The following is a 65,630-nucleotide window of genomic DNA, read 5'->3' on the forward strand; positions in this document are numbered from 1 at the left end:
AATAACCATTCTGGTTATTTATCCTTTTTTTCACCTCTTTAACCGGCACATGAGGACTATTAAGTATTACATCCATCAACTTACTATCCTTAGCCATAGTGAAGTCAAAATTCTAATTTTCCACCACCCATAGAACTGCCCATTAAATCTAGGTGGTTTAGTGGTAGATTGCCCTTCTTCTAGATTAGGTGCAGTAGCCATGACAACCAAATCACTCTAGGTGTTAACCTTTTAGAGTGTTTTAGCTCTGATACCAATTTATGGAATATGAGAGGGTTGCACCACACAGTGAGGGACCAGGTCCCTTAGAGTCAGGCACAGACAATCAAACAATAAAGCACGAGAAAACTAAAACCTTGCAGAAAACTAAAGAACACAAGGATTTTAACATGGAAACCTCCTTGATCAAGGGGGAAAACCATGACTTGCCCTCACAAGCACCCAACACTTCACTATAATCAAACTCTTGATTACAGACTCCAATGAATCTAACTCTAGGCTTCACCTACTTGTAATAACTCTATTACAAGCTTACTTGACAACTCTTCCAAGAACATACTTTGATATTAATTAACTCTAACTAATATCAAACTCAGGTAACTCTATCTAAAAACTCTCAAGAAAGCAAAGAAAAAATTACTCTTATAACATGAGTAATTCATTTACAAACCATAACTTGACTTAAAAACATCCACTCTTTCAGTACATATAAAAATAATAACCTGAGCAATATTGCAAAGTTATGTTTTCACCCATTTCACTCTCTTCAATTCTGATTTTGCAAAAACTACTTCATTGAGAAGTATTTTTTTCCTTTTATAGTGGAATAATGATTAAGGTAGAAATCTAATTTGGCCAGGTGTCCTAGAAAGGTACACATCTCACCTGCGCAGTTTATTATACTAGAAGACAAAACTGTGCAAACCTTGTGACAGCTATATTTTTCCATGACGACCCAGGGGCCTGGTCCCTTATTGTTAGCTGCTCATCATCAAAACAAGATGAAGCAACTCCATTGATGATAAAATTTTAAAATTTAACATAACTTATCCACTAACCTCCATATTGTATTATTATTAGAATCAAAATTGAAGTTGAACTCATTATTTCATATCAATTTCAAAAAATTTAAATAAAAAAACTACATAAAGCTACTTGACGGAGGATTTTTGTAGATTTATATACAATTTGTCGATGGTAGTGCTCAAAAGGTTAAGTTTCAGTATTACAAAAGGAAATGGATTTGAGATTTATAAGTTTGTATCATTAATAGAATTAAAATCATGAGAGAAACGACAAGATATTTATTTTGATTGTGATTTTCGGTTATGTTGGGTCTGTTAGTGATAGTTACCTAGTAGGCGTTTGGACATGTGATGTGCCAGCTAATAACGACACATTTTTATCTTTAACAAAGAATAAGTGTCATGATCCTAGACTGCCCCTCGTTGTAACATAGTGCTCAGAGTCACAAGTGACCCCAAGCTAACCCATGGTCTGGCAAACACTAAGCATACAAAAGAAAACAATGAGATGCTGAGTGGAAACTACACTGAAATAACTTGATTATAATAAAATCAAAATCAATATCGATATCAAAACTATGACTGTCTGACACATTCAATATGCTAAAAACATAACTATTTGTCTAAAAGCTTCTAAATCATATGAGTTATTGGGACAAACCCTCAACTAACTCCAACTGTTCAAAACTAAGAAAATACTAGAAAAAAATGTTGTTAATTGGCCCTCGAATGCTGAGGACTCACTAAATACTGCAGCTGATATGGTGTGGAATCGTACTAAGCACGATATGGATGTTGAGCGTCAAAACCTATATTATAAGACAATATGGTGCAAAGAAAGTATGCAATCAATACTTTGAATGTACAGAGTATGTGAGATGAGAAATAACTAATATAGGTTGAACATGATGCATGTGACATGGTAAACTGATGCAAGACCAAGTAATAAATATGTACTATCTAATAAGCTGAACAACTGAACACAAGGTCATGCAAATATCTGAATCTGAACTATGAATTGTGGACCGTGGGAGAGCTAATCGGGGTCCAACTTGTAACCTCAGTTAGATAGGTGTTTAGTACCTTGCTAAGGATACGAACACTAACTGATGTAGATCCACTAAACTGATGTCTGAAAGGACTAAGGTGTCAACCTGGTCTAATGGGTTACCCTTTAGAACCTACGGTGGCGCCGTAGTTCTGAAACTTAGGGATTTACTAAAGGTTTCAACCTAACAGGTGGGTGAACCTCCATCCCTGCATTCGCTCGGTGCTAAGGACCACTCCCAACTAAATGACACTAATAACTGAGAATGCTTAATAATAATAGTATTTTGAAAATCAACAATAAATGCATAACCTAAAAGTATTTAATAACATGTAAGTTGGAGAATCTAGTATTCGTAAGTGTATGCATAAAATCCTAGTTCATCAGGTATTTATAAACCACCATCTCTGAAGAATACAACTAATCATGGCAATATTAAAATCTGAACATAATAAGGAATTTCATAACTCAAGCTCGAAAATCATGAATTTATCAATATAATGGGATTTTATAATTCTGAGTATGGGAAGATGCTCATATTTATAGGAAAACATATATCCATGGTTTAGTTAAAGAAATAAACTGAAAACTTAAGAAATTCATGTTTCCTGTGGAAACCCTAAGCTTGAAAGGTAAATTAAACTTGAGAAATTGAGTTATCTTTGGAACTCAATGGGTGAAAGGAAACTTATTGATCAAATCCCACATACCTAAGGTTTAAAACCTTGAAGAAATCTTTGGATTTGAATTCGAAAGTTGAAAAACCCTATTTCTTGCTTGGAGAGGAAAATCGCCTTTTTCTCTCTCTAAAAATTCTAAATATTAAATGAATTTTGAGGAATTAGAGACTTAGTGGTAGTTTAGAGTAATGATTCAGCCATTGGAAAGCTTAAATGACGTAGTGTTAGTTTAAAATGGTGAGAAAGGACCAAACAACCCCTCCAAAATCGTCCAGAAAACTCTTGGAAACAATCCCGACGGCTTAGGCTATTAATTGTAGGGTCTGTCTATGAGTCGTAGCTTGTCTCTTAGCCAAAGGACCCAAATTTTGGTCCCCAATTCCATGACGACAAGTCCTCTCGACGACTCGTAGGGTCTGGCTACGAGTCATAGCCTGAGTCATAGTCACTGAAGCTTGAACAGTGCTTTAGTAAATTAGCCATAACTTTTTAACCCGATATCGGATTAAGGTGAAACTAGTGGAGTTGGAAGATAATTCAATTATGTATCTTTTTATGGGTCTTCAACTCAAAATTCTTAGTAAATAAAAATTTATGCTCGTTTGAAGTTGTCTATAGTAATATTCTTCACAAGAATTCAATCTATAAGGGATATTTTGACTTGTCTATAAGCTAGGAGTTATTTAAGGCCTTAACATATGTCTAAATCACTTATCAAACTACCAAAATAGGATGTTTGATTTTACATGAACTTGAAGCATGGTTCTAATATTGACTTAGATTTTTGAGTTGTGTCAATAAATGTAAGGTTTCAAGCAACTGTTGGTGTTTTTAATGCATTTTGTGATTATTTTCAGTAAATAAGCCTAATGAAAAAAAAGAAGGAGAATTTTCTGTAATTAGGTATGATGGCTCCTCTAACAGTTCGGAAGGGTCCTGATGAGCCGCCACACTACTCGTCATGCCTAAGAAAAATTTATTTGAAATTAAAGTTGGGTGACGGTTCAGCCGATGAGCCGTCAAGGCCTCAATAAATCATCATCCAAGCCGCCAATGCTAAATAGAATAAGTCATTTTTTAATCTAGGGAGACAGACCAAGCGACAACCTGCCAAGGCCGCGATGAATCGTCAGTGCGAAGCAAAATCAATGATAAATGAGGAATGTGTGAAGGGCTAAGAGACGAGCCATCCCTTTAGCGAGGAACCTTCAGGTAAGTCACCAGAGTGGAATCAATAACTCAGATTCGAATTTTAAATTTCCATTTTTTGAGACCTACAAATACCTAGTTTAGGCTTTAGAATAGAGAACTTTCATACTTTGAATATTTTGCAAAACTTATTTTCTCTAGGGAATTGATACTCTAGGATGAAAAGCATAACTTCTTGGTTATTGCCAAAGATTGAAATTCTAAATTTTCTCATTTGTAAGATTTTCTCTTTACATTATGAAATATATTTCTTTCATCTCTTTTACTACTATGAGTGGCTAAAACCCCTAAAATTAGGGTTGTGGAATCTTGGTGGAAACTCACCTTTAGGCTTAATGTATTGGCGAATTTGAATTAATGTTGTAGTTATATTGCTAATTCCTCCAGATTAAAAGGATTCTAATAGTTGTAAATATTGGAACAAGCCCTAAATTTAACTTGCATGAACAAAGAAGTTAAAAATAGGATAATAAATTGGTAACAAAAATTCAGAGTATTTGACCTCCGTCTGAAGTTTAATGTTTTGTCAAGATTAATTTTCTTAGGCTGAAATCAAGTTATAATTTCATTATTTTATGTTTGAAAGAATTACAGTGAATATATCATCTAATTAGGTTGAAAATATTTAAACGAATACTTGAAATTGGTTGTTTTATAATTGTAATGTGTTGATGTAAGTTCATATTTTACTTAAATCAGAAGTGATTGGAAGTCAAGTGAACACAATCCTTGTTTGTCTTCTCTCCACTGATTTAAACACTGTAACTTAACCGTCATAATTTGACTAAGTAAAATTATTCAATAAACTTTCAGTACAAACCCCTAATTCATGGAAATTGTTGACTAATCATTATTTAAAATACAAAGAACTTAGTTTACACCCTATTTCCTGTGGAATTTGTAACACCCCAATTTTCTGAACCAAAATGCTACACAGTGCTCATGACCCCAAAGGACCACAAGCTAACCCATGACTGATATCTGTACCTGTATACTGCATAATATATCATAAAATATGGAAACATGAACATGAAAGGCCATAAGGTTCGAACTGAATAAACGTATGATAAGTCATAAATACTGAAAATAATGAGATCTGAATATCTAATCTGACATCTAGTCAGAAAGCCTCTAACTGAACTGAATAAGGAGTTGAAGAAACATGTCTTCAACTAACTCCATCTAGCAACTGAATAGTAAATGTAGCAATAATCATATCGTCCTCGAATGAGAAGGACTCACTACAAACTCTGAACACTGGAATGCTACTGCTGATCTGGAGCTCGTGCCTCTAAACCTATGGTGTAACATAAGAGAAAGTACCATAGTGTAAATACGTCAGTACGTCTGAATGTACTGAGTATACAAGTGAGGTAGGCTAAATGGAAAGGGTTATATGCAAGAATAATGCTGACTAATATGAACGTGAGAATACATACATGCATACATAACTGTAACTCTCGTGGAGATACCGACTACTGAGTCTGAATACTAACAACATGAGTGTACTGATACTGAGATACAGAATAGATAAACGATTATTTTTGAAAGTTTGAATTATGAAGAACTGGTTTGGTTGACTGTGTCTGACAGTCCTGAAGCTGAATACTGATATCATGAATTTTGATAACTGATATGACTGATACATGAGTTCAAAAAACTGATATAACTGATATAACTATGATCATCGGCCTAACCGATGTAACTGATATTGAGCGACTGTATCTGACAGTCTAAGTTCTGATAGAACTGTTTAAGCTCTGTTCTACTTGGAGTAACTAAATCTGAAATCAGTCCTATCTAGCGGGTGATCATGAGTATACTGATAATAAGGATGATTTGACTTAGTCTAAGATCAGTCCTATCTAGCAGGTGATCTTTAAATCTAATAATTCTGATACTGATTAATTATAGTTGAGATTAGTCCTAGCTAATGGGTGATCTTGAAGTCTGTTTACAATGATAAGCATTGACTATATCTAATAGTACTGAATCTGTACTACTGAACTGAGTTGACTGTATCTGACAGTCTTGAATCTGTAACTGAAACTATGGGATGTGTTCATCTAACTGACATGCCCCAAACTAAGCTGACTGGGGTCCAATCTCTGCCCTGACTGGAAGGGTGTCAGTACCGCGCCACCAGTAAAGACATCTGTTGTAAAGTCAGTCCTAATCTAGCGGGTGACTCCTAGGATCAGTCCTATACATATAAATGTGCTAACGGGTGACCCCTGAGTATGTCAGTCCTATCTAACGGGTGACATCTCGTACCTACGCTGGCAACGTAGTTCTGGAACTTAGGGATTGTTTCTAAGGATCTCAGTCCTATTCTAGCGGGTGAAGCCCCATCCCTAGGTTCGCTCAGTACTGAATCCTACTCCTATCTGAAAGACACTGAACAGAATAACTGGGCTGAACTAAATAACTTAACTGAACTGATTTACTGAACTGATACTGATTAACTGAACTGAAAATAGTGGTATTATTTAGCGGAGCTAAAACTAAGTTTACTGGATTTTGATGACTGGCGGAATGTACTGAGTTCTGAGGACTAGTTGAGAGTACTGAAGTTACTGAGATTGACTGTGAATACTGAGGTTACAGATATTACTGAGTACTGAGATCACTGAGATTACTTAAATACTGAGATTATTGAGGTTACTAGATTTTCCTGAGTCATATGACTGACTGAATTCTATATATCATGGCTTGACTGAGAGTATCATGATAACATGACATGGCTCTAGGCACACAACTATAGTTTTCGGGTACGAATACCCGCAGGACTCGATGGAAGAAAGCTGACACAACATGACTGACTTGATCATAAGATTGGAGTCCACAATTCACATTATCATAAATAGAGAATATTATACATCCTGTAGTTCCTCAACATATTAAGCATGGTAGGGAGTGCATAGCTATATTTCATGTGCATATTGTATATCACCATTATCATATATGCTTCATACCATAACAATAGCAACACATGAAAAACATGAAATTCATATTAAAGCAAATAGCTAACATGGACTTGTCATTTAGACATCATGGAACCATATAAACATGAATTTCGAGCATCCTAAGCACTTTATCGAATACTTTGCATGCAATCTTTAAGGCATAGGTGTGTTTCATAACCTGTACTATTTTACACCATCTAAGGTTCATAGTTTTTCAACTAACAAGCATATATATTCCATGAAAACACCGCTAGATATCATCTTAAAACTTAAACAACAATCATCAACATGTGCATGCTCATATCACCACAAAAAGTTCACAAAATAGTATTTACAACATGTTTCTTGAGCTCTATGAATGGATTGGATCCATAGATGAACACTACGCATACCTTAGAAAGGAAACCTTGATGATTTGCTGGAGAGTTCTTGGATTGGAAAACTTAATTCTTAATTATCTTGGAAAAAGGCTTGAATCTTGCTTTTGAGAGATGAGTTTGATGGAAACCCTAATCTTCTGGTTGAGAGCATAAGAGAGGGTTTTCGAGATACTTAACTGAAGAAAAAAGGGAAAAATTATGCCTCTTTAGGGTTATAAGTCGTGGGAAGTGGAGGGAAAAGACCAAAATACCCTTATAAAATAAATTCCCAGTTGCTGAAAATAATAGCTGACGACACTTGTGACAAGACATCCAAAATATGGTAAGCCATAAAAAATGTCGTCACACAAAAGCTGGAATTGATGGTTTCTGCCTAAGTTTGACGACCTTCATGGTAAGGCGTCACAATTGTGGTAAGCTACCACGAATGTCGTCACTTAGGAGCTGGTTTCTGCCTAAGGCTGACGACCTTGGTGGTAGGGTGTCACAAATATGATAAGCTACCACAAATGTCATCACACAAGAGCTGGATTCTGCCTAAGGCTGGCGACCTTCGTGGTAGGGCGTCACAAATGTGGTAAGCTACCACTAATGCGTCACACTGTTTCCAGCCTGACATGCTGGAGTAAAATAGGAATAACTCTTTGCTCCAATATCGGATTTAGGCCCAATTGGTATCGTTGGAAAGCTAATTAAATTATCTATTTGTTGATAGGTCATGAGCTTAAAAATTTCAAGTATAATGATATATATGATCATTTGAAGTTGAGTATACCAATATCCTTCTCAAGAATTCCATCGGTAAGGAATGTTTTAATTCGTCTGATAGCTGGGAGTTATTTGAAGCCTTAATATACATCTAACCTATTCATAAAACTATAAAATAACCATGTTGTACTATGCATAAGCTTGGTACATGGCTCTAATATTGGTTTGGATTTTTCGGGGTATTACAGAATTCTACCCAACTTTTATTGGATTCTATATTTGGCAACGACCGCTTACGCTTTCTTAAAGGAGTTAAAGTTTGGGCGTACATTTATCTCATTTAAAATCATCAGATGAAAACGTTGGATATGTGATTTAACGTTGATTTCGTATCATGAGATGAAATCTCAAATCTCCAAAAAGCTTGATTTGAAATTTCATATCATGATTTGGGATTTTCAAATATAAAAATTAACCGACAAGCTTATCTTTTGTAAAGAAAACCCCATCAATTATATCAAGACCAACCATTTATTTCATATGTAAATAAAATTTAAAGTTTCTATTATTACTCTTTAAACTATTTATATCTTATATAATCATTACTCCCACCGACATAATTTCTTTTATTACTTTAAATTAACTCCTACTTTACACTACTATCAATATTAGTTCCTCTTCTTGTGATACGAGCCAAACAGCCAACATAGCTTTTGATGACATTCTATGAGGCCAACACTTAAAGACTCAAGCTTTGGTCACCTCAAGGACACTAGAGCATGCATGGAGGACCCGTTTTGGACATTCAAGAGAGCAATTTCATGTGTGGAGGATTGCTTGGAGGCTTGCCTTTGATGACTACTCGAGAGCACAAGTGAAGAAGTGTTTTGAGGAGCTTTACATACTCCAAAACACTCCAAGGCAGCCCCCTAATTTACACACCAAGGCCGGTCCTTCTTTAATGGTAATTTAGAGATTGCATAAAGTGTCTTGACACTCCATAGACGCCCCTTCTCAGTAAGGGTAGTTTGGTCATTTTGTTTTCTTTTATAATAGACTATAAGTAAAACATTTTAGGGTTTATTTCCTTAGATGATTATTGATATGGAATATGGAAAGAGCAAGTCTTCTCTTTAGAGAGAGAGAGTGAAACCGTAACTAGGGCATATTAAGGGTGGATTCACTTGTGTTGCATTTTGGCTTAGAAACATTAGTGCTTAAGGACAGTGAGTTCCCTCTTGTGTCTACCTAAGAGCGTAGTGTTGCTATTATTAGTCTTAGGGGTCCTAGGATTTGATACATCCTTTGATTCTTAGGTTTTGTAATAGTGTATGCCTCACTATCTATCTTTATTTTATTGTAAAATCATTAGTGTTGTTCTTGTTATCTTGTGTTTGTCTTGTGTTGCTTATTTCTAGTGTTGTTATCATCTTGTTATCTTGTGTTTGTGGGCTGTCTCGTATCATCTTGGTCATTTGATAGAGAAATGCAAGCTCAACGTGAGGAGATTGTCCGTATTATGCGAAAAAATTATATTAAAAAGTAGTACACCACAATGCATGTTTAATTTTATTAGAATAACTTTGTGATAGCGAATTGTACTTTTGTTATAAACTTTTGCTTATTTGATAAGATTGTATAAAAAATTTGAGGCAATTTTAATAGTTTTCACAACTTACGAAATTTCTATGTTTATTAAAACCATACATGGAAAGTTCTAACTTATGTGACCAAATAAAAGTTCAACTTCATTTCATGATTTTATGGCGAAATGAGCCCTTAGTAATATTAATAATTTTAACCCTAATTGGGGGTATTTAATTTTGGCAGTGAAGTGTAAGTTGTCTTTTCCTTTTGTTTTTTCAAAAATCGGTGCCAAATAAATGTAGTAAAGTAGAGCCGGGGGGGGAGGGGGGGCGGGGAGGGGGCATTGAAGCAACCGCTGTGGTAGAAAACTCAATCAATCGATCGATCTCCGTAATTAAATTTGTGAATCGACTGCCTCACTCCAAATTTGTTCGCTAAAATTGTCTTCTCCAGACATGGAGAGCATCTTGCCTACGATGTCGTCTTTCTCGTCTTCTTCTTCGTCAAAATCAGATAGGCGATCAAAATCAAAGTCTAGTCAAACATCTTCTAAACATTCACTAGTAATGGCATTAATATCCTGCTTCGCTTGGTTATATGTCGCTGGAAGGTCCCTTTTTGACATTTCTTTATTTTCTAAATTTTATGTGCGCACTCTCCAATGTTTGATTTCTACTCCTTATAAAGTTTTAGTGTGTTGGGATTATTGTTTTTAGGTTATGGCAAGATGCAGAGAACAGAGTGTTATTAGCTACTCTTTTGAAGAAGAATTCAGACCAGGTTTCTTCTTCTTTTCTATACAGTACTTTTATATTATAATATCAGCTGATTCGGATATATTTTACTTGAATTTTGAAATAAACTTTACATATTCAAATATAAAACTTTTGTGCGGTTATAAAAGTTTGTCACTCAGGAAAAAAAATGAAAAGTCCAAGTTTAATTGTTTCCGAAATTTGAACTAGGCCTTTTTTTTTTGGAATCGACTAAAAGGGAATAGGGTCAGATAAACCGGAAGTGGGAGAGAAGTCCAAGTTTAATTGTTTCCGAAATTTGAACTAGGTCTTTTTTTTTTTTGGAATGGACTAAGAGGGAATAGGGTCAGATAAACCGGAAGTGGGAGAGTAATAGTGTATGTAAATCAGGACACATGGGGTATTTTCTAATTTCTTAGATTGATTTTTCTTTGTGCTCCAAGAAATTTTGGGAAGGGGGATCTTCAAATATTGTCAAGTGCTATTGTGATGTCTCAATGACAGGGAAGACATTGTTACTGTATTTGGAAATGCTCTGGAGGTTACACTATGGATTATTTATTGTTAGGACTTGTATTGGAAAATGAAATGATCTTAATGGTAGCAGCTCGTTTGATCTATATAATACTGGATTACTGAAATGATTTGTTTTTCACATCTTCTTTCTGATTAACTCCAGTAAAGGGTAATGTTTTCTAGATGGTAGATGTCTTTTCTTACATGTTTACGAAATACTAATGGTCTAAGCAATAGTGCCATGAATAGGTCTATACAATATCTTACTTGTAAATTAGGAGCTGCTGCTTTTAAATTGCTAATGCTAATGTTGTTGCCTTCAACACTTATCTGAGCTTTAAAGCACCTGATATTACTTATTTAGCTAGTTCTTTTCCCTGATTTTTTCTTCTTAATATTGCTTTGGATTCATATGGCAGAGACCAAAGATGCTGACAGTGGAAGACAAGCTAATGGTTTTAGGATGCAAGTACGCTTTACAGATTCTTCTGTTCTTTGTCTTAATATAAGTTCATGTACAAGCATGAGCAGACAATTTCATTTGAGCTGACTTAGACATCCCATATGTTTTCCAGGGATCTGGAGAGGAGAATAGTTGAAGTTGAAATGGAATTAACAGTGGCCAAGAGTCAAGGTTACCTCAAGAATCAGTTGAAACAGAGTGGTATATCTTCAGGCAAACAACTTCTGGCTGTTATTGGAATTTATACAGGATTTGGAGGTCATTTGAGGAGAAATATGATCAGAGGGTCTTGGGTTCCAAATGGTCAGTCTCTATATTCATTTTGCTTAGGTCATGGATTTTTTGTTTTCTTGAAACATACGTATAATGATATGCCATGATTGATGTATTATGAGCCAAGTTCGAGGGAGTAATGTAACTGTGAAGCTGCCATCCTGAAAGCAAAACAACAGATTAAAACTTGTTAATGTATATGGTGTCTTTAAATTGGGTATCTCAGATACACACGACTCTAAAAAAGGAAAAAACAAACTTCTACTAACAGTCCTTTAAAAATGCCGAAATCAAGGAAGTATCTTGCTAAATTATTTGCTTGAATTTTTGTGTATCTTCAGTAGCATATTACTTAGATACATGGATTTTGTTGAATTTATGTGTATCTTCAGTAGCATATTTCTGAGATACGTGAATTAGCTTGAACTTCTGTGTATTTGAAGAAGCATATTACTTAGATACATGAGTTAGCTTGAACGTCTGTGTATCTATGTTTTACATTTTGTGTATCTGTTTGTATTCAGTGTATCTATCAATTTCATTTGGTATATTCTGAATCAATTTAATGTATCACATGTCAATTTCATCTAGTGTATTTAGTATTAAGTTGATGTATCCCGTGTTAATTTCATATCAAGTATCCAGATGCATATATCAAGTATAAAATATAGATACATGTATCTGGTGCCAAATGTGTACTTTTGCATTCATCAAGTTATACTAGATACACTAGATATTTCAAATAAATAAGTATAGTGTATCTGTGCATAGATACATAATAGTGTATCTGTGCATAGATACATAATTAGAAGAACAAGAAACTCGGGTGAATCACCACTTCAACAACAACCCCCATCTCTCCATGTGGGTTCTTCTTTGCCAAAGTTCCTACCAAAACTCACCGAAGAAGGGATAATATTGGGTTTGGATTTTTGATGCTTTGCCTTGGCCACCTCTTCTTTCCAATCGTCGATTCGTTCCAATTGTCGATCGTTATTTCTCAGTTGGTCTGTTTTATATCATCCACTGAAAATTCCACACTTCTCGAGAAAACTTGAAAAACCTCTGCAATTTTGCCCAAAACTTTGCAACCACCAACTCCGTTTCAACATAAACATATTAAAAAGAAAATAAGTTATTGAAAAAAGACTTTCAGTTCGATAAACAAATATCTATTTGAAATATGGCGGTTGTTTGGTCACAGACTTGGCCGGATCTAGGGGTGCGGCGGTGGAGTTTAGCAGAGGGAGAAGAAGGAAAAGAGTGAAATTAGGGATGAGTTGGAGCGGAAGATACAATCCTTAACTTTTAGCCTAAAAAGGTGGGGCATGAATTTAAACGGAGAGTATACAACACTTATCAAAAGTGGTGCTATTTTGTAATTAATTTAGACTGTAGTGTGGTTATGTAGATATACTACCAATGTTTGTGTATTTATGTATTTTTCCCTTTCTTTTATATTGAAAGATAACTTATCTGGGAGGTTTTGCTTGCTCGCAAGTAGAGGTGGAAAAAGTAGCCCATGAAATCATAACCTGCTTAATACGCCTAATTTTATGCTGATATGATTGATCCATGTTGAAGATATGTCTCAGAATAATTTTAGTAGTTTTAAATTATTAGAGTCCTATGTGACTTACGAATTAGTTATCCCTTTGTTATTTGAATAAGAATTGGTTATCCAATTTAAATTGAAGTGTAGTTAGAAATTTAGCTATAAATATATGTTGAGTTTAATAAAATAATTTCCTTTAACAATACAATTGCAGTATCTTTTCTTTCCAACTCTTTCTCTTTATTTCTTTAATTCTTTAATTTCAAAGCTAAAAAACAACAATTGGTATCAAGAGCTATTTGATTCTAAGGGGTTGTGAGTTAGAGAAGACCCCCCAAAAAAGAAACCCTGCGTAAAAGTCAATATTGTTATGGCTTCCATTAATTTCTCAATTCCTTCACCCCCAATTTTTTTTTGTGAGAATTATCCAATTTGGGCTTTCAAGATGAGAACCTAGTTGCGAGCATATGATTTGTGGGAAGTGGTAGAGGTTGGAGGAAAGGCAAATCCTTTGCGAAATAATCCAACTATGACGCAAATTAAGAACTACAGAGAAGAAGTTTCAAAAAACTTTAAAGCTCTCTCTTGCATACAATTAACACTTTTAGAAGTAATTTTCGCTAGAGTTATGGCGAGTTGGGACAAGTTGAAAGAAGAATTTCACGGAACTGACAAGATTAGACAAATAAAAGTGATAAATCTGAGAAGAGAGTTTGAAATTCTCTGAATGAAGGATTCAGAAACTATTGAAGAATTCTCCAACAAGTTGATGAAGGTTGTAAACCAAATCAGACTTGTGGGAAAAGAGCTTACAAATTCAAGAATCGTGGAAAAGGTTCTTGTGAGTTTGCCGGAAAGATTTGAAGCAAAGATCTCCTCACTTGAAGATTCAAAGGATCTCACAAAACTGTCACCTTCAGAACTTGTACATGCTTTTCAAGCTTAAGAGCAAAGAAAATCCTTGAGGCTAGAAGAAGCTATTGAAACTGCTCTTCAAGCCAATTTCAAAGAAAAGATGCAGATGCAAAAGGAAGGTAAAATCCCAGAAACCTCTATTAATTCGAGTAGAAAAAATCAAGGCGATTCTCGCAATGGAGTCAAGAAGAAAGAAAACTTTTCTCCATGCAAGTACTGTAGAAAAACCAATCATAAAGAGCATGATTGTTGGTTTAAGGGGAAGAAATCATCTCTCCAGTGTAGATATTGCAATAAGTTTGGTCATATTGAAAGGTTTTGCAAAGTGAAGAAGGAGAATCAACAAACTCAAAAAGCCAACGTTTCGGAAGTTGAAGAACAAGAGGAATTTGTGTTTACGGCGATGTTAACAAGAAGATTGGATGATGAAAACACATGGTTTTTAGACAGTGGTTGCACTCAACACATGGCCAGCAAACAAGAATATTTTACGAAGTTGGAATCTGCCAAAGGTGTAGTGTCAAGTTGGAGTTTGTTGGTAAAGGAACTGTGGCAATTGAAGCCCCCAAAGGTACTAAATTTATTTCAAGATGTTTTGTTGGTACCTGATCTTGACCAAAATCTATTGTGTGTCGGTCAAATGCTAGAACAAAATTATATGTTACTATGCATAGACAAAAAATGTGTTGTTTTCAAATCTAGCGGCCAAGAAGTGATTACGGTTGAAATGATAACAAAAAGTTTTCCTTTGGATTGGAACTCAAATTATGAGCAAGTTTGGCGAAGTAGTAGATGTGAGCAGGATTCAAAATTATGGCACAAAAAACTTGGCCATACTTGAAATCCATTCAATATGCTCAAAAGCATGATTTAGTGAAGGACTTGCCTGAAATCGAGTTATGTTCAGATGTGTGTGAAAGTTGTCAACTAGGAAAGCAACACATGCCTTTTCTAAAGTCAGCAACATGGAGAGCAAGTAAGAGGTTACAACTTACTTGTTCATTCTGATATTTGTGGACCGATGAAAACTCCTTCAATCAATGGAAACAAGTATTTTATTCTTTTTATAGACTATTTTACTCGAATGACCTGGGTATATTTTCTTAAGCAAAAGCTTGAAGTGATTGTTGTTTTTAAGAAGTTTAAAGCTTTTTGTAAAACTCAAAGTGGATGCTTGTTGAAAACTCTTCGACAGACAATGGGAAGGAGTATACTTCAAGTGAATTTCATTTGTTTTGTGATGATATGGGAATTGAGCATCAACTTACAGTCACTTACTCACCTAGCAAAATGGAGGAGTTTCTGAAAGAAAAAATCGGTTTGTTCTTGAGATGGCTAGGTGCATGATTTCTAAGAAAAAGTTGCCGAAGTCTTTTTGGGCGGAGGCGGTAAACACATTAATTTATCTGCAAAATAGACGGCCAACAAGGGCCGTGGATGGAATGACACCAGTTGAAGCTTGGAATGGCATAAAACCATCAATTAGGCATCTAAAGGTGTTTGGTTCTTTCTGTTATGCTCATGTACCATCTGTCAAATGAAGTAAGCTTGATGAAAAAGCTGAAAAAGGAATTTTGGTTGGTTATAGCTCTATCTCAAAGGGCTATAAAATCTGGGAAAGTTTTTGTAAGTCGAGATGTGAATGTGGATGAAGATGCTTATTGGGATTGGAATATCTCTCAAGTCAGAAAGATGGTTGTTGAACCTACTTCTCAAGATTCACGTGAAGACTTGGAAACAGAGAAAGATGAACATTTTGCTGTTAGAGGCACTAGACCATTGGCTGAAATTTATGAAAAAAGTAATCTTGTTGTCCTGGAACCTTCAAACTTTCAAGCTGCCTACAACGTCAAAGAATGGAAGCAACTAGTGGAGGAAGGATTTAAACTATTATTTGGAGACAAATATTATCGAATTTTTGATTCCACTAATCATAAAATTTTACAAGTTGATATGAGAGGCAAAAGTTTCCTATTTAATCCAACAGGAGATGCACATAAGCCATGCATGAACAAAGATGAATTGGTAGATTTATTCAAGAGGTCAAATTCAGTCGAAGCCGAGACCATTTCTGATCCAAGGAGGAGTGTTGAAGATATGTCTCAGAAATAAAGTACGAGTAGATAATTTTAGTAGTTTTAAATTATTAGAATCCTATGTGACTTAAGAATTAGTTATCCCTTTGTTATTTGAATAGGAACTAGTTAGAACTGTCTATATGGGTTGTCAATATGGGTCGGCCCAGCCCATTCGAGCTAGCCCACATGGGCTTTGAGTTTGGCGGCTGGCCCATCAAAGTGATGGGCCAAAAAACACCAAGCCCACACCGTTACTATGTGGGCCGCGGGCCGTAAGGGCCAGCCTACCTTTTAAAAAATAATATTTTGTAATTTAATGTTAGAATGTTAATAAGCATAAATATTACCAGACAATATTACATAATGTTAATACTTATTAGTCAAGTCTCCAACACCCCCAAAAAATACTCCTAACAGCGAAATTAAATAATTTTTGACATGATATCCTTCGAACCAAATAAAAATACTAATAAACAATCTAGATAGTTGTATGTATTTGACTTACGGGCCGGCCCACGGGCTAGCCCAACCCACATTGTTCAACCCCCATGGGCCATGGGCTTATCCGGGCCGGGCTAAAAAGCCCCGTTCTTAAATGGGCTGCGAAAATTGAAGCCTAACTCTATCAAATTCTGGATCGGGTCGGCCCAATGGGCATGACGCATATTGACGGCTCTTGAATTAGTTATCCCAATTTAAATTGAAGTGTAGTTAGAAATTTAGCTATAATTATATGTTTTGAGTTGTTAATAAAATAATTTCCTTTGACAATACAATTACAGTATTTTTTCTCTCCAACTCTTTCTCTGTTATTTCCTTAATTTCAAAGCTATAAAACAACAATCCACACATTTATTACCTTAGCCTGTTTCAACTTAACCCATTTCAGCTCATCAAAATTTGAGTTGATATCTAGCCCAAGTTGGTCCAGGAGAAATCTTGTCCAAATATTTTCGGAAAGATATTTTTTAAGTTTGATGTTATATATTAGCCATAACTAAAACAAAAAATTTTACTGGGTACTAGAAAAACATAAAAGAACAAAGAAAGCAATTAAAACATAGTATGAATTGGGCGGGTTGTGTTTTGACTCACAATTAGCCCATTTCAGCCCAAGTAACTTTTGAGCGGGCCATTAATTAACTTACCCAGTGCTGACCCACCTGAATTCAGCCAACCCACCCATTTGCCACCTAGTGTTGTGAAAAGCGCTGAAGCGCTCGCTTTAAGCGTGAAGCAACAGTGGGTCGCTTTTTACACTTGAAGCTTTGGGGCGAGAAAAAAACTCTCGCTTTAGTTCCAAAAGCGAGAAGCGCTGAAGCAAAAAAAGCGCAGAAAAGGTCGCTTAGGTGGATATTTAAGGTTTTTTTTGTAGGGTTTTATTGCTTTATTTAATTTATTTTAGTTAAAACCCTTAAGTGACTATACGACTGCATTGCTGCTCTTAACTTTTCTAGAACAACTGCTGAAGGTATGTGACTTCTTCTTCTCTATTTCTCCTCCTCTTCTTCTCCTATTAGGATTTTCTAGTTTTTTTTTTCCTTCTTCTCTATTACTCTTTTTCATCTCCTTTTTTTCCTCTTCTTCTTCTTCCCTGTTTTCCAGTTCTGTTTACTTTTTTCTTTTGGCTGTATGTAATCTGACTTCCAAGTTTGTTTTTTTCTTTTTACTTTTTTTTTGATTGTATTTAATCTGACTTCCAGCTTTGTTTTTCTTCTTTTTACTTTTTTTTGCTGTGTGTAATCTGAATTCTTTTTATCAGTATATATTTTTAGAATAGAAGTTCTAAACTTTTTGCTGAATGTAATTTGAATTTTGTTTATCAGTATATCCTTGTTGAAAGACTAGGGCCGGTTTGGGTCGCTAGTGTAGGGAATTACTTGGTGGGGGTTTTATTCTTGTTATGATTCCGTGTTCCATGTTTTATATTGAATCTGTGTGCTTTCCTCTGTTTTCTAATACTTCTGGGTGCCGTATTTATGTTATGTAATCTAGTTCTGTGCTGTACTATGAGTTTGTGTGGTATCTCGTGACTTGAGCCGGGGGTCTATCGGAAACAACCTTTCTACTTCTTTAGAGGTAGAGGTATGGACTGCGTACATCTTACCCCCCAGACCCCACTAGGTGGGAATACACTGGGTTTGTTGTTGTGTTGTAGTATATCCTTGTTGAGGAATAGGATGTAGAATAGAAGTTCTAAACTTTTCTTTGATTGTTAGTTTCTCTATTTGTGTTGGTTGATTAAGACGCAAGACTGATTTTTAGTATTTTAGTAGTTTGCTTTGAATGCTTGTTATGACTATCTATTCTCTTTTTAATTTGAGTATTGAAAGATTATGTTATTTATTGAGCTCTTGGTTATTTATTTATGCATGTTTAATATTTTTAAATTTTGTACTAAATAGCGCTTTAATGGAAAAAAGCGTGCGCTTCGCTTCACGCTTCTCGCTTCTCGCTTCTGTGAAGCGAGCCCTCGTCGCTTTTTTTCGCCTCTCGCTTTTCAAAACACTGTTGCCACCTATACTCGCAAGTTTCACATGTTACTGAATCAATTATAGTTTGTCAACTCGTTCGCTTTTCAACTTCTCTTGAAGTTTTCACCTATTGATCAAACTCAAAGCTTTTTGAGGTTAGTTTAGAGTAATAAAACTTGTTTTCTTGCTGAAGATAGTGTAAAGTTTCATGGTACATGTTCTGACTGCTGCTGCATGTCCTTCATGACATTGATTAGATTATTATTTCAAAAAGGGAAAAGGGTCAAATTTGACTTTACTAGCTCTGAAATCGAGCAACTTTTGCCTTTGTTAGACATTTGGTCTAATATTATCCCCAATGTTGGGAAAGAATGTCAGTTTTGACCTTGAAATCCAAGGAAGCTCCAATATGAGGTTCATTTTAAAAAAGGGGCAGCCCGTTGTACTAAAGCTCCAGCTATGCGCGCGGGGTCTGGGGAAGGGCCGGACCACAAGGGTCTATTGTACTCAACCTCACCTTAGGCAAAATTTGAGGGGTAAATTTGGACATTCTTTCTCAAAGAATTTGGACACGTGTAGTCTACCCATTTCGTGCTGGAGTTCAATTAATGACAAGGCCAAAGAAATACGATTTGCTAATAGCAAGGGTATAATGGACTAGAAGTGTAAGGGAGGGCAAATTTGAGCAATTCTGAATAGTAAAAAGGCAAATCTGGAGATTTTCCTATAAAGATTTTCTGTATTGCTGGTGGTTCTGATACATCTATATTTTCTTTTCCGTAACAGTTGATGCTTTGTCAGAACTTGAAGAAAGAGGAGTGGTCGTGCGATTTGTAATTGGTCGTAGGTTTGTGCTACATACTGAAAAGAGGAAATATGTATTTCTGCTTATGTGATCTTTTATTGGCTTTGCTCATCTCTGCATTACTTGAACTTGGCAGTCCCAACCGAGGTGATAGCTTGGACCGCAATATTAATGAGGAAAATCGAGCGACAAAAGATTTCTTGATTCTAGTAAGTTTGTTATTTTTGTCTAACCTATCTGTATCTTTTTGTGGCATAATTTTACATGGGCTCCAACCAAATAGTTGCTGCATAGACATGTTGGTAGCAGAAATATTATGTGCGTAAATGATCATAGAGCTTAGTGTGCACACATTCTCCTAATTTTTTTAACCGTCATGTCCACTTGTTCCATATGCTGCTTAGTTTTGCTTACCTATTTTTTTCCAATTTTTAAAAGGAAATTCATGAGGAAGCTCAGGAGGAGTTGCCCAAGAAAGCTAAATATTTCTTTAGTTCAGCAATACAAACTTGGGATGCTGAGTTTTATGTGAAAGTTGATGACAACATTGATGTTGACCTTGGTAAAATCCTTGCTTATCCGTCCCCCAGAATTATGTTTTATCTGCCCCTAAGATGTGAGCTTTATTAACATTCTGTTTAAGTTTATTCTATCAGATGGGTTGATTGAGCTGCTCCAAAACCGTCGTGGTCAAGATAGTTCTTATATTGGATGCATGAAATCTGGGGAAGTAGTTTCGGAAGAGTAAGATTGTCTCTCAGACTTTGCGCAGTTACTATCACGTATGCAATACATTAAGCATTTAAGTTTTAACTTTTTCTCCCTTTTCCAGGGGAAGGGCATGGTACGAACCAGAATGGTGGAAATTTGGAGATGAGAAATCGTAAGTATTATTGAGTCCTAGGGAACTGATGCCACCTTATTGCTGTATATGGTACTCTGGCATTTACATTAGCTTATGCTTATAGGGTCCAAATGACTTTTAAGTCTGTTTATGGGGGAATAAACCAGGTTTATATTCTCACATCTAAAATTATGCATAGTAATTTACTAATTTTAGCAGTTAGATGTTTTGATTGGAATGCTTTTCACTTGGTTGACTTTGGTTGAATTTTTCAAGTTTCATGGGTGTATCTATCTAGCCTATGTACAAGTTTTTTCCAGATATTGTTTTATTAACTTTATCTTTCTGCCTTCTTACTATGAAGTGGCAGATCTAGAACTGGGAGCTGCTCATAAAAAGACTAATTTATTATACCTGACATCTAGTTTGATTATTTTGTTAAATAATTCCTCAATTGAATAGGGTTAACATTAATATTCACTAATTTTGGTAGCATTCTAAATTGATTTCAGTTACTATGTGCATCCGATGTGCTTTTGGGTGCATTTTGTGTGCATGCTTATTAGAATGCTTATTCTTTCCAAATGAAATTCTCAACTGGTGGTTTGAGTCAAGTTTCCATTTTCCACGTTGTCAATGTACCTTGCCGTTTTCGTGGTCCCTGCCACTCCTCTCTACTGTAAAATGACATGAATTTCTTTTCAGGTACTTCCGACATGCAGCTGGTTCAGTTCTGGTGCTTTCTAAAAATTTGGCCCAGTATATTAACACAAACAGGTTAGCTTTATTTTCTTGGAAAAAAAAAAGGTTAGCCATACATGTATATCCTGCTTTAAACTCTAATGTGTTTCAGTGGCAGCTACCAACTGATTCTCTGTGCTGCTGTGGCCTCTCTCCACCTTGCAATGGCGAAAACCCATTGCTCACATCATCATTATTTGTTAACTTTATTTGCCATAGTTATTAAGGATGCCTTAACCCCTGTCCTACCTCTGCATTTTGCTATATAGTAGAATTTAAACCGTATGTAATGATCTTGAGTAACACAGTCTAGCATCCTTTGCCTATGTTGCTTGGATTCTTCAAAAATGTCAACGAGTGCGTGTTGGATACTCCGAAAGTAGTATATTTTTGGAGAATCCAACATGGGTGCGGAATCAAAATTGAATAGTCCTCACAACTTAGTCCTCTACACACAAATAAATTTGTCCTAACGTAATACATGTATGAAGGAACATACATATTCTTCAATTCACAATAGCTCAAAGGGATGTTTGTGTTTACCAATCAATAGACATTTTCTAGGCCAAAATTTGATAGAGATTTGCAAAGGTACAATAAACCCTTGTTGTTTGGCCCTCCCCCTGGCCCCACACATAGTGAGAGCTTCAATGCACCGGGCTGCCCTTTTTTATGTGGGTAACCTTCTTATCCATGCCTTTTCTATCTTTTGTATGGATATCCTTATGTTTTTATCTTCTTCTTTTAGTAGTTCAATTGAGGGATTTCCAAAAGGAGTATCCTAAAATTTCTATCCTAGCCTCGGTGGATAAAGCATCTGTTGCTGGTGGGAGGTGGTATGTATCTCGTGAATTAGTCAAGGTGCGCGTAAGCTGGCTCGACACCACGGTTATCAAATAATTTTTTTTTGGATGTATTGAATGGGCTACGATATATTAGTGTCTAGCTAAGTTGGTGGTTTTAGGTGAATTAGTTTCCAAGTTTCCACACCAACTTGAGCCCTCTTTAAAATTGTTGCAGCTATTATTTTATAAGGTAATATTTTATTAAAAAGCCGGATCAAGAGGTGTTGTAGAAAAATACTATGAGCTATACTTGATCACGTTATGTCCCTATAAAGCTTAACTAGTCTAGCATATCCTGGAAATTGATAAAATAGTTTTCCATTTTCCAGTAAAACATATTTTCCAATACATCTATGTTTCACTAGTTGAAGTTGCTCCTTTTTGCTGTCACAACATCTCGTGTTAGTCTTGTTAGAATATGAGTAAGAATAGGAAAAACCCATAGAATCTAAATTGAAAAAAAGATTGGAATGTAGTGTCTATAAATATGCCCTCAATGTAATAATGTAATTACACAATTCAATAATGATATTTTCTTCATTATTTCTCACATGGTATTAGAACAGGTTTGGTGAGAAACTTATTGAGAAGAAAACTCAATCTGACAGTCACTGTGGGTCAATTTTTGGCGACTTTCAAGGCTAATTTGAGCCTCGTTTGTTTTATAAGTGTGGTGCGAAAACCAACACTACCACGAGATGTGAAACATTTAGGCGAGCAAATCCCAGTGATCGATTCTCAGCTCCGGCGCTCCACGCGCCGTCACGTTCCGTGGACAGTGTCAGATCTGCGCCATCACGCGCCGGCGGATACAACTATTTCCAGCCAGGTTCCGGCAAGATATCTTTTTACGGCGAGGTCGACCCTTCATTCCAAGGCTGTACCTCTAGCTATTTCTTGATTCCGACCAGTTTTTGACAATCAAATCTATTTTTCGGTGACTAAAATAAATTCTGGTGACTGATATTTTTTTCTCAATTTAGTCCTTGATTAAATTTGAACCCTTAATGAGGAGATCAGAAAATCAAATGTTACAGTCCATGAAAAGTCAATAAGGGGAAGGTCGATTTGGAAGATCTCGACCTTGGTGTAGTTATTGTAAAAAGCTTGGACATACTCGTGATATATGCTATTCTTGATCTAAATATGGTTATTGTAATAGGCTTGGACATACTCGTGGAATATGCTATTCTTTGCATGGTCGATCACCTAAAAATGCTCATGTTGCTCAAACTAACACCACAGGTGATCAGTGGGTGTATTTATATTTATCTGACAAGGAATATAATGAGTATCTTCAGTTTCGACCAAGTAAGCATATATCTCTACCAATAGCTTCAACTGCACAATCTCCTACCTTTGGATGGTTGTGGACTCAGGTGCTTCTGATCTTCTTTCTGGTAACAAATCACTTATGTATGATATTGTTTATTAACAATCCCTTCCTGTTATCACCAATGGGATACGATCAATACCAAAAGGAGTTGGGCAAGGCAAACATCTATCTTCTGTCACTTTAGACTCTATTCTTTATGTCCTTGGTTGTCCTTTTAATCGTGCATCTGCTAGTTATTTCGACACGTGTCCTTCATTGTAGTATAACTTTTTTTTTTTGATGATTCTATTATAATGCAGGACCGCAGTTCGGGTCAAACGATTGGCACAGGACATGAATCACAAGGCCTTTACCATATCTCTTCAAACTCTTTCACAACATGCTCCGTTACAGATCTTCCGGACCTTATTCACAAACATTTGGGCCATCCGAGTCTATCCAAGCTACATAACATGGTGCCTAGTTTGTCTAGTTTATCCATATTAGATTGTGAGTCGTGTTAACTTAGGAAATGCCCCCGTGCTACATTTTCACGTAGTATTGAGAGTCATTCAGAGTCTATTTTCTCATTAGTTCATTTTGATATTTAGGGTCCTAGTAGAGTCGTTCACCCTTAGGATTTCGTTAGTTTCATGATGATTTTTCAAAATGCACTTGGGATTTTTGCACGACCCAAGGCTACCCTTTAGTCGTAACTCGGTGCTCAGAGTCACAAGTGATCCCAAGCTAACCCATGGCCTGGCAAAACACTAAGGGGTCGTTTGGTAGAGTGTATTGGAAAAACTAATGCATGCATTAGTTAATGAGCATTAGTAATACCTTGTTTGGTACCATATTTTTACTATGCATAAATAAAACTTGTACTAATTATACACTGTATTGTGTATTGAGGTGTATATTAATACACACCATTTTTCATGTATTAGTAATGCAAGAATTTCAACACATGTATTAATTTATTAAATAACATTATTACCCCTTAAATTATTTTCTCTCCTTTTCCTACCATATCACACTCCCTTTTCCTTTCCCACCATAAAAATTACTCTTTGTTTTTATGAAAAGAAAAGGTTACTGTATCTTCCTCTTCTTACTGCATCTTCTTCTCCTTAATCAACATTTTCTTTTCTCACAAAGTTATTAATTCTATCAAATCTATATTCCCAAATTTGATTTTCCATCGTAGGCAAATCCTTATGCCTATGATGTAAATTGTAAAGCCTATGAAAAAAATATATCTTACTGGACAGCGTTTTGGTCCGTATGCCTTTATAAATGTTCCTTGGATAGAAAAAAAGATGGATAATCTTGGACATAGGCGTAATTTGGTTGAGGTTGCGTTGGTAATGCAATTACTGTAGAGCTTGTTCAATGGTATGATCATATCAACAAAAACTTGTTATTTTGTACAATTTTTTCGTAGCATCTTTCCAGAAACTGATTAATTTGCTTTGAACCTACACTTGTTAATGAGTTGTCTTCTACTTATATTGGTAAAAATTTGACGATGGTTGAACGATCTTGTGATTAAGGAAAGGGTAATTTGGTAAACAAATATTTTTTTACAAAAATGATATAAATATATATTATCTTTAATACATCAAACCAAACAATGTGTAAAAAAAATGGATGTGTAACTAATACCAGCATTACTAATACTTACATTAATAATACAAGCATTATTAATACACCCTCTTTAGCATTATTCTTATACACTCTACCAAACGATCCCTAAGAACAATGAATCAAATAATGAGATACCAAGTGGAAGCTAGATTGAAATGAAATGAGTATAATAAAAACAACATCAATACTGAATGTCAAAATCGAGACTACAAACAACAAACAACAACAAACCCTGTGTATTCCCGCATAGTGGGGTCTGGGGAGGGTAAAATGTACGCAGTTCATACCATACCTCCGAAGAAGTAGAAAGGTTGTTTCCGATAGCCCCTCGGCTCAAGTCAAAGGACAGTAAACAAAGTCGTAATAGAACATGGAGCACGATAGAATAACAGAAATAAGAAATAAGACACTCACAAAGTAATACCATAACACTAACAAACCAACAAACCAAAAGCACCCACTACTACTTTCTTAACTAAAGCTCCAATCTATGGACATAGCCCTAAGACTACTAGCCTGGCTACACCAAATCTCTCCTAACAACCGGCTATGACTCACCCACATGCACTAGCCTTCTAAGTTAATTTGCGTCCTATAAACCTTCCTATCTAGGGTCATGTCCTCAGTAAGCTATAAATGCTTCATGTCACGTCTAATCACCTCCCTCCAGTATTTCTTCGGCCTCCCTCTACCCCGCTGAAACCATCCAAAGCTAGCCTCTCGCACCTATGAACTGGGGCATCCATGCCCCTCCCCATCACATGCCCAAACCATCTCAGCCTCACTTCCGCATCTTGTCCTCCACTGAAGCCATTTCCACCTTCTCCCGGATGGCCTCATTCCTAACCCTATCTCCTCTAGTAAGTCCACTCGTCCAACACAACATCCTCATTTCCGCCACCTTCAATTTTTGAATATGGTAGTTCTTGACTGGCCAACACTCCGCTCCATACAGTATGGCCGGACGACCACTCGGTAGAATTTGCTCTTAAGCTTGGGAGGTACCTTCTTATTACACAACACTCCCGAGGCGAGCCTCTACTTCATTCATACTGCCGTAATACGGTGAGAGACATTCTCGTCAATCTCTCCATTCCCCTGAATCATATACCCAAGATATCTAAAACTATCCCTCTTACAAACAACCTGGGAATCCAACTTCACTATCACCTCATCCTCCTGCCTCAAGTCACTAAACTTTCACTCCATATACTCCATCTTGGTCCTACTTAACCTGAACCCTTTAGACTCAAGAGTTAGTCTCCAAACCTCCAATTTATCAAACCCCCCTCGCGTCTCATCAATCAAAACTACATCATCCACAAACAACATACACCAAGGCACCTCTCCTTGAATGTCAAAATCGAGACTGCCTAACATAATCAACATGCTGATAATATAACTATCTGTTTGAAAGCCTCTAAATCATATGAGTTGTTGGGACTAGCCCCCAACTACAACTATCTGAGACTAGAATATCACTGAAAAGAAATACTGATAACTGACCTTCAAATGATGATGACTCACCAAACATTGCTGCTGATATCGTGTGGAATCGTACGAAGCACGATCTGGATGCTGAACGTCAGAACCTATATTAACAGACAATATAAAGCAAAGAAAGTAAGCGATTAGTACTATAAATGTACTGAGTATGTGTGGTGGGAAATAACTGGTATACGTTGAGCATGATGCATCTGACATGGATAACTGATATAAGACCAAGTAATAAACATTTACTATATGATAAGCTGAACAATGAATACAAGGTCATGCAAGTATCTGAATCTGAACTATGAACTATGGACTGTGGGAGCTACCATTAACCGACATACCGTCTAAGCTAATCGGGGTCGAACCTGTAACCCCAGTTAGATGAGTGTTCAATACCTTGCCAAGGGTACGAACACTGACTGACGTGGATCCACTAAACTGATGTCCGAAAAGACTAAGGTGACCTGCCTGGTATGACAGGTGACCCTTTAGAACGTATGGTGGCGTCGTAGCTCTGGGACTTAGGGACTTTTACTAAATGTCTCAACCTAATTGACGGGTAAGCTTTCATCCCTATGTCCGCTCGGTGCTAAGTACTACTCCTAACTGAATTACACTGATAACTGAAAATGCTCAATAATAGTAATATCCTGAAAACTGAAATTAAATGCATAACCTGAAAGTATTCAATAACATGTAAGTTGGAGAATCTTACACATAAGTATGCGCATGAAATCCTAGGTCATCGGGTGTTCATAACCCACCATCTTTGAAGAATGCAACTAATCATGGCAATACTACAATCTGCACGTAACAAGGAATTTCATAATTCAAGTTCAAAATCAAGAATTTATCAATATAATGAGATTTCATAATTTTTAGTAAAGAGAAACGCTTAAATTTATGGAAACCTATATTTATGGTTTAGTCAAAGCAATAAACTGAAAACTTAAAGGAATTAACACTTTACATAAAAACCCTAAGCTTAAAGGGTGAATTAAACTTGGGGAATTGAGTTGATTTTCGGAATCAATGAGTGAAAGGAAACCCATTAATGAAATCCCACATACCTGAGGTTGAAAACCTTGGTGTAATCTTTGGATTTGAACTCGGAAATTGAAAAGCCCTACGGCTTGTAGGGGTCAGACGACGACTCGTCCCCACTAGCAGCTTTGAAAGTGCTTCAATAAATTTGCCATAACTTTTTACTTCGATATCGGATTAAGGAGAAATTGGATACATCGAAAAGCTAATTCAGTTATCTATCTTTCAGCCGGTCTTAAGCTAAAAAACTCTTAGTAGTCTAAAAGTCATGCTCATTTGAAGTTGACTCTAGGAAGATTCTTCTCAAGAATTCAATCGGTAAGGGTTTTTTTTGACTCTTCTATAAGGTAGGAGATATTTGTGGCCTTAATATATGTCTAAATCAATTATCAAACTATCAAAACATGATGCTTGATTTTGCATGTACTTGAAGCATGGTTCTCTTATTGGTTTGGATTTTTAAGGTGTTATAATATCTACCCCTTGGGGTCATTTGTCCCGGAATGAAAACTAAGCTGAAGTGTTAGGTGAAAGAGCTGTAATTCCCACACTAAATTTCTATTAGCTGAATAATGACTTGATATATAGACTAAACCGAACTCATGAATGCATGTTATGACATGAGAATAGCTGGGTGACATGAGATAGAAATTAATTAGTTAAGGGGGAACTATTACCTCAAGCTGGAGCTGAGTTCGAAGAGAAAAGATGGGGTACTTGGTCGTCATATCTGCCTCTGTTTCCCAATTAGCTCCCTCAACTGATTGATTTCTCCACAGAACCTTTACCAAAGCGACCTTATTTCTCAGCGTACGAACTTGACAATCAAGGGTTTCAACTAGGACCTTTTCATAAGAGAGACTATCTTTCACACCCACACTTTTTAAAGAAACAATTGATGTTGGATCACTAATGCATTTCTTTAGCAAGGAAACATGAAAGACTGGATGCACTAATGCTATATCTCAGGCAATTCCAACTCATAGCCTACATCATCGTAGCGACTCAAAATCCTATAAGGACTAATATAGCGGGGAATGAGCTTTCCTTTCTTACCAAATCTCTTCACCCATTTCATGGGCGAAACCTTCAAGTAGACAAGATCATCAATAACAAACTCAAGCTCCCTTCTCTTCACATCTGCATAGGATTTTTGATGACTCTGAGCGGTTTTCAGCCTTTCTCTAATCAGCTGAACTTTTTCCATTGCCCCATGTACTGAATCTAGCCCTATTAATGCAGCTTCACCAACCTCAAACCAACCAATAGGAAATCTACATCTCCTATCATAAAGTGCTTCAAATGGGGCCATTTGAATATCGAAGTGGCAGCACTTATTATAAGTCAACTCAATGAAAGGTAAATGATCACCCCACCTACCTTTGAAATCTATCATGCACGCTCTCAGCATGTCCTTTAAGGTCTGAATGGTCCTCTCTGTCTGACCATCTATCTGCGGGTGAAAAGCCGTACTAAGATAAACTTGGGTGCCAAGACCCTTCTAAAACGTCTTCCAAAAGCGAGAGGTAAACTGGGTACCTCTATCTGAAATGATAGTCAAAGGGACTCCATGGAATTTCACCAACTCCCTAAGTAGAGTTTAGCATAATCTTCGGCTGAATTTGACGTGTCAACTGGCAAAAAGTGGGCTGAACTAGTCATTTGGTCCATGATAACCCAAATAGATTCATGCTGTCGACGAGTACTAGACAACCCTATAATGAAGTCCATATTCACTACTTCCTACTTTCAAGTAAGAATGTTGATTTCCTGAGCGTACCACCTGGTGTTCAAACCTTAACCTGTCGATAATTTGGACACTTAGACACAAATTTTGCAATATTCTTTTTCATGTCGGTCCACCACCCGTAAATCACGGTATATCTTAGTTGCTTTTGGGTGAATAAAATATTGAGAATCGTGAGCTTCTACTATCATTCGCTTTCTCAAGTCATTTACATCCGGAACACATAGTCTGCCCTGACAATGATGAACGCCATCTCCCCCTTGGGAGAAAACCTCAACTTTCTGACTGTAGACTGCTTATTTTAACCTAAGAAAAATAGGATCACTGTCTTGCTTTTCCTTCACCTCAGCTATTAATGAAGATTCCGAACCATTCTGAACTAAGATATTACCTTCGGTTGAATCAACCAATTGAAATCCCAACCTAACAAGCTGGTGAACCTCACAAATTAACTCTTTCTTCTCATCCTCAATGTGAGCAACACTCCTCATAGATAATCTACTAAGAGCATCAGCAACAATATTGGCTTTACTCGGATGGTAAAAGACACTCATATCATAATCATTCAACAACTCTAGCCATCTTCTTTGGCGAAGATTTAGATCTTTCTGGCTGTACACATACAAAAGACACTTGTGATCAGTGGACACATCAACATGAACCCCACGAAGATAATGCCTTCAAATCTTTAAAGCAAAGACAATTGCTGCTAACTCAAGATCACGAGTTAGGTAGTTCTCATGAAGTTTGAGTTGTCTAGAGGCATATGTTATAACCTTGCCCCGCCGCATTAACACACAACCAAGTCCAACTCTTGGAACATCACAATAAACCAACCCATTTGAACCTTCTGGTATAGTCAAAACTGGAGCGGAAGTGAGTCGAGTTTTCAGTTCCTGAAAATTCTTCTCGCAAGAATCGGACCACTGGAATTTGACTTTTTCTGAGTCAGTCTAGACATGGGAGAAGCAATAAAGGAAAATCCTTCAACAAACTATCTGTAGTAGCCGGCTAAACCCAAGAAACTTCTGATATTTGATGGAGAGATGGGTTTAGGCCATTTCTTTACTGCTTTGGTCTTTTGTGGATCAACTCGAATGCCTTCACGGGAAATGCTATGGCCAAGGAATGCTACTGATTTCAACCAGAAATCACACTTGCTGAACTTAGCGAATAATTGACGATCTTTGAGAGCCTGCAAGACAATTCTCAAATGGTCTGCATGTTCATACTCACCCCGATAATAATTGAGGATGTTATCTATGAAGACTATAATGAACACGTCCAAGTATTGCTTCAATCCCTGTTCATCAAATTCATAAAAGATGCTGGAGCATTCGTTAGTATAGAAGCCATAACAATAAATTCGAAGTGACCATATCGAGTTCTGAAGGCTGTATTTGGAATGTCACATTGATCGAACAAGTCATCAATCCTGGGAATGAGATACTTAGTCTTGACTGTGACCTTGTTCAAATGACGGTAGTCGATGCACATTCTGAGAGAATTGTTTTTCTTGCACACAAAAAGAACTGGAGTACCCCACGGAGAGATACTAGGCCTGGTAAAACCTTTGTCTATGAGATCTTTCAAGTGTTCCTTTAATTTCTTAAGCTTGGCTAGAGCCATTCTATAGGGTGGAATTAGTTTAGGCTGGGGAGATATATTTCGAAGTCAATTTCTCGCTCGGGAGGAACTTCGGGCAGATCTTCAGTAAATACTTTTGGAAATTCATTTACTATAGGAACTGACTCAAGACTTGGGGTTTTGGACCTTGAATCCTTAACCCAAACAAGATGGTGGGTGCACCATTTGGAAATTATTTTCCTTGCCTCAAGGAAAGAGAGAAATCGACCTATAGGCACTGAGGTACTACCCTTCCCCTCTAAGATTGATTCATTTGGATACTGAAATTGAACTACTCTGTTTCTACAATCAACTGAGGCATCGCAAGAGTGGAGCCAATCTATGCCAAGAATAACATCAAAATCTGTCATGTCTAACTCTACAAGATCGAGTGAATTGACTTTCTGGGATACCACGATTGGGCAATTTTTGTATACCCGTCTGGCTATGACTGAATTACTGGAGTAGAAACTAAGAAGGGTTCTGAGAGGATTTCAGGGTTGACATCGAAGTCTATTGCTGTATAGGGAGTCACAAAGGAAAACGTGGCTCCAGGATCTAACGATGCATAAACATGAATATGAAAGGACTTGCAACGTACCAGTGACCGCATCAAGAGAACCCTTTTGATCCTGTCTAGTTTGAAGAGCATAGAACCTATTCTGACGTTGTCCACCAGCTACACGTTGTGCACCGCCGAAGAGTTAGTTGACTTTGTTGACGAGCATCCCTACCTCTCTGTGAAGCCACTGGGCATTCCTTTATTCTATGGCTTGACTTGCCACACTCAAAACAACCATCACTACCTTTCCTTCTCCATGATTTTCTCCTCTTTAATATATTGAGCATGAACCATTAATCTGGAGATGTCCATCCTCTTAACTAACATAGCCGTTCTACATTTTTTTTGACCACGTCCTCAGAAACATTTGCCACAAATTTGCTCATTCGGGCCCTAGAGTCATCACCCATAGCCGGAGCATATCTTGCCAACTGAATAAACTTAAGAGAATACTCCTTCACACTTATGTTGCCTTGCATCAGATTTATGAATTCCTGCACCTTGGCTTCTTTTAACTCAAGTGGGAAGAACTTGTCCAGAAATGCAACAACAAACTCATCCCACTCAACCGGTCCTGCATTTGCACCTCTATCATCCTTCCATTGCTTGAATCATGTGTGAGCCACTCCTTGCAATTGATAAACAGTCAAATCAACACTTTCAATTGAAGTGACACCCCTGATTTCAGTAACTTTCTAAATACTATCCAAGAACTCCCGTGGAACCTCTTCAGACTTGGATGCAAAGAATATCAGAGGATTCATTTGAGTGAAGTCTCAGATTCTGGCTGCTGCCGAATTCACAGCTGGGTTGGCTGGTGCAACAACCTGTTGGTTATTGTGGGTAGTCATGGATTGGGCTAATGCTGTAAAAACAGCCCTAAACTCAACTTGGGAGACTTGTTCGTTTAGAGGGTTTGCTGGAGCTGGTGGTGGTGGTGGTGCTTGCTGATTCCCATTCCTCCTTCCGTTAGTTCTCTTGGGAGACATTTTTTGTAAGCGTGTAAAGAATAAGTTAGAAGAAGATTTTAATGGAGTTCAAACTCTATCGCATGGTGTCAACATGAAAGACGCGAACCTTTTCCCAAGACGTTTCATAGCCTCTCACTCATAAGTGTGGCGCGCTTCACACTCATGAACAAGACACTACTGAATTTCAGACACCTTAGGACACTTTAAACCTGATGCTCTAATACCGAATTTGTCACGATTCGAGACTATCCTCTAGTTGTAACATGGAGTTCATAGTCACAAGTGACCCAAGCTAACCCATGGCTTGGCAAAACACTAAGAATATTGAAGCAAATAATGAGATGCTGAGTGGAAGCTAGATTGAAATGAAATGAGTATAATAAAGACAACATCAATATCGGATGTTGAAACCGAGACTGTCCGATGTAATCAACATGCTAAAAATATAACTATCTGTTTGAAAGCTTCTAAATCATATGGGTTGTTAGGACAAGCCCCCAACTAACTTCAACTGTCCAAAACTAGAATATTACTAAAAAGAAATGCTGATAATTGGCCTTCGAATGATGAGGACTTACTAAACATTGCTACTTTTATAGTGTGGAATCGTACTAAGGCGCTATTTGGATGCTGAACGTCAAAACCTATATTATAAGACAATATAGCGCAAAGAAAGTATGCGATCAATGGTTTGAATGTACTTATCAGTTAGACATTAAAAATGTATTTTTGCATGGTGATCTTGACAAAGAAGTTAATATGGAGCAACCACCTGGTTTTGTTGCTCAGAGGGAGTCTAGTAGCCTTGAATGTCGATTGCATAGGTCACTTTATGGTCTGAAACAGTCGCCTCAAGCTTGGTTTGGGAAGTTTAGCATAATAATTCAGGAGTTTGGCATGATTCGTAGTAAATCTGATCACCAAGTGTTTTATCAGCATTCCGAACCAAATCTGTGTATTTATTTAGTGGTTTATGTTGATGATATCATTATCACCGACAATGATCAAGATGACATCACTAATTTGAAGCAACATCTCTTTCAGCATTTCCAGTCTAAAACCTCGACAGACTGAAATATTTTCTAGGTATTGAGGTTGCTCAGTCCAGATCATGTATTGTTATTTCTCAACGCAAGTATGCCTTATACATTCTTGAGGAGACAAGAACGATGATATTGATGAGATGTAGACCCGTTGGTACTCCTGTGGATCCGAATGCTAAACTTCTGCTAGAGCATAGGGAGCCACTTAGTGATCCTGAAAGGTATAGGTGGTTGGTTGGAAAGTTGAGTTATCTCACAGTGACTAGGCATATTCTTTCCTGTGAGCGTTGCAAGTTAATGACTTTCCCTGTGATAGTCATTGGGATGCAGTTGTTTGTATTTTGCGATATATAAAGTCGTCTCCAGGTAAAGAACTACTCTTTGAGGATCGAGGTCATGGGCATATTATTGGATATATAAATGCCGATTGGGCAGGATCACCCTTTGATAGACGTTCTACATCTGGATATTGTGTTTTAGTAGGAGGTAATTTGGTATCCTGGAAGAGCAAGAAACATAGTGTGGTTGCTCGCTCTAGTGCGGAAGCAGAATATCGAGCAATGGTTGTAGCAATTTGTGAGCTAGTTTGGATCAAACAGTTGTCGGAAGAACTAAAATTTGGAGAAACTGGTAAGATGAACTTGTCTGTGATGATCAAGCTGCCCTTCATATCGCATCGAATCCAGTGTTTCATGAGATGACTAAGCACATAGGGATTGATTGTCACTTTGTCAGAGAAAAGATACTCTCAGGAGATATTACGTACTTTTTGTTTTTGGTGTAAAGAAGAAGGGATAGAAGTAGATGCACAGATTTTAGACTTTATAGGATCGTTGTAATCTACTAGTTTCTCTTTGTTTTTGTTGGAAAATTTTTGGAGGTCTCCAGCATTAAGTTGATGAATACAACATTACATTTATAAAAAAAGAATAAGATATTATTACAAAATTTGTGAAGTCTAGTGATCAACTTGGGACATCTTCACTAAGTCCCTCACCAGTCCCCGTCTTAATTACATTTGTAACAAGCTAGTTACATAATTAGAATATGAGTAGGAATAGGAAGATAATAATGTTTTCTCCATTATTTCTCACACGTCTCAATCCAGATTTGCCCATGGCATGCATAACGGAATGGTCAACCAGATGTTGCAGATTGCTTGCAAATGTTTGTCTCCAGTGTGGTATATTGTACAAATGATTATAGAGACCTTTTCGGGGCTGTAATCTATTCAGAAAATATAAAAGATACCTTGTACCCTTTTTAGCCAAGTGCCCCAAAACTATTTAAGAAATACCCTATCAGGTCTTTATACTAGTTTTCCATCACAAGCAAGCATTTAATCTCCTGTGTTAGTGTGCAAAAACCACTTTCATCGTTTGTATTTTCAGAAAATTGAGAGCATTTATTCCATACATAATGGTTTTGGCTCCTGCTTAGCCATCCGATGCGCGCTGTCTCTCTCTCAAATAAGTTTTTGGCAACTTAAAAACAAATAAAAATGGAATATTCTGCTGGAATCTAAGCTTAGGTGTGTACCTACAACACCTTTAAAAGGGCCTAAAGTAGCTTTTCAGTTTATATTTAAGAAAAAAGTTTAAACTACAGCAAGGGACAGAAAAATTGGAATTTGTAATCCACCAGCGCAAGAAAAGTGAAAAAGGCCCTCAAGTTTATCATAAATGCATTACTGTAGTTATTGATCAAAACAAAAAGTAGCATTACTATAGATTGATAACAGAAATCACTGAAGAAGATTTTGAGAACTCGAATTGTACAACTTGATTAAGATTGAATATTTGATTAGTGACAAAAAATAGTGGAAGGGCTTAGCCGAGACTTACCTAAGAACATCTGATATCATTCCCGTATATGGAAATTCTTGGCTGAGTTGTTTTTCCTCTTATTTTGATGTCTGGCATTGACACCGCTGGTTCTAGTGTCTTCTATTTGTTTAGAAGTGTTCATATTTTTTGTTATGCAGTGCTTCATTGAAGAGCTATGCACATGAGGATATATCGATTGGATCATGGATGATGGGTCTTCAGACAAATTACACAGATGACAGCCGCCTATGTTGTAGCACCTCCGGCCAAGGTAAACAATTAAGGATCGTTTGGTTTGAAGGCAAGTTATATTCGGATTAGTTATGATGTGATAAGTTATGTTGGGATAAATTATGCTGGGATTAGTTATGATGAAATTATTTGTTATTGAGTGTTTGGTTTGTCATATTCAAAATAGTATGCACGATATAATTTTTAAGAATAAGTTGCTTGACCTTATTTCTTTTTTTATATTTTTCTTGCAAACTTTATTTGTTCATTCTTAACAATAAAATTTTCATCTTATTTAGCTTAAATATTTTTGTGTGAATTCTCATAATTGAATCGTGCATTTTTAAAAATAAGACTTTCATCTTAAATTTATTTTAGTAAAAGAGATTTTATTGTTTTGGTCACTCCATTTAAGCACATATCACTCTTATATTGTAAAATATTAAAGTTATTTATTTTAATTGATATATAAAATTTAAATTTTTAAGTGACAAAGATTATTTAATTAAAAATATGTAATTAAGTAGTGGAGTCAATATTTTTATAAGAGAAATTAAATTATAAATAAACATGAGCATTAGGCAAACAAATTGAACCTATAATATATTCATAAATAAAAATTATATTTATTATGTAAGTTTTTAATAGAAAAATATATTATCAAAAAAATAACGAGTAGTGAAGAAAATGGTATTAAAAATTGTGGAAATATATATGGATATGAAAAAGTGATGTATAAAGAGGGTTGAGGGTATTTTTGATAATTTACATATTTATTCCGGCATTACTATACCACCCCAAGGTAGGGATAACTTATCCCGATACTAACTATTAATCCCGGGATAAGTTATCCCACTCTTTTGTAATTAAACAAGGGATAAAAAGGGGGTACTAAAGACTTATCCCGGGATTATCTTTCCTTATCCCTTACACCAAACGACCCCTTAGTTTATTTGTGCTGATATGAATCGGGTTCAAGTCTTTTGGCTTGTGATCCTTACTGAGTATTTTTTTGATCAATGTTTTTGTTGATTGAATGTGGAAATAGAGGAACAATCACTAAAGAATGTGGAAATAGAGGAACAATCACTAAAGTAGTGAGGAGCCTCAACAATGACTAGTTCTATATGTATAGGGAGAGTAAAAGGATCCTATGAGACGAAAGGATCTTTCCCATATCTTTTATATATATATATTCTTCTCGTTCTAGATCAAGTTATTTATATTAATCTAATATTGGCCATTGTAATCAATGTTAACATCTCAGAACTCTTCTGTTTTCCAGACAAGGTGTGCTCATTAGCTTGAACAGGAATGATGTCATTCCATTTCATCTTGCTGTGACAACTCTCCATTCGTTTGTATTGGAGCAACCCATAACTTGAGATGGAGACATCCTGTTTCTGCCCTAGGTATCATTGACATTCTTGCTGACGTAAATCAGCTATGATATACGCTGGAGCTTGGCAAAATTCTTTTATAGGATATGTACACTACTTTTGGACTAGAGACTGTAAATTGGAGAACTTCAGTTTCTTAAAGATGGAAATATTTGTGGATATTTTTGACGAACTGATTAAATTAGTGGAACATGATTCTGTTCTTGCCGTGATCATATTCTTATGTGCTATTGATCTGAGAAGACGGACAGGTCACCCTTAAGATTCAGACGTCTGAATCTTAATGCATCTGAATGATTAAGATGTTGTCTTCAGATTTGAAAACTGAATGGTTAAGACTCTTTGTTTTTCAGTATCTGACTATGCCAAATTTGTTTATTTGCGTATATAAAAAAATATAATTCAAATAAAAAATAATCATATATTAGAGAAATATTTAATTTAATATAATAAAATTATTATTTGATAGAAAAAAATATTTATATTTGTTAGTGATAATGGAGATGGTTTATAATGATGGTGGTGGTGGTAATTTTATGTTAGTGATTAGTAATGTTGGTGGTGATAGTTGTGATGGTAAATATGTTTGGTATTGTAGTGACTATTATGATGTTGACGATTGGTAGTAGAGGTGGTAGTGATGTGAAGTTGGTTGATGTTAGTAGTTGGAGGTGTTGATTGTGATAGAAAATGAATGCATGATGGTTGATGATTTATTGGTGGTAGTTGGAGATGTTGTTAGTTATGATGGTGTAGATGATTAATTATTAGTAGAGATATATTTTAGCGATGGTGGTTGAGACGTAATAAAAGTGGTGACACTGGTGACAATGGTGGTGGTGATGGTGCTGGTGGCTGTAGAATGTGTGGATGATGATGATATGTTAGTGGTAGTTAGTGATGGTGCTAGTTGTGATAAATGAGTTGGTTAGTAGTTGGGATTGGTTGATAGTGGTTGATGATGGTGGTGGTGTTGGCATTGGCATTGACGATGGCAATAGCGATGAATATAATTAAAATAATGAAGGTGGTAGATATGATAGCGGCTGAAAATAGTGGTTAGTAATAATTATGATGAATGGTGGTTGTGATGGTTGAGGTGGCTGGCGGTGGTTGGTGGCTAGATGGTGCTTGATGATTATGGATAGAGTGATGATGAATATTATTCAACATAAGAATACCTCTTAATGATTAGGACTTTGTTCCAGATTTGAATGATTAAGATCTATTCAGACCTATTAAGAGTCAAAATCTTAATGTAAAACAAATGCAATTAACAGTCTGAAGTCTGAATTATTCATATTCAGATCTGCATTAAGTGCAAACAAATGAGCCCTAACATTGATTGGTTGCTGTGTGATTTAGTAACACTATATGTGATTTCTTTTTATCCTGTTAAGCCCTTTCATATCGATAAAAGGAACAACAAATAGGAAGGAGAAGGAAACCGCCATAATATGAAGTTGAATGTAAGCTACATCACGGCTCCTCCCAACTCGAGATATTTTGAGAAGGGATTTGACTAAGCTTATTTTGCAGTCGACGTGTCTGGCGTCAAAAGTCTAAAGCTTACCTTCGGTGACTTTGACACATTAGTGGTTAGAGTTGTTGATAGAAGAGGCAATGGAAGTTAAGCGACACCTCTCACAAAAAGTTGTGGACTTTCTATGATAATAGAAAGAAAAATGCAGCTGAGATCATTTTCATAAAGTTTACAAATTTAAAATCAAAGCAGTATTGTATTCTAAGAAGAGGAATCTGTTTTGTTTTATTTGTCGATCTTTATGAAGTTGGAATCAATAGCTTACTTCCCGACATCCAAATGACCGCTGCTTCTTTCTCCATTTCTCAATTTGTGAAAAGTGCATTATTTTTTCTTTCAGACAATATTTGTTCATTTCTGATCATAGTTAAATCATAATATCGTCACATGCCCAATGGAGCATCGAGGGACGGGATAGTCCGATGCAATAAAGCTATGCAGTATGCAGGGTTTTGGGAAGGATCCGACTATAAGGGTTTATTTATGAGGTCTTGTATTTGTACAAGAGGCTATTTTTATGGCTTGAATCTATGATCTAATCACATGACAGCTTTATCAGTTTTTTCAAGGCTCCCTTTAAGGTGGAGAGATGTTTTTAAGCAAAACGACAAAAAAAAGAAGACTAAGTGCATAACTAAGCAGTAGCGAGTAAGTCGGGAGATTGAATTGTAGGTGACAAAAGAGTTTTGAAATGAAGTGTGGGTGACTCAAATGTTAATAATTAAGTGTAGGTGACAATTATTTAATGATGGATTAAGAAAGTTTGAGATTTGCATACAAGTTTTTATTTACACTTTGACCCAATCTAAACCCTAATATAATTAAAAAATGGAGGCAAATTTCTCTCTCCTCGCATTTATTGTTTTCTCTTTTTTCGCTTTTATTGTTGTTGCTGCTTTATTCATCATCTTCTTCTTCATTATCATCTCTTTTAGTTCATTATTATTATCATCATCATCATCATCATCATCTTCTTCTTCTTCTCGACCATTGTTGTTGTTACCACTACTATTGCTAGTAGACCAAATTTTTAGGTCAAATATTATTCATATATCACCGATCATTACAAGATAGGCGATTTTGGTAAGTAAAATCATGATTTGTAGTTGAATTTTTCATCTGGGTATATTTACTACTGTTTTTTTTAATAATGGATAGAATCTGAAGCTGAATACAACAGATGAGTCATTTGTTGCAACATGTGAGTCATCTGTTGCGATAGATGAGTCATCTATTGCAACAAATGACATATCTGTTGGAGCCATGTTATAAGTTCTGTAGTTCTGTAACATAATCCAATAGATGGGTCATCTGTTGCAATAGGTGAATCATCTGTTGCAACAAATAACTCATCTATTGCAACAAAATTTGAAGCTGATTCCAACAGATGAGTCATCTGTTGTAACAGGTAAGTCATCTGTTGCAGCAAATGACTCACCTGTTGGGATTCATGTTACAACACTATAGAACTTAAATTTGATTCCAATAGATGAGTTATCTGTTGGATTTATGTTATGACACTGAAGCTGAATCCAACAGATGAGTCGTCTGTTGCAACAGATGACTAATATGTTGCAACAAATGACTCACCTATTGCAACAGATGACTCATCTTTTGGAATCAGCTTTATGTTCTATAGTACTGTAACATGAATCCCAACATGAGAGTCATCTGTTGTAATAGATGACCCACCTATTACAACAGATGACTCATCTGTTGAAATCAGCTTCAGGTTTTTTAATACTGTAACATCAATCCAAACAGATGGATAATTTGTTGCAATAGATGAATCATTTATTGCAACATTGATAATGATAGTATAGTGTATATAATTTATTTTGTTGTTGTATATACTATACTATCATTATTAATTTTACTATAATATCATTATTAACTTTTTTAACAAATGTCTTTAGATACCATTAATGGAGGTATTAATAACAATAGGGGTTAATTGTCATGGTGAATGGATCGAGAAGCACCATCGATATATTTGGCGTTGAAAGGATGGTGATATGTTAGAGATAATAGCGATGACAGTCCAAAGAGATGTTTTGTATGATGATTTTGTAAAATTAATCAACTATTACGTACTAAATTGTCAACCAAAAGATCTTGTCATCAGTTACATGCATAACTCTTTTGAAAATGTCCTACTTTTTAAGTTAAGCGATCAGGTTCATTTACGTGCTTATTTGAGTGAAACAGCTAAGCCGGTTTTAAAGGTGTACGTGGTTAGAAAACCAATAGAGAATGAGAATCAGAATGTAGAACAAGAACAACAAGATATGTTTGATGATAAATTGGATAATCTGGAAATCATTTCCAGACGATGATGGGAATAAAGATAAAGTGAAGGAGGTTCATCAAACACCTACGCCCATTGTTGCGAGCAATACTGTGGGTAGTTCTTTATCAACACAGTCGAACAATCTTTAAGATGATGAGACTGATTTTTACAAGGGAATGACATTCAAGAAAAAGGAAGAACTTGTCCATTCCTTAAATATTACTTGTTTGAAAAAAAGATTTTCAACTGAAGAAGGTGATTAATTCATGGAATGTTTATTGTTTTAGATGTACTTATCCGAAGTTCAAGTGGTGGTTAAGGGCTGTGAAATTCATAAGTTCTGATAGATTGATCATTAGAATTTATGATATCACACATGTGGTTCAGAGCATATTACGAGCCATAATCCGCACGCCACGACAAAGGTCATCGATAAATACTTCAAAAAAAGATTCCCTAATAGTAAAGGCCTTTCTACAAGAGATATGGCCAATGAACTTCGTACAGAATTGAGTTGTAAGATGATTTATTGGAAGATTTATAAGAGCATGGAGATTCCAAAGTCTCTTGTTAGGGGAACACATGAGCACGGCTATGCGGTGCTTGATTCCTACCATTACATGCTTGAGTCCACAAATCCCGGAAGTAAGACAACATTGTAGGTCGATGAAAATGGAAGGTTCAAGTACATTTTTGTAGCCTATGATGCTTGAATTCTTAGTTCTCAATAATTGAGAAAAGTCATAGCCATCGACGGAACATTCTTGAGGAGCAAGTATGAAGGAGTTTTGTTATCGACGATGACACAGGATGTAGAGAATCACATATTTTTGGTGGCTTTTTGTGTAGTTGACAAGGAATGTGATGCCTCCTATTGATATTTTTTTGAATAAATGAGAAGCTGCGTAGATGATACCGATGAGCTATGCATAATTTCAGATAGACATCTAAGTATCCAAAAGATATTGTCAATTGTCTACCCTTCAATTCACTATGGTTGTTGCATAAGACACCTTAGGGAAAATATTCAAAACAACTATCACAACTCAAGGTCATCTCTCATTTTTATAAAGCAGTTAAAACCTATAATAGAGCTGAATTCTTAGAACATTTCAATCAAATAAGAGATATGATACTCAAGGTAGCAGAATATCTCAGCTACATCGAATTCAAGAGCTGGAGCCGGTCACTTTATCTGGGAAATAGGTACATTATTCATAAATTTAATGTCTTATCTGAGTATTATAATACTTTGTCGTACTAGGTGATTTTTTTGTATAGTTATAATATTATGAAGTCAAACATAGCTGAATCGGTGAATGCAATGTTTGATGTTCAAAGAGAATTTCACATTATGGCTCCATTTAATGAAATAAATGTGAGGTTTGCCAAATTATTTCACGAGAGGCTGGAGTTGGTGAACTCATCAAACATACTTATGCCTTCAATGGAAAAAAAATATCAAAGTACAAGTTCAGTATTAACGGTCATGGTGTGTTGCCACTGTCGATCTTCAAAGAAGAACTTGTATATTGATATGATCCAAATGACCCTTGTAGTTTTTGCTGACATCATTCGAGGCCAAGACATGAGGATTCAAGCCTTAGTCACATCGAGGGTACAAGGACATGCATAGAGGACTAGTTTTGAGCGTACAATAAAGCAATTCCATGTTTGAAAGGTTGCTTGGGAGCTTTCCTTGACACCTACCCGAGAGCCCTAAGGGATTTCACGTCTTGAAACTTGAAGGATCACGACTTTGGAGTGCATTAAAGAAGCGTCCCATTTATCAAGTCCAAACACTCAATGGCCGCTCAGAAGGGCATTTTAGAGATTGCGCATGGTATTTTAACACATTATGGCCGCCCTTTTAACATTAAGGGCATCTTGGTCTTTTCTTCCTTTTATGTAATAGCCTATAAATAATCACTTATTAGGTTTATTTCACTTAGTTGATGAATATGGATGATTGAAAGAACCATTTTTCTTCTCTTGAGAGAGAGTGAGAACCGTAATAGGGTAGCTCTTAGTGTGGAATCACTAGTGTTGCAATTTGTCTTAGAAACATTGGTGCTTGAGTAGTGGATTCCTTCACGTGTCTACGTAAGAGTGTGGTGTTGCTATTATTGGTCGTAGGGGTTCTAAGATTTGATACATCCTGTAGTTCCTATCTTTTGTCATAGTGTATGTCTTACTACCTATCCTTTTATTTCTTGTAATCGTTTAAGTGTTTGTTCTTTATTTTAGTGAAAATCGTTGGTTGTTGTTTCTTTGTATTATTGTTCATCTTGTTGTCTCGTGTTGCTGTTGATGCCCTGGTGTTTTTCTCATGTTTGTGGGCTGAACCGTATCATACATGTAGAGTTTTTGACTTGGACAAAATATCTTGTCCACACGCTATGATAGTGCTTCGAACCCAATATGATGCACAATTTGGAAATCAAATTTGTGAGTACTCGTCTCCATATTATTCAATGGAAAATGACATAATCGTATATTGTGAGTGTATTAATTCGGTGCCTCTTGAAGATTCTTAGGTTGTTCCTGTAGAGATTTTGGAAAGAGAAGTACCTCATCCATATATTGACCCAAGCAGTACCAAACCAGGAAGAAGGTGCTATAAAAGGAGGTAAGGAGTCAGAGAATCATTTCCAACAAGAAAAAAATAAGTGCTCCATATGTAAGAATGTTGGCCATAAAAGGACTACATGCCCAGATCGTAATGCATTATGATTGTTGTAATAGTAGTAAATAGTTTAGTTGGTGTAATAGTAAATAGTCTTATGTTGTTTGATTTAGTTATGAACTCGATAATTTCAACTCATTGTTGGGAGTGTATGTTATTTATTATATAAAATATAGTTTTATTTATAATCCAATAATTAATTTATTCATTAATAAAAAAGGTAATGGGAAATTAAATAAATACAACATAGTACAAAAATATTTTCAATAGATTTTTCATCTGTTGAAATAGATGGGTCATCTGTTAGAAGAAATAAAAACAGTTCTTGCTATTGGATTGTGCTCTTCCAACAGATTACCCATGTTGCAATGGATGGGTCATCTTTTGGATGAAATCCAAACAATCCTTCCTACTGGTTGTGTACTCCAGTAGATGGCCCATCTGTTGTAACAAATAGCCCATCTGTTGGAAAGACTCAAAATAGTCCTTGCTATTGGATTGAGTTCTTCCAACAGATGGCCCATCTATTGCAACAAATGGGTCATTAGTTGGGAGAACTCATTTCAGTTATTTATACTGAATTGTATTCTCTCAACAGATGACCCATCTATTGCAACAGATGGGTCATCTATTGGGAGAACTCAATCCAACTTTTGCTACTAGATTGTGTTCTCCCAATATATAGCCCATCTATTGCAACAGATGAGCCATTTATTGGAAGCACCCAAAATAAGTTCTTGCACTACATTGTGTCCTCCCACCTGATGGTTCATCTATTGCAACAGATGGGTTATCTATTGGAAGAAATCAAAACAGTTTTTGCTACTGGATTGTGTTCTTTCAATAGATGACCTATATGTTGCAACAGATGTTTCATTTGTTGAAACAAATGGGTTATTTGTTGGATAAAATTAGAATAGTCTTTCTTACTGGATTGTGAACTCCCAATAGATGAACCACTGTTGCAATAGATAAGCCATCTATTAAAAAAACTCAAAACAGTCTTTGCTATTGGATTGAGTTCTTCCAACAGATGGCCCATCTGTTGTAACAGATGGGTCATCTGTTGGGAGAAGTTAATCCAGCTATTGATACTGGATTTTGTTCTCCCAACAGATAGGTCATCTATTGGAATAAATCTAAATAGTCCTTGCACTGGATTTTGTTCTCTCAATAGATGGCCCATATGTTGGAAGAACTCAATAAACTCAAAATAGTCCTTGCTATTGGATTGAGTTCTTCCAACAGATGTCCCATCTATTGCAACAGATGGGACATCGGTTGGAAGAGTTCTAAACTCTTGATGTTCGTTTTATTTCTTCCAATAGATCGGTAATTTCTGTTGCAACAGATTGATAATCTATTGCAATAGATTGGTCATCTATTGCAATAGTTGACTTATCTGTTGGAAGAACTCAATCCAGTAGTAAGAACTGTTTTGATTCTTCCAACAGATTAGTCATCTATTCCAACAGATGTCTATATCTATTTGATAACTTCCAACAAATTAGTGATCGTTGTAATAGATGTCTATATTTGATTGAATAATTTGATGTGAAATGACTCATTTCAAACCATTATTAATAAATACTCATGTTTTTGGTTTATCTATGAACTTGATTATTATATAACTCATAGTTGGAATCAATTAACCTCTTGAAAACTATCCACCATTCAATGAAGTCACAGGAAAGGGAAAGTAAAGCAGGAAAGTAGATGTAAATAACAACAAGAAGTAGTTGAACAAGTCATTCCTTCATTCATTCATAATTCATAAACATATATAAATATAAAGCGAAAGATAAGGCGTAACACCAATACATTTGTGCGAATAAAAGCTACGTCTATGTGCTTTAGCTAACAAAAAAGAGGGGTAAAGGGTTGTAAATCTTCATATTCAGATAACCAAAGGGAGGTATCAAATAGTTTCACGGCTCAACCAAAGTGGGAACATGTTGTCAACTCAAGCTCATGCAAAAATTAAAATAAAGAGAAAAGAGAGAAAAAGAGAGAGGAGAAAATGGAAAGAGAGTTGAGAAATAAATGGATCATTTGTTGCTTTTTAATATTAATGGTGGTGACCTTTGAAAATAAAGAGGAGACATTACAAAGACAAGATAAAAGAACACATGGGGCTTCTGAGTTCTCCTAAAAATGTTTGAGTTCCCTAGGATTTTTCTTTTACATTGGACAGAAAATTGCTTTAAAGAAAAGATCTTCCAATGGATGACCCGTCTGTTGCAATAGGTTAGTCATTTGTTGGAATAAATCAAACCTCTTGAAGAACTATTTTGATTTCTTCCAATTGATTGATTGGTAATCTATTGCAACAGATGACCTATCTTTTAGAATAAATCAAACAACTAGCAAGACCTAATTTAATTTCTTTCAATAGATTAATCATCTGTTGCAACAAATGTCTATATCAGTTTGATAGTTTCTAATAGATGAGTCATCTGTTGCAACAAGTGGGTCATCTTTTGCAACAACTGTCAATATCTGTTTGATAATATCCAACAGACACGTCATTTGTTGCAACAAATTTGTCATCAGTTGCAACAGATATCTATATCTATTTGATAATTTCCAACATATGTGTCATCTATTGCAATACTTTAGTCATCTATTGCAATAAATATCGATATCTGTTTGATAATTTTGAACAGATATGTCATCTGTTGCAACAAGTTAGTCATTTGTTTATTCAATTTATGCCATTATTAGTAATAAGTAAATTGATTTAATTAAATTAAAGATGAATTAATAAGTTTAATTAATTTCATACCAATTACCTGATTAACTAATTGTATTCGTCCTTAATAGAGTTGTCAATTGACTAATTTGATGTGAAATGATTTATATTAAGCCATTATTATAATTACTTAATTGATTGAACTAAAATTAAAGATGAATTAATAAGTTCAATTACAATTTCATTAATCATAGCAATTACATGATCAACTAAGTGTGTTAATCCTGAATAGATGTCATGACTCTAACCAGATCCTAGTCGTGACGGGGATCTCAAGTCCACCAAGGGTCGGAGACCACCCCCATTAACCCAACCAATAAAAACATAATACATCTAGCAACGTATGAATTTCGAACATATAACAAGATATGACTGAGTTTCAAAATTTTAACAAGATATAACCAAGTTTCGAACATATAACAAGATAGGAATGAGTTTCAAACATATAACAAAATAGATAAATCAGCTGAATAGGATCTAAGAATCCACAATACCAAATCCAACCACTTCCTATTGTGCTCCAAAAGACTCTAAGAAACCAAACATCAACCAAGGTTGGGACATGCACTCGACCATATCCGAAAACCTATCGAAATAGTGTAGGACGTAAGTAAAGGCAAGACCATAAGATGAGGGCCTTCAGGAGAATAGAGGCTTACCACTTCAAAGTTGGCTCACGGACAATCCTGAAATCACCTACTACTATACAAGAAATAAAAGTGTCTTCAGATCCTGCATTTCGTGGGGATACAATGTCCGGGGATAATTAGCAGGGTGAGCACTAGCATGTAACTCAAGAGAGGAATAAAATAATGCCATGATTAATCAGTCCAAAATCATTTCAAAACTATATGAAAAAGAATTATATATATATATCTTTGTATCTATACATATATATAAAAGATGCCGACATAGGGAAAAAAGTTTAGCATGAGACTTAAAATATTAGCCTAGACCGTGTAGCTTGACCGTCATAAAAACACCCACGGGATATATGGGTCTAGCCCCCTGCTGGATGGCCCCAGTGCATGTTAGCCACATGAATCGGAGATATCATAGAAGGCCGGGGAATCCACTACCCTTCGCCATCTATGATACACATATCTATAGTGTTTCATAAGCACACAGTCATCAAGACCAACCCTCACATCAACAAATGTGAGTTTCCAGTATCAGTCCCTCGAGACTCCACTTACACGGCTAGCTACACAACCCCTTTTAAGCCCAATAAAACATTTACACATTCCAATTCATTGAACCAATAATTATCCATTAAGGCATAACCCGTTGGTATCGTCATACCAACTACGCTTACAAGATATTATCGACACGCCATTCCAATTGTCATCACTTGGGGGAATCCAGGACCCCAAAAGCTCCAATCACTCATCCATATGGGGAATCCACGACCCTCTATGTTCAGTTATTCATTATCTTAGGGGAATCCCCGACCCCCAAGGTTCAATTTAAAACCATTATGTTTCATTAATCATCTATATCATGCATAGTTTCAAAAGTAGTTTCAATATGCATATACTCATGTTTCAAGCTAATTTCATAAGGTTGGGTTGAGGTCATTACCAATTCAATCACTAAAAACCATAAAGGTGGGGGAATCCACGACCTCTATAAGTTTATCAAATCAATTTAGGGGGATCCACGATCCCTATTATTCCAATTCTCATACTCATGCACCCAATTAGTTTTAAAACTATCAATTCAAACAAGGAATGATCAATACAAACCATGGGAAAAGCAATTCAACCATTAACATCCAAAAGTCCTCAACGCAAATTCATAGCAAACAATTAACCACATGGATAATAAGTTTAAACACATGCTTTTAGCAAAACAAGTTTTAGGAAAGAGATACATGCCCGAGATACCAAGAAATTTTGAGACAAAAATCACCCTTTGAGCCCTAGATGACCAATTCTTAGAAAACCCTAGGTGTTCCTGCTTAGGGATTTGAGGGCGTTAAGAGTAGTTTATGATGGTGTAATGAAGTGTTATGGGGTCCTTTAGAGTATTTTAGGTCGTGGTTTTTAATTACAAAATGAGGGAAATAACCAAAGTACCCTTAAATAAAATGCAGAAAACTGCCGCCAGTGACTAGGGGTTACGTTATGACTCGTGAGGACACATTATGAGTCTTCACCACGACTCGTGGTCTGGACAGTAACTCAGGGCACCTTTACTGGTTTGGTCATGAGTCACACCCTATCACTCGTGATCAGACCTATGAATAGTAGAGTCTTAGTCATTACGAAGACAACAACCTTAGGCCATCTCACTGGTTTGGTCACGTGTCCCATCCTAAGACTCATGACCTAACCTTATGGCTCGTTAGGTACCAATCGTGATCAGGATAAAAACTTAGGGACCAACATTGGTTTGGCTATGGATGACACTATACGACTCGTATAGAGTCTTCACTATAGAGTCTTCACGACTCATTACCAGAGTCGTACCCTTGGTAGTGAGCTCAATAGTCAAAAATTTCAGAGGCAAAAATTTGGGGTGTTATATTACCCCTCCTCCCTAGGATCATTCATCCTCGTATGAGGAGTCAAGGCATCCATTAGCACGAATGTAAAACAGAAGCACAACCACAATTTCTTTAAAAAAGTCAGAAAACAAAGAGAGTAGGAAAACACATACCTTAAGCATGATTATCTAGTGTGGAGAACAAGAATGAATACCTGGACTTCATGTCCTCTTCAGCTTCCCAAGTAGCTTCTTCAACCTTTTGGTTCCTCCGTAGAACCTTCATCGAAGCCACATCCTTAGTCCTCAAACTATGGACTTGTCTATCCAGAATATTCACCGGGACTTTATCATAAGATAAGGAATCCAAAATACCAATTCTCTCAGAATAATCATAGAAGGATCACCCACACAGTTCTCAATATAGAAACATGAAACACCGGATGAATAGAACCTAAATTCAAAGGCAACTCTAACTCGTAAGCAACATTTCCCACTCTTCTCAAAATCAAATATGGGTCAACATAACAGGGTCTGAACTTTCCCTTCTTCCCAAATCTCATCACTCTCTTCATGGGAGATACCTTCAAGAACACCCAATCGCCAAGCTCGAACTCTAATTCTCTTTGCATCATATCCACATAGGACTTTTGGCAACTCTGAGCTATCTTAAGCCTATCCCTGATCACCTTAACCTTCTTCATGTCTGGTGAACCAAGTACGAACCAAATAATATAGTCTCATCAACCTCAAGACACCCGATAAGAGATCTACACCTTCTACCGTAGAGAGATTTAAAAGAACCCATCCCAATGCTAAAGTGATAACTATTTTTATAAGATAACTCGGTGAGAGGCAAATGATCTATCCAACTATCTCCAAATCAATTACATAAGCCCTTATCATATCTTCCAAAGTGTGACTGTTCCTCTCCTTCTGTCCATCCTTTAGTGTGTGAAATGTAGTGCTAAGGTTCACCCGTCTGCCCAAGCCCTGCTGAAATGAATGTCAAAAGCAAAAAGAGAACTGCATACCTTGATTGGAAATAATGGATACTAAGTACTACAAAACTTAATGATCTCCTGAATAAACAACTTAGCGAAATCCTCTCCAGAGTAAGTAGTCCTCACAGGCAAAAAGTGAGCAGACTTAGTCATCCTATCTACGATGATCCAAATGGAATCAAATTGATTATGAGTTAACGGAAGACCAACAATGAAATCTATGTTGATCATCTCCCATTTCCACATGGGCAACTTAATCTTTTGAGACACTCCACCAGGACTCAAGTTCTCAATCTTTACTTGCTTATAGACCATGCATTTAGCCACAAAATTGGCCACATCCCTTTTCATATTGTTCCACTAGTAAATCTCCTTCAAGTCATGATACATCTTCATCAAACCAGAATGAACTGTATACCTCATCTCACGAGTCTTAGCCAAAATCCTTTCCTGTAGTCCATCAGTGTCAGGAACACACAATCTACCTTGGTACCTCAAGATGCCATCACCACCAATCTAAAAAACCATTACTTTTTGCTGACCCACATCATTTCTAATTTGCATCAAGATAGGATCTAAAACTTTCTTCTCCTTCACCTCAACACCAAGAGATGAATTCACCACCTCTTTAACAACCACACCTCCATCCTTAGAATCTAAAAATAGAACTCCAAGATTAGCCAACCGGTGAATATCCTTCACCAAATATCATTTCTTCTCATTCACATGAAATAATCTACCCATAGACAACTTGCTAAAAGCATCATCAACCACATTAGCTTTACTTGGGTGATAATGAAGACTCATATCATAGTCTTTGAGCAACTCAAATCATCTTCTTTGCCTGAGATTCAACTCCTTCTGGGTGAACACATACTGTAAGCATTTATGGTCTGAATAAATATCAAAATGCACCTCATACAAATAATGGCACCAAATCTTTAATGCAAACACCACAACCACTAACTCTAGATCATGAGTTGAATAATTACTTTCATGAACCTTTAGCTGTCTAGAAGCATACGCCACCACTTTACCATGCTGCATCAAGACATAACCTTATCCCACACAAGATACATCACAGTAAACTACAAAATAATCAGTACCCTCGGGCAGGGTCAAAACTAGCACAAAATTTAACTTATCCTTCAAATTCTCAAAACTACCCTCACATGCATCGGAGCACAGAAACTTTACCTTTTTATGAGTCAACTTAGTTAGCAAAGCAATAATAGAAGAGAAACTCTCCACAAACCTTCTATAATATCCGGCTAAACCCAAGAAACTATGAATTTTGGATGGTGTTGTGGGTATAGTCCATATCTTAACCACTTCAAATTTATGTGGATATACCATGATCCCCTCACTGGAAACAACATAATCTTGAAAGGTCACCTCATTCAAATAGAATTGAATTTAGCATATAATCACTGATCCTTAAGATTCTGCAACACTACTCAAAGGTGACTAATATGATCATTCTCATTCTTAGAATACACCAAGATATCATCAATAAACACGATCATAAATAAATCCTAGAACTATTTGAATACCCATTTACAGAAATCCATAAACATAGTCGGAGCATTAGTCAATCCGAATGACATAACCAGAAACTCATAATCACCATACCAGGTACATAAAGCAGTCTTAGGGATATCCACCTCCCTAATCTTTAACTAATGATAAACCAATCGAAGATCAATCTTTGAAAATTATTTAGCATGCTGAAGCTAATCAAATAGGTAAATCCTAGAAAGATGATACTTATTCTTCATATCACCTTATTCAACTGACGGTAGTCTATGCACATTCTAAGAGACCCATCAATCTTACACACGAAAAACACATGAGCACTCCATGGAGAGGCACCAAGATGGATGAAACCCTTATCAAGAAGATCCTTTAACTGCTCCTTAATTTTTTTCAAATTAGTCGAAGCCATACCATATAAAGGGACAGTGATAGGATACGTATCTAGTAAAAAATCAATCCCAAAGTCTATTTCCCTATCGGGAGGAATACCAGGAAGAACATCAGGAAAAACCTCAAGAAATTTATTAACAATAGGGATAGATTGTAAAGAGGGAACCTCAAAACTAAAACTCAACCCGAACCAGATGATTTAGACACCCCTTAGAATTCAAATTTTGGGATTTAAGATAAGAAATGAACCTTAATTAGGAACTAAGGAACTTTCCTCCCATTCTATTATTGGTTCATCAGGGAATTGGAAACAGACTTTACAAGTTTGATAATCTAAAGAAACGTAGCACGAATGGATCTAATATATCCCCCAGATTTCAAAGTCTACCATATCTAGCTCTACCAGATTCACCAAGGTCTCCCTACTATAGATAGACACCACACAATCCTTATAGACCTTTCTAGCCTCAACATGATCACCCACCAGGGTGGACACAGTGAAAGGCTCAGAAATGCACTCATGACCAAAACCAAAATGAACAACCACATAAGGGGTCACATAAGAAAGGGTAGAACTTGGATTAAGAAAACAATATACATCATGAGAGAAAAGTTTCAAAACACTAGTAACGGTATAAGAGATATCTTATATTTCGAGCGGGTGCTGAGAGAATAAAGATGGTTCTGACCAATGCCTGTACTAAAAGTAGCACCCTTTGGTGCAAAAGCTGATGGAGCAACGATCGAAACCTTATTAGCTCTAGAAGCAACCTTAGCTAGATAGTGTCATTATAAATGCCCCAACTAACCATAATTAAATCACTTATTTCTCCTCTCATCATAAACTCCATGACGTATCTGCTACAAAAATGATAAGGGGGATAATATGGGGCTGACTAAGCTACACTATTCTGAGACTGGATACCTTGTGCCTTAAACCTGCTATTAGTTAGAAAGTGGAGATCATTAGTCGACTTAGAATATGGAGAACTAGCCGTAGAATATGAACTCAAGTTTTCCCAAGTCCTCTTCTTTCCTCACTGTCTACCATCTCTACCACTGTTCTGCTGGCCTCCGCCCTGCTTTGTATAACTGAACTTCTTATTCTTCCTTTATCCCATTTCAACTTATTTATTTTTTTCATCTTCATCCTGATGCATATACACCACAATCCTAGATATATCCATGATATTATTCAGCATGGAAGCCTTACACTCCAAAACCAAGTCCAGAGACCAACCCAAAGCAAACTTCCTCATCCTAGCCCTTATGATATATCCAACTCCAGAGCATAGCGAGATAACTAATAAAAATTCATAGCATACTCCTTTACAGTTATCCTTCCCTGCTTCAAGTTCACAAACTCTTCGGCCTTAGCCTCCCTTAACTCTCGAGGAATCAAATAATCAAGGAAAGCACCAGAAACACCTCTCATAAAGCCTACTCAACATCATCACCCCTCGACTGCCCCTACTCCTCATTCAACTGATAAGGCTTATCCTTTAGCTGATATGTGGAAAACGTAACACCTCCACATCATTAGCTAATATTGGGTGTATTTATGCACTCTAGTGTTACTACTCTAGCTTATTTAGCCTTATTTTGAGGACAATTCGTGTACTTTATCTGTGATGATGATATAAAAAAGTATATAAGTGTTAAAGGATGTGATTACAATGGTTAACAGTGTTTTCAAACAACTTTGTACTTAATTGAGTCATTTATAGTTCAATCGAGATAACTAGTTTTACTAGCTTGAGCTAGGTGTGTGTCTAGTAGGTTTCATGTAATTCTAGTAAGTTTAATGAGTTCCAAATGGTTTAAATGTGTTATTATATGTGGAACAACTTGTTGGTGATATGCAAAGTTCAATTTGATTAAGTGTAGAAGTGGATCAATAAGTTGAAGATCAACATGAACTAGCCTAGTCTTAGCTCTTGTTTTGATTCATCGTTATGGATATTATGTTGTTATGATCTCTAATATGTGGTGTCTAATTATTTAGGAAGATTTGTGAGATGAATAGGGTGATATATTGATGATATAAAGGCTGGAAATCCACTAGAAATACACTACAAGACAAGGGATGAAAGATTGGTTGATAAGGACTTAACCATTATTTTGGATGATAATTCCAGTGAGCTAACGCGATAGGGACACGTCGCACCACTCTTGAAACGTGATATGAAAAAAATCGCATCACATATTCTACGAAATGAAAAAGGCGAGGCATTTCTGAGTCCATGAAATAGCCAATGTGCTGCACCATAAATGCCACACACGGCAAAAAAGTGATCCTTGTCCTACACAGCTTAGGCTTGTTAGCCTCTACTATAAACAGAACATTGTCACATTTTGTAATCATCTTGGACACCTTGGAACGTCTTGGAATATTGAGGGGATGCTACAACTTTATTATTTAGGTTTTTCTTACTTTAATTTAGTTCATTCATGTCTTTAGTTGTTAATTACAATCTTGTGATTATGATTACGACTTTGCGTGGCTAAATGCCCTCTTTTCGGGGTTAAAGCCAAGAACATGACTACTATTGTTTTGAATTAAGTTCGTTTAATTTGCTTATCATTGTTGGTTGTGTTTTCATTCTTGTTGTAACTATTTTGAGGGTTGATCACCTTAGAATACATCAATTGTCAACCTTGTGATCTCGGGAGAGAGAATAGGGAGATAGAATGTGGGGATGAACAAAGTATGGTTTGTATTGTTTTATGAAATAGGGAATTCATATTTGCATCTACGATAGAGATGTACTTAGAGGCCTTAATTTATTCACATGAAGGATGATAGCTTAAAGGACTTAATTGGATTATGACATCCCCGCTCACCGATGTAGTTGTAATGTCCAAATTAGGTAAACAATTAGAGGTCGGGAGACCATGATCATACGGTTAACCCCACGAATCAACAACTAAGATAAGAAAGTTAACAAATGAAGTTCAATAACATAGTATGATTATTTGAGTACTTTAACCCTGGGATTTACTCTATTGATTGTCTCAAGACTTTTATTTTACGCATTGTTTAACTTTACTTGTAATTTACAATATTCAAAACTCTTTTTTGGTTACTCTTGCATCAGCTGAATCTAAATTATGAACTGAAATCAAATGGTTGTTAGAAAAAGTCCTTGTGGGATCGATATTCGGCTTTCTTGAAGGACACTATATTACTTTGTAGACTACATACACTTGCGTGTGCGCTTGGGCACTGTCAGTAGCATATATCACCTTGAATATATTTGCCATTTCATCAATAAACACTTGAGGATCCTCCTCAACCTCAGAGCCTATAAAGGTCTTAACCTCATAAACTGGACAACTCTAGTGGCCTCACAAGATAGAGCAACAGAACTAAAATTGTTAAGTTGACGAGATTAAAAAGTCATCAACCGAATCAACAGATGAATAGATAGATAAAATTTGGCATTAGAAATGTCTTCTTAGGGGGTGGGGCAGGAACATCATCAACTTGAGGAGCCTAAGAAGGACTGGTAGGGAACGGTGGAACTTCACGTGTCTGTACTCATAAATAGAACAAGTTCTATCCACATTATCCTGAGGTGGGATAGAGGAGTTTCCACGAGCATCAGATCTTCCTGGAGGCATTATCTGAAATGCGAACAAATGAAATTAGTGGAGTTTTTTAGACCTTATACTCTATAGCCTAAAAATAGAACACAAGAAAGGAAAACATTCCTAAATGCCTTGTAGAATCTCCCATATAAGTATGGAGCACTACATACCCATAAAAGAGACTCTACTTTCCACTACTTTGTGGACACCCAATGACTATGAACCTAGGCTCTGATACTAAATTTGTCATGACCTAAACCAGGGCCTAGTCATGACGGGTATATCAAGTCTATCAAGGGTGGGAGACCACCCCCATTAACCTAGCCAACCAAAACACAATACATCTAGCAGCGGATAAATTCCAAATATATAACAAGATAGGACTGAGCTCCAAACATATAACAAGATAGAACTGAGTTTCGAATATATAACAAGATAGGACTGAGTTTTGAATATATAACAAGCTAGATAAATCAACTGAATAGGATCGAAGAATCTTCTATACCAAATCCACCCACATCCTGTTGTCCACCAAAAGACTCTTAGAAATAAAACATCAACCAAGGTCAGGACATACCCTCGACCATAGCCGAAAACTACCAAAATATTCTAGGATGTAAGTAAAGACAAGACCATGAGATGAGGGCCTTCCAGAGAATGGGGTCTCACCACTTCAATGCTGGATCACGGACAATCCAAAAATAACCTACCACAATGTAAGGAATCAAAAGTGTCTTCAGACCCTGCATTCATAGGGATACAATATCCGAGGATGATTAGCAGGGTGAGTGCTAGCATGTAACTCAGGAGAGAGATAAAATAATGCCATGATCAATCAATCCAAAATCATTCTAAAACCATATGCAAAAAATAATATACATATATATAAGATGTAAGGATAAGGAGCAAAATTTAGCATGATAGTTAAAACATTAACTTAGACTTTGTAGCTTGACCATCATAAATGCAGCCACGAGCTATATGAGTCTAGTCCACCCTACTGGATTATCCCCAGCATGTGTTGGCTGCACGAATCGGAGATATCATAGAAGGATTAGGAATCCAAAACTCTACGTCATCCATGATACATATATCTATAGTGTTTCATAAGCACACGATCATCATGACCAACTCTTACACCGATAAATATGAGTTTCCAGTATTAGTCCCTCAGGACCTCTACTTTTATGGCTAGCTACACAACCCCCTTTAAGACCAATTAAAATATTTACACATTCCCAATCATAGAACCAATAATCATCCATTAAGGCATAAACTATTGGTATCGTTATACCAACTATGCTTGCAATCTATTATCAATATGCCATTCTAATTGTCATCACTTAGGGGAATGCACGACCCTACAAGCTCCAATTATTTTTCCACATTGGGGAATCCACGACCTCCTAGGTTCAATTATTCATTATCTTGGGGGAAGCCATGACCTCCCAAGGTTTAATTTAAAACCCTTATATTTCATTAACCCACTGACATCATGCAATAGTTCCAAAAGTAGTTTCAATATACATATACTGATGTTTTATAGCCAATTTCATAAGGTTGTATTGAGGTCATTACCAATTCAATTATTGAAATCCATAAAAGTTAGGGAATCCATGACCTCAAAGTTTATCAAATCAATCTGGGAGAATCCACGAGCCCCATTCCAATTCCCATACCTATGCACCCAATTAATTTAAAAACTATCAATTCAAAGGAGGAATGATCAATTGAAACCATGGGAAAAATAATCAACCATTAACATCCAAAAGTCCTTAACCCAAATTCGTAGCCAACAGTTAACCATATGGATGATAAGTTTAAACACATGCTTTTAGAAAAAAAAGTTTTAAGAAAGAGATCATGCCCGATATACCAAGAAATTTGGATAACAAATCACCCTTTGAACCCTAGATAACCAATTCTTATAAAACCCTAGGTATTTTTGCTTAGAGATTTAAGTGAGTAAAGAGTAGTTTATGATGGAGTAATGAAGTTTTATGGGGTCCTTTAGAGTATTTTAGGTTGTGGGTTTTAATTGGGAAATAGTGTAAATGACCGATGTACCCTTAAATAAAATGCAGAAAACTACCGTCAGTGACTATGGGTCACGTTATGACTCGTGAGGACACATTATGAGTTGTCACCATGACTCATGGTTTGGATAGTAACTCAAGGCACCATTAATGGTTCAGTCACGAGTCATTTCCTACAACTCATGATCAGACCTTATGACTTGTGGAGTCTTATCCATTACCAAGACAATAACCTTGGGCCATCTCATTAGTTTGGTCATGAGTCCCACCCTACTACTTGTGATCTGACCTTATGGCTCATTAGGTAAAAATCATTATTAGGACATAAACTTAGGGAACCAACAATTTTTTGCTATGGATGACATTATACAACTCGTATATAGTCTTCACGACTCATAATCAAATCGTACACTGGGCAGTGAAAAATTTCAGAGGCAAAAATTTGGGGTGTTACAATAGAGTTGTCAATTGACTAATTTGACGTGAAATGATTTATATTATGCCATTATTAGTAATAACATAATTAATTTAACTAAAAGTAAAGATGAATTAATAAGTTCAATTACAATTTCATTAATCTCATAGCAATTAGATGATTAACTAAGTGTATTCGTCCTGAATGGAGTTGTCAATTAACTAATTTGATGTGAAATTATTTATATTAACCAATTATTAGTAATAGGTAAATTTATTTAACTAAAATTAAATTTGAATTAATAAGTTCAATTACAATTTCATTAATCTCATAACAATTACATGATCAACTAAATGTATTCGTCCTGAATAGAGTTGTCAATTGACTAATTTGATGTGAAATAATTTATATTAAGCCATTATTAGTAATAAGTAAATTAATTTAACTAAAACTAAAGATGAATTAACAATTTCAATTATAATTTCATTAATGTCATAGCAATTACACGATCAACTAAGTGTTCTCATCTTGAATAGAGTTGTCAATTGAATAATTTGATGTGAAATGATTTATATTAAGCCATTATTAGTAATAAGTAAATTGATTTCACTAAAATTAAAGATGAATTAATAAGTTCAATTACAAATTCATTAATCTCATAGCAATTAAATGGTCAACTAAGTGTATAGCTTATTGCAACAGATTTAATCTATTACAATAGATGTCTATATCTGTTTGATAATTTCCAAAAGATGACCAATCTATTGGAATAGATGTCTATATCTATTTGGTCATTTTTGATAGATGAGTCATCTGTTGCAACAGATGAATAATATATTGTAATAGATGACTCATTTCTTACAATACATGTGTATATCTGTTTGATAATTTTCAATAGATGAAACACCTATTGCAATGGATGACGCAATTATTGCAACATATGTCTATCTATTTGGTCATTTCCATCATATGACTCATCTGTTATAATAGTTAAGTCATCTATTGCAATAGATGTGTATATCTATTTGATAATTTCTAGTAAATGATTTATCTTTTGCAACAGATGTGTATATCTGTTTGATAATTTCTAACAAATGATTCATCTGGTGCAATATATCATGCATATATTGCTACATAAAAATATATGTGTTTGATAATTTCCAATAGATGAGACATCTGTTGTAACATGTTACTTATCTCTTGCATTATACAATCTAGAGAAGTCTATATCTGTTTGATCTCTTCCAATAGATGGGTCATCTGTTGCATTATACAAATATCTATATTTATAATGCAGTTGTTGCATTATTTGAACTTAGTAATTATTTTTTGTAACGATGTATAAGTTTTAAAATTTAAGGATAAAATAGATTATACAATAAATGAACTTTAGATTAAATAATGTAATTAACTAAAATACTAAAAATAAAAAATTGTCATTAATCATCTTTATACACAGGTAGCAAACTTTTATAGAGTACCCTAGTAGCCCAGGCCTGTTGTATTATTGCCACTAAAATGTCATTCAATAAGGTCCTTGGAGTTGTTATTTCTATGTCAGTTAGTAAACATTTAATAAATACAAGCGCGTATGACCTGCACACAACACCGATATCATTTTTGGGAAGGCTTTTTTTTCGACCTTCAAAAGACCATCTATTGTTGAGCAACTTCTCTAGCAAGTGATTCATTATGCAGTTTGATTCAACAATTTTAGGAACAACTCCAATAGTGTCTCCATGCAAGGAAAAAATTCCCACTCCTCTAAGATTGGTAAGTTGCAGTCATAAACATTCATGGCTCCCTCATTGAGGATAATCTCAAGAGCCACAAAATGTTTATTCTTCTAGTTCACTACCACATGAATTTTGTTTGCCTAGATATAATCCATGGCATCTGTAAATGGCCTCTTCCCTCTATAATAGCCAATCACATTTTTATCCCATACAAACTCAGAAATTAACTCCTTAATTTTTTTGGCATCAGGAGTTGTCGCTTCGTTACTAAGTTTGTTGTATCTATCTAAAAAGTTATTGTATAAGTTGAGGTCTATGATCCTATACCCAAGATCATAAAACTCTGTGCATTTGAGCTGCTTTTCCCTCATAAGTCAAAGAATTTCATCAACATACTGTGATACAAGAAGACAATTTTTAATAAGTTAATAACTTAAAAAAATCAGAATAATACAACAAATAGATCATATGTTGAAATAGATTACTCATCTTTTGCAACAGATGGTCCATCTGTTGCATACATTTGCTGAACCTATTAACAAATTATCCATCTACTTCAGCTTATGCAATATATGGGTAATCCATTACAACAATTGGATCTATTTTAACAGATGGACCATCTGTTACAAAAGATGAGTCATCTGTTGCATAGCTTCTCTAAACCTGTGTTACCAGATTACCCAATATACTGCAACTTATGCAGTAGATGGGTAGTCTATTAAAATAAATGACTTAGAATGTAAGAAATTAAATAGATAAAAGGTTATAAAAAGTGAACTTATTGAGTCCACATACCACATATCCATAATTGTCATGTTCATGAAGTCTAGTTGGAAAGTGTACTCATGTTGAACTATTGTGAGGCCCTCTTGGATTTTATGTAATGCATCAGAGTAGACTTCTTTTTTAGGTCAATCAATTTGTATATGTTCACCTTCTTTAGTGGTCCCTGCTCTGCAGTGGCCCCTTGAATATTGGAAAGGGCAACTTGAACAAACTCAACATCAGAAGGAGGGGGAGTTGCTATTTTTCTTTAATTTAATATTTGAGAGTGCCTTTGCAACTGCTTTATTCTTCCTCCTAGCCACCATTCGAGTGAATTGCTCTGCCAACTTCCTTGATAGTATGATATCTCTCTTTGATCTTTTTGAGAATTTGGGGTTGGCTGTCAAAAATTATATTTGTGCCCCTGGGCTATAATCTGCTCCATGGACACCTGCAATTATGGTGAGTCCATCTCGATCGCTAATTTTACTACTTGACTTGCCATGACCGCGACCTTAGACCACGATTGCAGTAACTAAGGGTCGGCTCCTTCTCCTTCATTTCAGCTTTTGCACCACTTCTTCCCTTTTTAATTCCCTTTTAAGCTCAATTCCACATCTTTCCTTTTCATCACCTGTATTACCAGCAAAATATAGAAATTATTTCATTCAACTAACAAAGTTTTCTCAAGCATTCCTTCAAATCATAGTAGTGTGCATAACTTTTATACATAAATGAATGGTAAATTTATCACTCATCAGCAGACAACCACTTAAGGATCCTCGAATGAGAAACCTCATCCAAGTAGTCCTTGACCTGCTATCGGAGGTGAGGAATCAATTTAAATGCCTAAGCCTAAAAATGTAAGCATGATGCATAAAAGAGTCAAAATAATTTTCAATATGCATAAATGAAAGAGTAAAGAAATAGTGATAAAATTTACCATGAATGCCCAAGAAAATCCATATAGCTGATCATCCTCTAGGATAACTTTGTTATCAAATATCTAGTAATTGAGAAATAGCTTTCACATCTCCATGGATAACTATAAAATTTATCCAAATTCTGATCAATCACCAATAATTTAGGTTCTTTGACTTTGTTGATGTCTTTAGCCCATATGGCGGAATGCATAAACTAAACTAAGCACAATTAATTATTGTACTTCTTTGGAATATTTTTATTCTAAGGATCAAATAACAACCCCTTGTCTTTGTAGCTAGTTCCAACAATGTCCAACAACTCATCTATTTTCTCATTGCCTTTGTTGATTTTGGTGGGTGGTGGCTTGGTCAATGGATTGCCTTCCCTTGATGGTGGTTTGGGTGTCCTGCTTTCCTTTGTGTTTTTAATAGGTGTTACTTTGGGAAGTGGTTCTAATGGCTAATTACATTTGAAGCTAGTCACTATGGAAAACTCTTTCATGTCAAAACAAACAGACATGTCATAGTAGTTTATCCATATTTCATCCATCTTCTTGTCGTCCTTCTTCAAATGATCATCATCACTCTTGTACTCGATCCCTCACTTGAGAATACCAAATACCATGGTCATTTGAAATCATGCATAGTTATCCTCTGGCATATCAAGAAAGTATTAAAAGCAGTTGGACTTAAAAAAATCCTCTACTTTTTCCTCCCTCAAAATTCTCCTAAAAATATCAAAATTTTCCCCATGAGAGACTTAACTACAAAATCACCAGTTAAATCTACAGGGTTATCTATCGATATCTCAACTTAAAACTTGTCAATACCAAAAGTTTTGACAAGATCATACTGGGATTTCGATCTAAGTTCATGTGCAATTGATGATGCATCATCATCATCTTTGTTGTTCTATTTTTCAGGCCCATCTTCTTCCTCATTATCTCCTACCTCATTTTTATTTTCCCCTTCTTCCTCACTTTCTACTTTTTCTTTATTTTGAACTTCCTTCTCATCTTGTTTATTTTCATCTTCTACATCATCATTATCTTTATCGTCTTCCTCACTTTTAATTTCATCACCACCCTTTATAGACTCTTCTTCATCTCCCTCAACATACTAATCTACATCATGTCTTTCCACTACTCCATTATTTACATAAGTGTGCCTTTATTTTTTTGAAAGATTTTGTTCAGCAAACTCCTCCAAACCCATCTTTACTTTATCCTTTTTGGTTAGTTGGTCAGAAGTTGATCCATTTCACTTTTTTTTTTTAATTTTGGGAGAGATCTTTTATCTACAAATAAGAGAAAAACAAAAAAGATTAAAACTGATGTGTGCATCATTTTAAAAAAGGTAACACAAAATTTAATAAATATAACACATTATAATTTTTTTTAATAGATGACCGATCTGTTGCAACAGATGACCCATCTGTTGCAAAAGATGGGTCATTTGTTAAAAGAAATCAAAATAATGTTGCTACTATTTTGATTTCTTCCAATAGATGACCCATCTATTACAATAGGTGGGCATCTATTGAAAGAGTTATTTTGATTTATTCCTATAGATTATCCATCTATTGTAAGAGATGGGGCATCTATGGGAATAATTCAAGCTTGTTAACCAATAAATAATCCATCTATTATAATAAATGGGTGATATATTGGAAGACCTATTTTAGTTTTTTCAAACAAATGACCCATCTGTTGCCACAGATCATTCATAGATGACCTATCTATAGCCATAGATGGTTCATCTATTAGAAGAAATCAAATAGTACCAGGACTTGTTTGATTTCTTCAAACAGGTAACCCATCTATTGTAGTAGGTGGGTCATCTATTGGAAGATATGTTTTAATTTCTTCAACATGTTACACAACTATTAGGCAATACACCGCAACACCACCACCACCACCAATGCCACCACCACCACTACCAACACCAATACTACCAACACCACCAACACTAACAATACGAACAACACCAATAAAATAAAAAACAAAACAAACATACCAGAACACAAACAAACAAATAAACAAACAAAACAACAAGAAATCATATTTCACTCATGAAAGAAACTTACTTAAGTTCAACCACCATAGAGAAAACTACGACAAAAACTAGGGTTTTCTTGGATTCTTCTTACTTTTTTTAGCATCAAAACTCAAAACTGTTAACCCATGCTTAAAGATAATACAACTAAAAGTTCTTATTTTTCATCTCAACTAAAAATCCCTATTTTTTTAAAAATGAAAAAAATATCAAACTCCACCTTCAAGGAGAGAAAAAATGACAGATATAAGGAAGAAGGAAGTAAAAAATAACAATTGACGTGGTAAAAAATAGGAAAAAAACTGATCTGTTGTAAAGGGTTTGTACAATCTATTGGAATAAGGTTGAGTAGTTGAGAAGACAAGAAGATGAAACATTTTTTGATTGTTTAAAAATTGAAATGATTGACATGGTTGCCTTAACCCCTTGTATAAGCATTTATTAGGGGGTTGAGTTGTATTTTGGAAAAGAGTAACAAGTTTTGACAATGTTATTTAGTCCCAATTATCTTATCATAATTAATTTTTTAAAAGGAATTTTGATTTTGACCCTTTCCTTTGGTCAAAACTTACTAAAGTTAATTTTTTTTTATGTGAAAATGATTTATATTAAACTTTTATTCGTAATTAATAAAATTAATTTCAATGAAATTATATTTCATTTAATTAGCTCATTGTAACCTTAATGAATTGCAACTTTAATGATTTCTTCTAATAAATGAGCCATCTATTGCAATAGATGGGCTATCTATTGGAATAAATCAAAATAACTCTTCCATCAGAAGACTATAACACCTCGTACTTTTACCTAGCTTTAATTCATCTAAAAAATATAAAAAACTTTATTTAAAGATGAATAAACTTTTATACATGTGAAATTTTCAAGATTTTGACTTTTCATTATGTTGGAAATTGAATAAGCTTTCCATCGATAAAAAATTCGCCCAAATCCGACACCCAGGCGTAGAGTTATGGCCATTATAGTAAGACAATGTACTACCCGAGCCATCAGTGCGTCACGGAGCCAGCCAAAATGGCAATTGTCAAAAAATAGTGAGCCTCCGCGATATTGGCACTTCGTGCCAAGGCTTAATTTTAGAATTGTCTTTTTTCAGTATTTCAACGCGATACCACCACATCGCGGTGGACTTTCAGGTCACATCCAAGGTGGAAACATGATTCCACCGCATCGTGCTACCATGCAATTTCCCAGTTGTCATTTTTCAGTGTCTTGGTATGATAGTGGCACGACACGCCATGGGTCTAGATCGAAAAAATTTCACAAAAACTTAACGTTGCACCCAGGGTTAAAATAGTCTTTACCCATGATTTTAATTTGTCCAATATGGGATTTAATCCCAAAAAATGTTTAAACCTTTCATTATTCACTTTTTTCCAAAATCATAAGATAATCCTCTCTCAAGAAAATAAACCCTATCTCTCAAGAATAAAGGTCAATCCCAAGAATTTCTCCAAGAACTCCAAGAAACTCTCAAATTAAGGTATGTTAGATGTTCATCCATGGTTCATTACCTTCCATGAAGCCCAAGAATCCTTTTTTAAAATACAAGATTTATGATTAATGATTTCTATGTTTGAATTAGATTGAATTCATGTTCATGATGTTGTTTGAGTTTTAATCCATGATTTAGATTACCAGTTCCAAGAATTGATTCTAGTATGTGTTAAATTACATGATATTTATGATAAACCCTTTAATTTGCAAGTTTATTGTTGTAACCATGTTAAGTGTTTATAATTTAATAAACCAAGTATGCTTCTTATGTGTTTGACAAATTATCTATGAGAATAAAATAATGCCATTATAGCATGCTAACATGTATTCCCCACCATGTACAAGTCAATGCATTACAAGTGTTTGATGAACTATCTCTATGAATGAATTATGACAAAGTGAACATTGTTATGTTATTCAAGATGATGATTTGCTTTAGTTTTCATGCTATCGAGTCCTGGGGGTATGTAATACCCGATAATTTAGCTATTTACCTAGAGCCAGTGTCAGTGATAGAATAGCATCAGTCATGTGATGATCAGTAGAACTCACTCAGTTACAAAACTTAGGAAAACTCAGTAAACTTTGTATCAGTCCAGTCCAGTTCAGTATAATTAGTTCAGTGTCTTTCAGTTAGGAGTAGGATTCAGCACCGAGTGAATTGAGGGATTAGGGCATTCTTGTTAGTGTAGGGTTTGACCATTAGTAGCAATTCCTGACTTACAAAACTACGTAGCTAGTGTAGGTTGAGATGCCTTCCTACTAGATAAGGGTTGACACATCTCTCATGAGTTTTCCTATTAGTGAGGGTTGACAAAATGTCTTCCTGCTAGTTAGGGTTAACTCACAGCCTGTGTTAGTACCCATGATATGGTATTTATAACCTTCTAAATGGGTTTATAGGTTGGACCCCAATCAACTCAGAGAGAGGCTTTTTGGTTAGATGATTACCTCCCATAGTTTCAGTTTCAGTCTCCAATTTAGAACTCAGTTCGTTTTTACAAAATTAGGATTGTCAGATACAGTTAATCAGTACTAGTAAATTAGTTATTAGTAACTCCAGCTATCAGTTACTCAGTACTTAGCTTCAGAAATGCTCTTTTATTGTATACATATATGCATAGTATTACATA

At 35.7% G+C, this 65,630-nt stretch overlaps 1 protein-coding gene across 2 annotated transcripts; it reads left to right on the forward strand.

Moving 5' to 3' along the window:
• The first annotated feature begins 9,743 nt into the window (after window positions 1-9,743).
• Window positions 9,744-36,988, forward strand: LOC107847619 (hydroxyproline O-galactosyltransferase HPGT3). 2 transcript variants are annotated; one of them, XM_016691988.2, is made up of 13 exons: window positions 9,868-10,213; window positions 10,320-10,383; window positions 11,294-11,343; window positions 11,450-11,640; window positions 19,419-19,479; window positions 19,574-19,646; window positions 19,876-19,999; window positions 20,094-20,181; window positions 20,270-20,320; window positions 20,987-21,058; window positions 23,503-23,658; window positions 35,301-35,413; window positions 36,659-36,988. In XM_016691988.2, exons 1-13 carry the CDS (start codon window positions 10,059-10,061, stop codon window positions 36,679-36,681), a joined length of 1,221 nt encoding a protein of 406 aa, XP_016547474.2. In that variant the 5' UTR covers window positions 9,868-10,058; the 3' UTR covers window positions 36,682-36,988. The 2 variants fall into 2 exon arrangements, with proteins under 2 accessions (XP_016547475.2, XP_016547474.2); XM_016691989.2 differs by lacking the exon at window positions 23,503-23,658 and having other exon boundaries at window positions 9,744-10,213.
• Window positions 36,989-65,630: the final 28,642 nt, after the last annotated feature.

This window comes from Capsicum annuum, chromosome 11 (assembly GCF_002878395.1).
Source record: "Capsicum annuum cultivar UCD-10X-F1 chromosome 11, UCD10Xv1.1, whole genome shotgun sequence".
Classification (NCBI taxonomy): domain Eukaryota; kingdom Viridiplantae; phylum Streptophyta; class Magnoliopsida; order Solanales; family Solanaceae; genus Capsicum; species Capsicum annuum.

What these genes read in the sequence shown, in the direction of transcription:
- LOC107847619 (XM_016691988.2), top strand. Translation starts at nt 10,059, where the DNA reads ATGGAGAGCATCTTGCCTACGATGTCGTCTTTCTCGTCTTCTTCTTCG. An exon ending in CTAATGGTTTTAGGATGCAA is followed by an intron (nt 11,344 to 11,449) that starts GTACGCTTTACA and finishes TATGTTTTCCAG; the next exon opens with GGATCTGGAGAGGAGAATAG. An exon ending in CAGTATATTAACACAAACAG is followed by an intron (nt 21,059 to 23,502) that starts GTTAGCTTTATT and finishes ATTATAATGCAG; the next exon opens with GACCGCAGTTCGGGTCAAAC.